The sequence below is a fragment of the Leiobunum rupestre genome, chromosome 6 (assembly GCF_980474605.1).
Source record: "Leiobunum rupestre chromosome 6, qqLeiRupe1.1.hap1, whole genome shotgun sequence".
Taxonomy (NCBI): Eukaryota; Metazoa; Arthropoda; class Arachnida; order Opiliones; family Sclerosomatidae; genus Leiobunum; species Leiobunum rupestre.
Window position 1 is genome coordinate 11,067,455 of NC_143389.1, and position 72,089 is coordinate 11,139,543.

The 72,089-nt window shown below is 37.0% G+C and overlaps 1 protein-coding gene and 1 long non-coding RNA gene across 3 annotated transcripts in view; both read right to left on the bottom strand.

Annotated features, from left to right (window-relative positions):
- The window catches only part of LOC149939252 (microtubule-associated protein RP/EB family member 1-like), a 5,820-nt gene extending 4,610 nt beyond the window's left edge, over nucleotides 1-1,210 (bottom strand). The window contains exon 1 of one of the 2 annotated variants that reach the window (XM_090177802.1): nucleotides 985-1,210. In XM_090177802.1, coding sequence (XP_090033928.1) covers nucleotides 985-1,117 — 133 coding nt within the window. In that variant the 5' untranslated portion in view covers nucleotides 1,118-1,210. The remainder of the gene's footprint in view (nucleotides 1-984) is intronic. The other variant, XM_090177801.1, reaches the window with a different exon arrangement.
- Nucleotides 1,211-20,807: 19,597 nt separating this feature from the next.
- Nucleotides 20,808-31,179, bottom strand: LOC149939253 (uncharacterized). Its single transcript, XR_016481419.1, has 5 exons — nucleotides 31,093-31,179; nucleotides 30,474-30,542; nucleotides 27,372-27,416; nucleotides 26,165-26,214; nucleotides 20,808-20,885 (listed from the first exon to the last, which is right to left on the bottom strand). It is a non-coding gene; the product is annotated as an uncharacterized LOC149939253 (long non-coding RNA).
- Nucleotides 31,180-72,089: the final 40,910 nt, after the last annotated feature.

Genomic DNA, 72,089 nt, shown 5'->3' on the forward strand with positions numbered 1-72,089 from the left:
AAAGAACGATAAAAGTGCGGGTTTGGTTACGAAATTTTAAATTCGCGGGGGTCACGTGCAGAGATGGGCGCACTCTCAGCTCAAAAGAGTGGGATAACTATTTTGAGCGTGAGCGCCACTCTCGGATGAAAAAAGAGAAGAGCGCGAGTGCGAGCTCCACTCTCGCATAAAAAAAGAGAAGAGCGCGAGCGCGAGCTCACTCTCGCATATAAAAAGAGAAGAGAGCGAGTGCGAGCTCCACTTTCGGAGATAAAAAGGGAAGAGAGCGAGCGCGAGCTCAAGCTTCCGCCATATAAAGAGAAGAGCGCGAGCGCAAGCTCAAGCTTCCACCAAAAAAAGAGAAGAGTGTGAGCGCGAGCTCAAGCTTCTGAGAAAAAAAAGAGAAGAGCGCGAGTGCGAGCTCCAACATCTGACTCTAAGGAGAGGAGTGTGAGCTCTGAAAATTGGTTTTTGCACATCTCTGGAGAGAATACGCTTCTCGTTTTTAATCTAAAACCATTTATTTATTATATAAAACCTCTAAGGCCCGTTACTACGAGTAGATCATTTGGCGCTATGACCTACTACTAAATTTCAAAGTATTTAAAAAACATTTTTAACTGATAGTTGGGTTTTCGATTTCTTAATCTTAAGTAAAAGTCCACAACAGATAACAATCCAAGGGATTAAAAAAATGAAGACGTTTGTCAAATGTTTGTGGTAGATAAAACATGTCCTTGTTACGAAAGACGAAGAAGTTCGAAAAAAATACGCAAACATACATGATTATTTCCTTACCTTACATTAATAACTTTCTAATAACCGCAAAGACATTAAGTAACAAACATTATCATTAAATGGTACGCAGCTTATGAACAGTTGATAATTGTTTTGTGGTTTAGTATAAAAGGGTACTCAAAACCTTTCTTGGGGGCTGAAACGGTTTATTGCATTACCACTATTCAACTCAAATATTTTATATTTTATAAATTGAGAAACACTTACCGTCGCAAAGTTGTTCAATTTTCCGGTAATTTGCATTTATAGTAGAGTTAACCCAATCGAGAACCATCTGTCGGCTAAATGCCGCTGACGTTCCCAACACATTTTTGCAAGGAGCTATGCCAGATGAAGCCATTTCAATACAGAATCTAACGGAGAACTAGTTTGACGCGATGAAAAAACAACGAACTGCTCAGAAGAAATATTTCTATGAGACTCATCCGAATTTATGGTAAACGGGTTGTGGATAGTAAAACATTTCGCAGAGTAAATAAAGACCGAGGAGAGGGTACTGATAGAAACCATAAAAGAACCGAGAGCGATGACAGAGATCCTACATGTACACCAAAAGAGACGCGAAAGTCACTATTTTTAATGCTTTAGCCGTGTATCGCCAATTACCCCCCTCCCCCCTATATCTACGCTCTAATTTGACATTTTTTCAAATTGTCCTTTTTTAGCAAAATATAGTAGTATTGAGCAAGAACTAATGGTTTATCTTGGTTAAAATCAACTATTTAAAGTTTCAATTTATTCGGATAGAAATTCAGGGTTCCACTAAAGCCGGAGGTTCGTCGCATTGCAGGGTCTGCGAGGGCCCTTCTTACGCCGCTGCGAATACCATTAAAGGTGGAAAAGTAAGGCAGCCAATGAGAATTAAGATAACTCCGAGTGACTTTTACGCTCTTACACATTTTTCGAGTGACGTTTCAATTTCACTTACAAACCAACGCAATAAAAACAAAACAAGGTGGCCGCAGCCTAGGGTGTAAATCGCCGCTACCTCATTTACACTTTATGATATACGAAAAAAATGTCCCCAAAGAGCCTATCTAATTCTAAGAAAAATCTTGATTTACTTATGGTCCTTAAAAACTTTTACTAACGTTTCTGATATATCGTTTTCTACCAGGGCACAGTGTTCCAGAGACCCCAAATTTTGGGAAATATTTTTACATATTATGCTTCAGTACACTATACGAATGGTTAAAATATGAGAACGGAAGCGCTGCGACCCCTAGCGACGGAACTAGCTTCCGTGAATGAATATCAAAAATCTCTTGACGGAAATGGATAGTCCACCATCAGATTAGTCTAATTTAAAAATTTCAACTCTCTCCGCAAACGAAATAAGACTGAAAAAAATCCGTTTTCGGCCATGTTCAGATCAGGGTTGCCAAAGAAAAATGTAATTATGTTCGTTGGTGGAAAGCCGCTGGTAGAAAGAGAGATAGATTTGAAAAACTTCATGGTGGTTGGCTATAGTCGTCGTTTACTCTTCATGGTGATTTTGTGGCAACTTCCGAACCTTCAACTTCCAAACCGTTAACTTCCGAACTTTCATCTTCCGAACCGCCAACTTCGGCTTGCGTAGGAAGACCTCCGATGGATTTTTCGAGTGCAAATGAACGCTGTAAACATAATCAAATAAATCAATTCTTAAATGATATAGATGGTGAACCATTAACCCAGTTGATCAAGTCTACGGAAATGGTTGCGAAAAGACAAGGTCAAATAAATTTGGCAGTTGTCTTGGGATAATTAATTAAAAGTCCGAACAGACCTTCTCTGATTAAGTCAAGTATTTCCAAGGAAAAGCCCACGACTTGCTCCGAAGAAAAAGCATTGGCACTGATTATTGATGTAATGCCCAAATATTAATTTTTGGAATAAATTGCTCTTTCGTTAAGTTTTCTTAGTAACAATTATCCCTCTCACGCTTCTCCCACCTTAAGTTTCGTTTAAAATATCTTTCCTGAGTTTGAATGCTGGCCGTTCTTTCTGACGATAGTTATATTACCAATCGGCCTCCGCGAAGGTGCCCCAGGCGCTGTAGCAGAGTCGTCCCCAAATTGGTTTAGAAGGCTAGTGCGCATAGTCTCTATTCCCCGACCCCGTCTTTGTCCTTAGTCCGGTAGGCTCAACCCTCTCTCTCACCCTTTTACTTTTGGCGCTTTGTTATAAGCCGCCCGTTCCCAAATGTAAGTCCCATAAAGTTCCTTATCTTCTTTATTCGTTTTGAACTCATATTCCAAGAATTGATAATTGCCATAAAACCAGTAATGTGTAAAATAAAGCATCGGTATCGAGGCTTTCATGTTAGAAAGTATTTTGTTATATAGCTTTTAGATATCAAATGTGTCAAAGTTAAAGATGTTATTTATGGTCTCTGACCTTGGATCTTGCGTGTAGTGTGCGGGACTTGATGACAACCTGTAATGTGTAAAATATGGCATCTGAATCGATGCTTTCATGTTAAAAAGTATTTTTGTTATATTGCTTTTAAAAATTTAATGTGTCAAAGTTAAAGGTGTTATTTATGGTTTCTAACCTTGGATCTTGCACGTGGGGTGCGGGACTTAACAACTTCCAGTGAAAGTGTGCTGACCTTGGACCCTGGGGGTCATCAAGACTCAGTGCCCCCAAGCTTGGTCATTAAAACTTAGTAAATCCCACCTCGGTCTATTGGGCGATTTAAATATGGACGCCAATAGGTATTTGGTTCCAAGTGACGCTATTATCCGACCCGGATGAAATAGGTCACGTGCCCCTGTGGTTAAAACCAGAAGACAGTGGTTTTTGGGCCATCTTCTCTCAGAGGTCTCAGCCCTAGTGAGACTCAGCTTTCAGCTCGGGTGGTCAAAGCAAAGAAGAAGTCTCCGGTTCTTTCGTTAACGGTTCCTCTTTACCAATACTCGAAATATTAATATATTTAAATTATCCATTTGCAAAACGGTATAAAGATCTTCAACACAATAATTAAACAATTGAACTTAAATATAAAATTAACTCTAAAACCTCATGTTCTCAAATCTAAACTAAAAAACTGGTTACTAAAAAATGGTCCTACTTATTAGATACATTTAATTTTTTTTCTCTTGTGTTTTGTTATTACGTTTTTTATTTTTTATTTTATTTGAATATTTGTTCGAATTTTTTTTTATTTCTTTTTGATTTTTGTTATTAATGTATAGATTACTCTTTTTATTGTTTAATCAGCACTAGTTATCTCTAGTGTTGTATACACTCCTTTTTAATCTCATTACTGTTGTAATATCACACTGACAGCTAAAGGGCTTACAAGTCAATTTCTGACTTAGCCCAACCCACAATGTAAATCTGCCTAAATGGATATCAATAAAAATTATTAATGTGCATGTCCACGAAATATTTCGAAAGTCAGCATTGCCCATGGGTATCTAGGAGCAACAAATACAAGGAGAACGCAGCTAGGCTTTAAACACGCTAACGTAGTGTTGTGTACATATTTCATTGGACGAACCTTTACGCTGAGCGATTTACGGGCAGGGGGAAGACAATTTTCGAATTTTCCCCTTCCGATGGCGTCTAACCAATGATAACTGTACACCAGAAACTCCACGACTTTTGACGGGTTGCGTTCTCCTTGTGTGGGGTGCTCCTAGATGGGCATTAGTGAGCAAGCAAGTCTAGAAATAAAATCTATCACCGAGATCGAGAAATGCGCGCGAGGAAATCTTCGAGGGCTCGCAACGCTTCCGTTCTTATGTTTTAACCATTTGTATAGTGTACTGAAGCATAATATGTAAAAATGTTTCCAAATTATCTTTGGTGGAATTTATTCCAAAATTTGGGGTCTCTGAGAAAATTCCCCTCCAAAAGATTTAACTTTGGAAGGACCAACTAATGTTTTGGTCTCTTACAACTTCTGACTCCTGAGTTGGAGCAAACAAAAATGGTTAATCTTTGCCAGAAAGTGTATACTATACGTTGAATCTCATAGTCAATCAACCTTTTTAAACTTAAATTTTTTATTCGTTTAACCCCGATTGGAATACCATAGCCAAAATTTTATATTAACCTGAAAAACCTTAATTACATTTATAAAAAACATAAATAATAAATAATAAGAATAATCGAGGCTTGCTCTAATTGGGGCGTCAGCGAAAAAAACGTTTCGCCAACAGAAGCCGGAAGTGTTCTGAGCTGGAGCCCCAAGGAGGGGTTCTATATTATTGGAGTTCAGACTTAAGGGGGTGAGGTATGAAGAAGCTTTCTGCAGGGGCGTACCTTTGGGGGGGGGACAGGGGGAGGCTCCCCCCCCCCCAAAGCTTTGTAGAGTTGGCAAATCGAGGTGGACTTGGCAAAAAGAAAATTATGAAACATGTTAGTTAATTAAAAAACTACTAAATCGATGGTAAACGATATTGCAACAAATCATTTAGAATTTCCCAGCAATTTACTTCCCTAAAATCATTAACTATGTTTGAGATTTCTATGTAGTTGCTTCTCCTTATGCATAACTTATAAGACCTGATTTCTATGCTAGGCAGCTAGTGTGTCGGAACTTTAGTTCAGCCTTGTGGTAAAAGTTTTTTAAAAAGTCATTTTTCCTACAGCACCTTATAAAATTGTAAGGCAGATAGACGCGTGATAGAGAATATCAGTTGTTCGTTATTATTTCAGTGTTCATTTTCTACGTTAAATCTGGCAATCTGTATAAAATTTATAACAATAGTTTTAATTTCTATAGGAGATGTTACAGTTTTGTTTACTTAGAGTAAATTAGGTAAGTCGTGAATATTATAGTGATATTCTTTAAAAAAGTGAAAATTTCACAAGCCAATATTCCTTAAGTTGCGTTGTGTAAAGATAACGTGTGATCATATGGTGTGATACAGTGTCGGTTGTTCTTACGTTAATATTTCAGTAATAAGTGTTTGAATTGTTATGTTATATTTGGGTATGAATAATTCCAGTTAGTCAAAGCCGCTCGGTCAAAGCAGTTCAGTTAAACAACAACTAGTATTCGTCAGGATGAAATGTATCTATTTTTTACTACAGCGGGATTCACGACGAGAAAATAGAAACCGGGTTTGATGGGATTTTTAAATTGCTGTCCACCTCGATTTGCCAACTCTACAAAGCTTTGGGGGGGAGCCTCCCCCTGTCCCCCCACCCAAAGGTACGCCCCTGGCTGTAGCATCGTTCAATCTCTTTTTTCTTCTTCGTGTATCTCGCTTTATATACAAAGAGAGTACGCAAATGTTTCACTCACTCATGACTATAACTAGACGCCGAGCCGTTTTCGCCATTGAATTGGGAATAGTACCGCTAGAATGGCATAGGCGCTTTCGGTAGTGATATTATATATTCTGAAATTTCCAGTCGGTGCACTTAGCCGTCAACTCTATCATTATATGGGTGGCGCCATCTATAACTTTCAAGGTACATTAGTACTATTAAATCAATTGTATAGTATATAGTTCCTGCCGCTAACAGCTAATGGCGCTACCGATTATAATTTTAATGAAACATTGAAATTGAAATCTACCGTAACAATCCAAACTTAGACGACTTGACAAACTTTGTTTTTTACTTGGCAAATTTAACTTACCTCCCCCCCCAAACGTACTCTCTTCGGTACGCCCCTGGGCCTTTCTGATTTCGACAACACCATCGAAGTTCGCCATAGAGGAGGCAGCTCTCCTTTGCGAGCCATGGCAACGCCCTTCAGAATTAAGTACGAAAACCCTCTTTGATATACATTAACACGTATGGTCTTAAGCTTTAACTGAAAAATCGACGATCTCTCAGTGGATCGCAAATGCCTCTTTTATAGAACCGTATTTTCTGGCGCTTTCTCTATTTTTTCGGAAAATGTTTTTTAATTAAGTCTTACTATGATTTCTACGTCAGCTTGAAATCACATTTGATTAACTTAATTTTATTTCCTTCCAATAGCAAAACTATTTCAAGGTTTAACTCTATAAATTTGATTAATAAAGGTGTCGTTTTACATCCTGGCCAATTTCCTAATCAGGAAAGAAAACAGATACTAACACATATTAAATCGGATGATACTTTTTATGTACAGTTTTATACCATTTTTATACACCAGAAGGTTTACCAGATGCAACCAGTAGTTTTAAGAGTTAGAAATTCCAATAACTAAGAAAAACCATATTTATTTTCTTATTCATTTATATGCTTTTATTTTTCTCTATTAATATTTTGTTTGTATTTTATACAAACAACATCGCGTAAGGTTAGATATAGTTTTGGGTAAATGGGATGGTACTTATTTTCCTCCCGACAAAAAGTTTAAATTGGAGCCATATAATATTAATTAATTATTAGAATCTAATAGCTCTGCTTAAAGTTTTTATTTCTAAATTGGTGAGGATTAATATAAACAGAGTTGCAGGCAGAACCTAAGACTATTTACACCTGGACTACACTGCCAACGTTATAACTCCGATTTCAGAGTGTCCGCTACAAAACACCACCAAGTGGAGAAAATCCGCGTTAGTAATCCACAAACATGCAGCAACCCCCTTTTTTGATCCCCCTTTAGGAGGCGAATGGTTCGCGTTCTCTTCCGCTGTTTTTCTCTTGACGCCGTACATAACGGGCGAAAATTGGTCACGACTCGCGGAGCGACCGAGTAAAATGTCGGAAGAGGAGCGCGAAGTGAACGCGTTTTTTCAGCCCGAATTCCCTTGTGGACGAGAGTTGCCTCTAAATAACGATGGTGGCGTTGGGGTAGCGGCGACACTATCGTTATTTAGAGCGCCTACCTTCATTGCAGTCCAGGTGTAAATGGTCTTAGGCAGAACTAACACCGAATGTGAATATACGGGCAGTGCACGGAAAAGCTGTTTGCTCGAACAGGATAATTCTCTGGAGTTGTTTCCCAGTCTGATAAGTAAAAGGATTTGTCACTTCAAATAAACTGAAACCATGTTCGTTGACCGGTGCTGGAACTAGGTAGAAGTCGAAACTGATGTAATAGTGCTGATATTAAAGATGTAACTATCAAATATCAAATGATCTTCTACAAACTATTAATATTTTATGGTGTATAAACTAAAATTTATTTAATCTTTTACTACATGTGGTCTGATTGTTACGAATTGTATCTTTTCAAATATCTCATTTGATCGAAACTTCTAGTCTTTATTTGGAATGATTCAAAAATAATAAGATAAATTTCAAATCTCTTGATATTTGGTCCCAAACTTAAAACAAATTTGTCAATTTTTTTTACAAGCTAAATGTAGTTTAAATCTCAAGTTATGGACATTACAGTATTGTTATTAGTCCTTTGGACCCAACCATGTTTCTCCGTAACACTCGGATGTGATGTAAGCAATTTAAATACGAACGAAGGCTGCGAAGGGCAATTTCATATAGTTAGGAACAACATACCAGAAAAACGCCTGCGTGTTTAAAAAAGCTTGACCTGATACAAGCAGAAACTAATCACAACAGATGTAAGGTCAAAGACCATTTGAATTATCAAACGTTATTTAAAAATACTAACATTATTTGGTAACAGCAATCCAATCAAACGTTGCGGAACTTCTCATACGGTGTATGGTCTTCGAGAACAATTTCTTTCCATCTAATATTTGCCCCTGAAGGGTGGTGAGTCCTGGTATGGAAAGCATTAGTACCGGTATTTCCTGGTACAGGCGGAATATAGCACTTTTTTTTAACAAGAGAAATTCGCCAATTGAAAAGGCATTAAGCGAAGTGGTAAATTACCAATATTGGCCCCTGAAGGGTTTTGCCCCAGCATACCAGGACAAAACGTGGACTTAAGGCACCGGCCATATGCTAAGTCCAGGTATGGAAAGCATTCGTACCGGTATTTCCTGGAACAGGCGGAATATAGCACTTTTTTTTAACAAGAGAAATTCGCCCATTGAAAAGGCATTAAGCGAAGTTGGCAATTTACAGAAAAATGACTTTAAGGCAACGGCTGGATGGCTAGTGCTGGTATGTAAAGCATTTGTACAGGTATTTCTTGTTACAGACGAAATATACCACTATATTTAATAAAAGAAATTAGCCCCATGAAAACGTATTTAACGAAGTTGGTAATTTACCAATAAACGGCACTGTAGCCGGTGTACTATTTGAAAAACAAGTTTCACAACATTGTTTTTTTGTATTGTTAATTGCAATTAAAAGTGTAAGAATTATTTATATTGAATATTAAAGTACCTAAAGTACTTATGGTCTTAAAATTGTATTTATTTATATTTATGTTACTCTATACCATACATTTTCATCAATTGTAATTCCAAATAAATTTTAATTCTTTAACTTTACTTATGGTGATAAATTCATCTTCAATAAAAGGGAAAAATAATATTGGTTGTTGAATTTACGTGTATTCAAAATCGAGTTGAGTGGTTTCAGGAATGCCGAAAAGGCTACATGCAAGTTTGAGTTGGTAAAGTATGTTTTTGTATGATCTTGGCAAATTAGTCTTATCTCTGCAAGGGCGGAAAGGCAGTAATTTTTTGACCCGCCAAAGTTCCAATTAAAACACAATTCCGCCACCATATCTCGTTCTAGACGAAAATATTTAAGAAAAAGGCAATCCTCGAGCTCCCATGCTTGGCTCCTATCTCTAATAACTATCTGCTTGTTTAAATCTCCCCTCGCATACCTTTCTTCTTCCAAAATACGCCATCTTTCCAATTCGAGACGAAAGAATAAAAACGCAATTTTCGAAATAATAAGTCAACTTAAGAGGTTCGAATTACTAGCACCATTACGCATTGTTAGCTGATTTGGATCCAACGAGCTATTTCTCGATCCGGTTTACCAGTATCATCCGAAACTAGACGCTAAAGCAGACGACGACTACATATGAATTATTTAGTCTGAAAGACACCAGCCTTGGAAATAACGGTGGTCAGTTGGTCAAAGACCAGTTTATTAATTGCTCAGACCAGTTTATTTATTCAAAATTTTGGGGATCACTGGTCACCGTGTCCAGTTTATTAAGTCTAAATAATACCTGAAAATAGAAGGTGACTAGTTTAATAATTCGAAATAATACCTAAAAATAGAAGGTGACCAGTTTAATAATTCGAAATAATATCAAAAAAATAGGAGATAAGCAGTTTATTAGTTCAAGGTTTCTATCAATTTTGATTTCCCTATTCACCGGATTTCTATGTACCACATCCGCGACTCCGCGTACTACCGCATTCCTCGAACGAGTCGAACTGGCCTCAAACCCTTAATCCTCTAGTCTCGCTCCCCCCCCCCCCCCCCGAGTACGGTAAGCTACGTGGTAACGGAACGGGGACTCGGGAGCTACGGGAAATTAAGAGGGTCTTGTAGGCTTCGACAGTAGTCTTAGGTGAGAGAGTACTAGGATTTTCCATGCCGTTTTTTTAAGCTTATAAAATGACATTTCATATGAGACCAGTTTAATAATTCATAAGCTAAAGGGTCACTGGTCATAAGGACCAGTTAAATAAAAAACCTTATTTCCAAGGCTGAAAGACACATGATATCATTAGCGTCTCAAGTCCCGCGTTACCCGAAATCTTTACCAAAAAAAAACAGCCGATCACGCAAAATATACGGAAAATAAACGATTAAACTTAACTGTTAGAAATCCGAAGAAGACTCAACACCGACACGAAGATTAATACTTAAAAAAAATAAAAGAAACCCAGTGATTAAGAAACGCGCAAACACGCGATCAGAAAGGCCCAAGTGGATCAGTTTGCCTAGCAACGCACCGCGCTTAAAAATATTTTTGGAGGTCATGCTTGTTTCCTAAACTGGGCTCTACTTAAGCTTCTATCTTGGTTTATTTTGAATTCGTACTTAGTTTGTGATATTGAATTACGGCTTTTTACGGAAAAATATCAACAATTGTAATTTTTCGTAATTAGATTATCTATTTTTTATCATGAGATAAAAATTATTTTCGTTAAGAAGAGCACCGTCGTCTTGGATAGTACAAAACAGTGCAAAACGCTTCACTTTAAAATATTACTAAATCGCACCTTTTGTTGAAACCAATTTAAAGATGAATTAGTATTTCGATCTGCATAAATGATCCATTGAAAGACAAAATACGGGATTGCTTGAGACAATGATGTTTAAAAATAACTAGAAAGCTAATACAATAATGGGCTCGTTTCTAAATTTGAGCGGTTCTTGTCATTTCGGGCAAAATTGAGCGGTGATATATGAGGGGCTCCAAATCAATTTGGACATCCACAACCTCAGCTGCCAAAGAGCAGCTACAAAAGAAAAAGGGATTACAAAATGAAAACAATCGCCATTGTGCAAACACTCTTTGTTCTTCAAAAATAATTAAGAGAGTGTTAGCTTTTGCTGCATCTCTTTATACAGTCCTTGTAATAACTAGTATTCACTTTTCAAATGAAAAACCACCGCATGGTCAGTGTTGACGTGGTACAAGTGTTAAGGGTGGTTTTCTCGAGAGCAAATGCACCACAACATAATGTCGTATATGCCTAAAGCCTACTTTCACTATTGCAAAAACGCTGAGTCGGTAAAAGAGTCTACTTTTAAATCCTCAGTTAGGTCTAACAGATATTTTTTTGCGTTGATGCCCACCGTTTTGCCGTTTCAAATCGAAAATTTTACCACTCCTTAAAGAGCGAAACCGGAGGAACGAAAATTACGCCGCGAGCGCGAGTAGATATTACACGAGCGAGAGCTAGAGCTGCGCAAACTGAACGGTTCTTTAACAATATTGCCCATCACTAATCTAATAAAATGATTTGTTCTTTTAAGAAAACCCCGACGCTCTTGAAAACAGAAAATTAATCCAAACCATGAATTCACAGACGACACTTCCTTGGTAGTAGCTACTGAGAAACAGACCGTTTTTAGAAGCGTAAAATACTAGAGTAAACTAAAATAATGAATGATTTAAAAGTTTTAAAAATAGAATGTAACACGTTAGAATTTATAAATGGCCGCTTCTTAAATAGAACGACAGATAGACAACAAGGTAACCCGCCTACTCTGAGAGAATTACAGATGTAACATTTGAAATAAAGCTTTAACTGAAAAACTCACGTTTGTAAATATTAACAAAACATTTTATATTCCTCTTTATAGACGACCCCTTGTTGGTAACCTGAGCTATTATTATAAAGTAGCCGAAATGGATCCTGATTAGACTTATCTTATTAAAAGATGTTCTATTTAGTCCAACCGTACTTGAATGACTCAATTGGCCGACAATCACGAAAGGAAGACTATGCTTAAATAATAAGTACTTGTAAAGTTATAATAAAAAACAAAATAACATGTTTAACTTTAAAGATGACCCCTTCTTCTCTTTTTCAATTTTCCGAAACATCCGACAGAAACTTCTTTGAACTTAAGGATGTAAAAAATAGTGTTAATAAACGTCAATGCCCAAGCATACTAAAATGGTTAAATCATCGAAAATTATTTAAAAAAAAGTTGATATGGTCTGTATGAACGGCCCTGAAATAATCCGACACCCCTACCAATTCTAAAAAATTACTAACGTTACTTAAACCTACTGGGTGAAGGTTCAAAATCTTAAAATTTAATATTCGAATTTTATCGAATTTGATGACCCCTCTGCGGACAGATAGGTTAAAAAAACACATTCTCGGTAGTAAATAGATTATTTACCACCTAAACAAAGAAACCTAATATGTACATTAGAAATAGTCTTTCTTGTTTTGTGACACAGTTTACCATCCAAAGGGGGGGGGGGGGTAAATGAACTAAGAATATCTATTCATCTTTTTCCCTATATTTGCTATTATTAAAACTCGGCAAAACTTTAGATAAAGCAGATTACACAGCGACGCAATGTACTGTTGTGAAAAAAGTTCTTATGCACTCGTTTTTGTAACCCGGCCACCTTAATTGATGGCTTTAAAAGTCGCATAATGACATATTATTTCGTCTTTGTAAAGCAGCCTTTGTAAAATAGAACAGACGAATTATTCTATGAACCATGTGGACCATGAACCCATTTCGTCGCCTTCTAAATTGGGGCTGACAAATTGTTCGCCTATTTCAAAGAAATCCGGGAATCGACGGAAACCTCCTATTAAGGAATACCTGTGCTAGTATTAATAAAATTCAAATTCTACACACGTTTAAAAACAGTATTCGAGTTTTATTAAATACAATATTTTATTTCAAACACGCTAAATAATGGTTTACAAAATCTTGAGCTTGGACAATCATATCATCAAATGCACGCTCCATCATATCTGGGGTTATTTCTTGACAAGCAATTTCAATTATCCGGCTCTCGTTTCAATAGGAGTTGCATAAACCCTTACTTTAATAAATCTCGACAGAAAGAAGAGTCTAGAGGTGTCACTGTGTCAGATCAGGAGACCATTTCTTTAGCCGATATTTGTATTTAATAATTACTATAAGTTTCTCGATAATTAATTTGATAAAGTAACTGTATTATAAATATACTTTCTAATAAATAATTAATTATATAAATTTTAATATTTATTATTAATTAATATAAATGAACTTTCCAAAGGTTATATTAATAATTAATATAAATGAACTTTCGAAAGGTTTTATTAATAATTTCCAAAAATTAAAAATAAACAAATACCTTTTTGTGTAATAAGAAAGGGATTAAGATTATTTAATTTTCCACAATAACTGCAATCTGTTGGGCTAGGATCTAGTCAAAATATCATGTGATTTCATTATCCTTATCATCGAAAATATAACAAAGGTAGCGTCGTTACCGCTGTCGTAATCAGATTAATAAATGTCCCGTAGTTTTTAAAACATAAAAATAACAGAACTCCGAATGAACCTAGCGCACCTAACTCTGGTAAGTTACAATGATGTTACTCTTTTCAAAGCATCGTTCAGATTTGATAATATTAAATATTATAACTAAATACTTGAAAGGCAGTGTTAGCGGTTGCTTTTGTACATTGAAAATTAAAAGGGGTCTAACGGACCTTTTTACACATCGAAATTCGAGTGTACGGGTACTGATGGCACTTTTGGTTCTATAAAACTTAAATGACGGTGCTAGTGGTTGTTTTAGAACATTAAAACGCGAGATGGGCTCTAACGAAGCCTTAAGCTTATCAAACTTCAGGTTTAGAGGTACTGGCGGATCTTCTAATTTATGAAAATGTAGAGGATGGTGCTGCCCACATTTACTTTCATTGAAACGCAAGGGAGGGTCTTCATAGAGCTTTGTTACATCAGAGCTGAAATGGCGGTGCTCTTAATAAATTTTATACGATAAGTAGTTTTTCGTTCATCAAAACTGACGAAGGAAAATCCATTAATCTATGTCCCTATCTCTCTCTTTCCCGTTGTTTTTGCCGGCCTCTCCCTTGGCTGTGCTTTCGCTTGATCTTCCCTTTCTCCTTCATCCTTGGCTAAACTACCTTTTCCCCCTACACCCCCGGTATGTATACAATTTACGGTACGGGGGTATACAAATAGAGATAACGAATATCTCCCCGGTATGTTTTATTTAACGGTACGGGGGTATACAAATCTTTTAGTATACATCTCTACGGTATGTATTAAACTACGGTACGGGGGTATACAAATCAATATCTCTAAAAAGCTACTTTCGGTCAACCCCCAAAAAGGGCATAGCTTTATTTACATCAAACCACAAGCGGGCGGTGTTTTGGCAATGCTTTTCTTACCTTGAAACGCAAGTAGGACTAACCTTAATAGCCTACCTTAACTTAAAGCAATCTAATCCTACTTAAACTAACGTAAGCCACCTCAAATAAATTATCATTATATTGCCTTACCCGGTTGAAGAATTTATAATTAATAGCTATTTTAAGAAAATTTTCAATATATCCGTTAATGACAACAATTTAGTTAATGTCTTAGAAAAGAAAAAGAAAAATTATTATTGACAGAACAGCAAATTCTGACATTTGAAACTATTAGACCATTAACATTAGAACTAATTAGTTTTAGATGTTCGCAATACCATATCGAACAAAGCAACGACAACTTGTTTTTATGCTAGTTCACTTTCAAAATTGTACTGATCCATAGGTCTTTCTATAAATAAACTACTATTTTGTTACTAAATAGGCGCCAATTAAATTTGGTGAAAGTTTCACTAAAATCAGAGGGGATGGCGTGGGGACCTTGGATGATTTGTCATGGATTGACCCCAAAGAATAAATTTACATCCGCAAGAAAAAGTTTCATTAAAGGGGCTGGAAAGTTTGGTTTCGAAAAACATCTTAAATTTTGTTAATCACGTCATGGGTGACGTCGACTCATCACCCGTGACGTCATTAACAAAATTTAAGCGTAGAACTACTTTTTATCAAGTTCGCGAAGACGTAAACAGGCACCGCTGTGTTGAGATTTTTGTATGAAGAAATCCCGCGTGGTCTTGGTTAGTGTTAGCTGAGCTCGTAGGAAGTTTTAAAATTTCATTAATCTTTATTTTGAATCAGGATTTAATTTCTTTTATCCGATTTAATCACGATTTAATATATTCGGTCGAATCGAGATTTTATAATTAAAATCAAAACTACAGTACGATAATTTAATATTAATTATGAATATTGATGGTTCTATCGCAATTGTGTTTGATTCTTGTTCTAATTTCTTATCGAGATTTAATCATTATGTTATTATTATTAGTAATCACGATTTAATCATACTAATCATGATTTAATCTTTTCAATCAGGATTTAATCTTTTCAATCAGGATTTAATCATTTTTATCAGATTTAAGCATTTAATCATAATTAAATCAGATTTAAACATTTAGTCCAGTCAACGAATGCTCAAAAAATGGTATAGAGGGAAATGTTGGGAACACAATTTTTGACTTCGTAACTTTGTTTGGAAGTAGTTCAGGACTTTTTAGTCTTAAAGTTTGTCCTTTTATTTATATGTTTATTTATTTATTTAAACTCGAGAACGGTTAGCTCTATAGTTTTGAAATTTTAACTCAATGTTCAGGGCCTGATTTCCAACTAAACGAGCCTAATTCCAAATACCTGACATGGTTATTAATCTAATTCAATTTTATTATTTTACTCATTTTATTTTACTCGACTTTGGACTTTCGCCCCTCTTATCTACTTTTCCGGCTGGTCTCGGCTTTCAATTTTTTTCTCTACTTCCACCCCTTTGCTTCCCTTATCTGACACTCATTTTTTTTTCTCTACTTCCACCCCTTTGCTTCCCTTATCTGACTGTCAATTTTTTCTAGACTTCAAACCATTTGCTTCCCTTATCTATTATTGGGATTTATTTTATTTATTTATTTATTTAAATATACAAAGACTACAAAGCCACAGTAGGCTTATATGTAATCCGACAGAGGGTAATACAGAAGGGAACTAGAAATATTTTAACAATAAAAAATAAAAATAAAATAATAATAATTAAATTCAAATTAAAATTAAAATTAAAAACGCTTGACCTGGTACTAAATGACTTTAGGGATTTCATAGAGAGTCGTCAGTAGAGAGCCACAGTGTAACTGCCTTTCGAAAGGCAAATTTGGACGACGATTGTAAAACTTCAGGTGGAATTAAATTCCAGTCATTTATTACTCGACTTGTTATATGACGAAAACGCACTGAGTGTTTAATTAAGGGTTTAACTAATTTGGCTTGATGACCCCTTGTATGCGTGTTAGTTGATAAAACGAAGAAGTCATAAAATGTGTCATGGCACGGAATCTTTAGGGATTGTTGATACAGCTCGAAAACGTAAACCAAGTCGTTAATACGATGGCGTAATATTGGGTCTACAATTCCGAGGGAACGATTCCGATGAGTTGGTGAAGATTTATCTAGGCCACGAGTGAGCTTCGTGAAACGATTATGTGATTTAGTAAGTGAAGTTTTATCACCCGTTAAAGAGGGAGTCCACACAACTGAAGCAAAGTCAATATTCGGTAGAATTAAAGAACAGTAAATAGTGCGCATAAACTTCTTCGAGCGAAAGTAAAAATTGCGACGAGTTAGTCCAGAGATCGAGTTGATACGTTTACTAACAGTTCGAGTATGTGAAGAGTAATGTAATCGGTTATCAGAAATTACTCCAAGGTCACGAACCTCAGTAGAACTTTTGATATTTAAACCATCAAGCGTGTAGGTATGACAAGGATTATTACTCCCAAGGTGAAGAACTAAACTTTTTAACGGATTGAATTTCATACCAAGATTTGACGCCCATATATGAAGGCTATCCAGGTCACTTTGCAAAGGAAGACAATCATAGCTGTCAACCAACGGATATCCCAATTTCGTATCATCAGCAAACAAATAAGGCGTCGCGTGTGAAACAGCAGAAGGCAGATTGTTTATAATGACAGAAAACAAGAGTGGTCCTAGCACTGTTCCCTGGGGTACTCCGCTCAATGGACAATGGGTATCCGAAGATATTCCTTTCAGAACCACCTTTTGAGAACGATTGGTCAGTAATTCCTTAATCCATTTGTGAGCCAACTCAGTTATACCAGCTGTTTGCAAAGCGGCAAGTAAACCTTTGTGAGGTATCGTATCGAAAGCCTTACTTAGGTCTAGGAATACGACGTCAACAGCTTTACCAGACTCCAGCCATTTGGTCCAATCATTGGTAGCAGCGAGAAGATTACTGGAACACGATTTTCCAGGAAGGAATCCATGTTGGCATTTAGAGAAAAACTCAGTGTCATTTAGGAAAGTCTCCAATTGCGGTTTCGCTATTCGTTCTGCGGTACGCGAAACTTGACTAGTCTGAGCAATTCCCCTAAAATTTCCCGGTTCAGTACGGCTACCAGATTTATGTATCGGAGTGAGGTTCGTAACTTTCCATGAGACTGGTATAGTTCCAGTACTGAAACTATGAGAGATGATACGATGCAAAGGTTCAGTGAGTGAAGCCGCTAAAGATTTCAAAAGGAAAGGATGAAGACCGTCAGGCCCCGCCGCTTGGGTGACATTCAGCTGACGAAGAAGCGTGTATAAAGTAGTACGGTCACATTGTAAGACAGAGAGAGTAGGACGATCATCACTCGTGAAGGTCGCGACAGCAACAGTCGGCTGGTTGGATGAAACCTTGGCAAAATGTGAACCGAGAATTTGCACAATTTCGCTGAGATCAGTGGTTAACGCACCCTTAACTGTCTTCATTTCGCTAATCGTAAATTTGCTTTTTCGTAGTTTATTGACATAACCGTAAAAAGCTTTGGGGTTCGAAGAAATTTGTTTAGATAGAGCATATTCTGTTTTCCGTTTCTGTTTTCTCAAAGCATTGGTAAGTCCATTTCTCGCACGTTTGTAATTTTCATAAGCAGCAGTAACGGTATCAGTAATACCATGGCGTCGCTTAAGACGGACATAGGTAGTCCAATATTTAGATTTATAGGCACTGGATTTAGACAGTCTGATGTCAACACATGGAGCGCGAGGAAAATGTGAACGGCGAAATGGGACAAACAACGAAATTCCTTTATCCATAATAGCCATAAAGTTTGACCATAAGACATCAATATCACTTGACTGCAAAATTTCAGCCCATTGTACATTATTCAAAAAAACACGGAAGTCTTCAAAATCGCTTTTAAAAAAATCTCTACAAATCCGTCGAACAGGGAGATTTGAGCTCAGTGATACAGCAGTTTTGAACAGAATAACATTATGGTCACTTTTTCCGAAAGGTGGAAGGTGAAGAGTGTCGTACGCGAGATTCGGGTCAGTCATTAAAATCAAGTCAAGTATATTTGAAGCAGAATTCGTAGAAATCCGAGATGCAGTCGTTACAATTTGATGCAAATGTAGTGAAGAAAGTGTATCGATAAATATATATATTTATTTATTTTTTTAAATGTCACGTGGTCGCGCCGTTATTTGTTTTAAAACTTCGCCCGGTTTGTTTTCTTCTCTTGAGTTCCCTGCGCCCGTCCCGACCTTTAAACTTTAGCTTTGAAATTTTAACTCAATGTTCAGGGCCTGATTTTCAACTAAACACGCCTAATTACAAATACCTGACATGGTTATTAATCTAATTGAATTTTACTCATAATTCAATTTTATTTTACTCGACTTTGGACTTCCACCCCTTTGCTCCCCTTATATCCTCTCTTTAGTTCCTTGCGCCCGTCCCGTCCTTTAAACTTTTTTAATGGGCCAGTGTGAAATTTGTAGAAGGGAAGTTAGTGTCAAAGAAAGGGACTTCGTAGAAAGAGAGGTTTAGTTTAGTTGGGATTTTTAAGCACAGGACGTGTTGCGTTTTTCCTACGCGTGTTGCGTTTTTGCTACAGCGTTTACCTTTCTTACGTACAAATCAGATCTAATTAATTAAAACTAATACCCCGGGTGAAGCCGGGTATTAAAGAAAGTAAATAATAAAATAATACATCATTCGAAGGTAAATAATGTATCTAACATAAATAATAGACGGCGATCGCTACGATAACGCGTCTCATAGTTTTAATAGACAAGGAGCGATTCGGCTAGCATTTTGTAACATGGTTAGGTTATTATTACACAAAAAATATATTGTTTTTGTGCTTTACTGCTAGTTATAACCTAATTGGGCACTAATTTGTTTGTTTTTTGTCATAGTTTGTTTTGTTTGTTTTAGAGGGATGTTTGCGTGTCACATTTAACGATGTCGTGAGTGTTGTGTCGTCAAAATGAGCAGCAAGTGTTTTGTTTGTGATGAGGAAGTGACTGCATCGAGTCCTGATGTTTCTAAAGTTGGTGAAAAAGGGATAGTTTCCCTTAAAAAGCCAGTAAAGAGAGGAGTGACGGCAAAATCAGCCAACTAGCCAATGTGACTTCACTTCTGGTCACTATCCCAATGCCTTATAGACACTCATATATGCACAAACATCGCAAAACTTCAGATTTCACGCTCAACATTGAAATTGCTTTAACATTGGAAAAAAATAGATAAAATAGTAAGGTAATATATATTATTGAAGGGCATTTAATGCTCTACAACTCTAAGGCCGGCATTTATTTTTGGGTGCATCGTTGAAAGGTTATCCGGTCAAAAAGAGCAAAAAATGTGAGGCAAAAATGTTTTTTCCCAAAATTAAAGACGTTCAAGAGCGGATATCTCGAAACTTATACAAGATATCAAAAAACGTGACTGAGTAAAACCTGTAGCAAATGCAATCAGCTTTCATTTTGTTTAAGTGGTCATGTCGCTAGGACTCATAGTTTTGAGATATAAGCGAAAAACCTAAAAATGGGACCTTCAAACCCCCTCCTCCCCCCCCGCGGCTTAAGGGCTACAGACGGGGACTTTTGTTATGTTCACCTCCTAAGTAGTCCAAACAAAGTTACGAAGTCAAAAATTGTGTTCCCAAAATTTCCCTCTATACCTTTTCGTTGCCTGGACTAATTCTAATAATGATTAAACGTGATTTAATCAACATAATCGTGATTAAATTGAATTTAATCTTTCGAGGGATGCGTCGTTAATCAAGGAAAAGACCGGCCCCTCGGATAAACCTTCGTACTCAACCACAGTTCTGTTGCCTTTTCCCACTAATCAAATTCACCAACGAGATATTTTCATACCATCACGTTTCCGTTTTTTATTTTAATTAAACTCGTTCATTATAATTAAATAAATATTAAAATACTAGAACCAAAACCACGTCCAAGAAGGCTGGAATATGTTAGTTCACTAGTCTCTCTCTCGGGTCTCTCCTCACTATTTTCAAAACATCTCCGCCAAATTCCTCAAGCGGGGAAACAAGAAATTAAAGTAGGGTCCGGATTTTTTTTGAGATACCACGTCACCCGACGATTTCAAAACCCCACTTTCCAGCCCCTTTAAGGGCCGAGTTATTCATCGAGTTAAAAATGCCGTCGACACCCAAACCGAATTCTTGCACGACGGTCCGTCGGTATTTATATTAATTTTGCTTTGCTGTAAAAAACGAATGAAGAATCCAAAGATATTCAAATTTTACCAAAATCATTTATTTTAAGGATTAATAGTGACAAATTTATATAACAACATAATTTTTTAATTAAGATTCGTTAATAGTACTTAGAATTTTTATAATGTCCACAAATTAAGAATTGTAATGAAGTGCTTTTCTCCAGAACCACTTTGAACTTCTATCCTCTAAATCTTTGAAGAATCTAAAAACAAAATGAAATGTCAAAAATATAATAAATAAAGATGGCGTGCTTTTTCATAAGCCATGTGAGTATTGTAATGTTAAGGGAATACATAATTTATTAACCGTAGCCAGTCTCTGCACTCCGCACTTTTAATTCTTTTTTAACATTTCGTTGGTATAGAATTAATGTACAGTATTTTATCTGACTCACAAAATGGTTTGACGATAAAACATTTGTTTGGTTAAGGGGCAACCGCTGCAGCCGGCAGCTCTTATTTTTAATAGCTCGTCAGTGTGGTAAGTTCCCATTTGACCCAAACCCATTTCTCCCAATTCCCACTTCACCCAAAAGATAAGAGTGGTACCGTTTGACCAAAAGCCACTTCTCCCAATTCCCACTTCACCCAAAATTCATTAAGTTATTTATTTATGGCATTAAATTAAATTTGAATACATTTGTATTGTATGTTTAATCTTTAATAAAAAAAAATTTTTTAGTTGCATATACATGTATTAAGATGTTAAAGTAGTAGGTTTATCGCAGTTGGTGTTTTGGTTAACATGGAATGGGTTGAAAGTTCGAAGAATCGTATGATTCCAGTTGTTAATGGTCAAATGATGGTGTTAAAGAATAGCGTTAATCTTCGTAAATACTAATGGTCTACAATCAAACAGTGTAAAGTCACGGCGGCAACTGAAGGTCAAACTATAATTTACCTTAGAAAAGGACAAGAACACTTTCTGATCAAAATTTCCTGCTTTTCAACGAAGGTAAGGAAGACAAGATCCTCATATTTAAAACAGACCGTATATGGTGTCAAGAATCTGTTTTGCTCAGCGCGTTTCGATGGATGGTACTTTCAAAGCTTCGCCGGCGCTATTCTATCTATTTTACACGTTGCAGGTTCAAGTAGACAAAAAGATTATCCCGCAACTATTTGTGCTTCTACCAGACAAACGTCGTCTAACCTATGATCGAATGTTTCGAGCGAGGGACGAGCCATCGCTAGATTAGGTGGTCTGACTTTCAACCCAACTGAATTCATGATTGACTTTGAACTGTCAGTCGTCCATCCATTGAAGGTATTTTTCTGGTTTATCGTATAAGAGGTTGTTTTTTCCACTTTGCGCAGGCAATATGGCGTCAAGTTCAAACACGTGGTCTAGTTGACACATTCAAAAACCACTCTGAGCTATCAATTCGAAGGATGATTGCATTGGCGATGGTTCCTGAACAAGTAATTGACAATTTGTGGATCTACATCGAAGAAAATTCACCCGCAATTCCGCAGTACAGAGAGATGGCCGACTATTTGGTAAATACTTGGCTAGGAGATACGTCACGCTATTGGAGATCCATGTTGTGTCACGGTGATAATTCAGAAGCTCACACGAACAACGGCAGCGAAGGCACTCGCAACAAGTGGAACAAAGTGTTGCAAGTACCACATCCCAATATCTTTACACTGATTGATTTCATGAAAAACGAAGAAGAAAAATTGGATATTGATTCCATGAGCCGTCTTGACTTAAAAAAAAGTTTTTTTTTCATATTTGTGTGGTTTCCCATAAGAGATTTTCGTCATAAAACTATATCAATGCGACCCAGAAATGGGATAAAATATGAAACTCAATTGCCTTTCTCCCAATTAAATGGTCAGTGTTTAACGAATTTTCATTAGGTTCTCAGTGAGTATAATTTCCACATTAATGTTGTTTCCAAGTGCATTTGTATGTTGAAAGTGTTTATTTGTTTTGTGTCAGTGTTATTACCATTGTTATTCTAATTCAGTTACGTTTGACTCACCTTTACAGATTGGCTCCCCTATTAGGGAAACGTCGAAAGCTCATTTAAATGTGATACAATTAAAATTACAACCTTTTATAACGTAAAAACGTCAGACAATCTGACCCTTATGATATTTGATATACTTAAAATGCCCTACAAACCAATTATAAAATTAAATTTAAAGCTCTTAAGTAAACCTGGAATATACGTAAAATATCAAATTTCCGGTTAGAGTCCTATTAATTTTCAATCAACGAATCCCGCTGTAACGAATATTTTTCGATACGTTACCCCTCTTTTAGATTTTGTTAGGGAAACAATTATTTTACGTCCCTCGGCATCCCCATATGGTCGCGTTGGATAGATTGTAGGAATGAGAAGTAGTTAGCGAAAGGCTAAAAGAGGGATCCAACGTGTTTCCCTTGTTACTACTGTACTAAAAGGAATCTCTATAGTATAGATGCCCGAAATTGCCCTCCTGTCAACCCAGGCACTGATTTATAGTTTAACGATCGTCTTTAGAATCGACGGTGAATAGCGTATAGTGTGCATGCCACGTGTATTTATTGTTGAACTCAAACCTTTGCCAGATTTACTCGACCAATGCTTACAATTAGAGTAGTGCGCCTCGATATTATTGTTTGGTGTAATTCTCACCGAATGTGTGCGCGTCTTCTGATCTCAAGAAATTGAAACACACGTGAAACACATGGGCGCTTGAAATAAAGCCCTACGTTGAAATTTGGTGATTGGTCAAATCATAGTGTCCCTCCACGTGACAGCCCGTCATAGTAATTCGATTGGGTAACGAAAAAACCAGGATGGACCCAAAAAGTCACGTGGCTTATACAACAAAACCGGGAAACAAGAAAAAAAGGAGAGAAGAGCAACCGTATCCCCAGACCGATTGTAAAGGATGATCTTAAAACACCGCTCCGGATGACCTTAATAAAAGGAACATAGTTTTCGCGCTGGTCGCAATCTATGAATGTCTCCAGCCAATAGTTCTTTCTATAAATTTTTTATGCTTGCCCAACTTGTTAGACATGGGTCCCGACACGTCACGAAAACGTCATTTACTGGGGGAGTTAAAATATTTTTTTGAACCTAGGGCAATGTTCGGGTTAGAGAGCTTCACGTCGTATTTGATTACCAAGTATTAATTAAATGTAAGTCAGTCGATTATTTTACTTTTCTATTATTACATAATAATTAATAATATATTTTTTTGTAGAAATCCCCCTCTTAAAGCACGATGAAGATAAATTAATGCCCAGATTTTGACCTTGTTGGCTAAGCCTAGGTCAAAACAAATGCAGTTTATAATAGTATTAATCTAGTCTACAAGAGTACTGGAGCTGTGTGCTAACAATTTTTTATTATCCTTGGTATTGTGATAATGAACTCGACAATTTCGAAGTAAGTTAACCCTTTTATAAATCTATATACATATAAAACGTTTTCAATAACCATGATGTTGGTAATTTTAGCTGAAAGAAGTGCGGTAAAGCTAAAGCTATAAACAGAGCCAGTAGAAATTTGGACCAAACAGCTAAAGATAGTGGCACAGATTTTCTAAAAAAATTCTATTACTAAACATCACGCTCCATTGTAAATTCAACTGCTACTACAAGCATATTCATTAAAAGCAAAGTTTAAGGTTCATTCCACTGCATTCTAAATATGACGTTTCTGTTAAATCAAGTACGCAAACTGTGTTAGTTGAATCAGTTTTGAAGGGCTGTAAACCCGGAGTTAGCGGTTATTGTAAGCACTTTGGAGCTGTACTCTGGTATATTTTAGATTGCAAATGCCGAGATAAAGCCTTTGTACCTGATGACCAAGTGTGTACAGAAAAGACCCGAACATGGACTCATGGAGCGCAACAAAAACACTAGGAAGTCTATCTAAAAAATCGTTTGACACACTCCTGGAAAATCCGGCGATACTCTTAAAGAAAGAGCTATCTGTCGCTAAAATTACAGTAGTGATTTAGAAATAAAAATGTTAAATTCAATAAAAAATAAGTACTTTGATTAACATTTTTAATCTATTCATTTACCCTAAGATTACTAAGCCTTAGCTAAGTTTTGAATAAATTCAATTTTACACACAAAAATTTATGAAGAACCTAATTTGTATATAAAAATATTGAATTTTGCCACTTAACACAATATTCAAAAAGTTAATCTAAAAGATTTCACTTGTTTATTTCCATAAAAATATCATACAACATATTTTTTAGTCTGTTTTATGTAATTCATTACTTTTTATACTATTTGATATTGTATAAAAATATCTATACTTTGATGCTCAAAAGTAGCCCAAGTTGTGGTTTTTGGAGCAGTTTGTTTTGTTTAATTAATAAATAAATAAATAACTTCTCGTCTAGTCTACTATAACAGGCAAAAAATCGAAAAACCCCGCTAAGCCGCTAAAAAAGTTTTTAAGAATTTCGTAAAATTTCGTCGAGCTTTAAAAATTTTCTGGCAAACGCGGCTGATGACGTCGTTCATGACGCATCGGGAACATGCTTTCTCTCACCCCATTTTCTTGCCCCCCGTTTTTATAGAAAGAACTATTGAGCAGTTATCGCCTGACCATGGTTTTCCTCTGCCCATCACCACCACGACACTTCGTAGACGATAGTAGTAGCCTCATCGAACCTCCAACGTCTCAAGCCTTCAACTCGTCTCTTCAACTCTACGAACTCTCTCCTCGCATCTACATTATTCATTTATTTTCAAGTCTCGAGACCAACGATAATCAATAATAGTGATGAGTAATTTTTATATGGCGCAATTAGTGTATATAGTAGACCGCGTATTTTTTGTAGTCTGGCATTGGTCGAGTGCATGCTGCATGTAGTTATTTTGGGGGTCATGTAAATTAATCTAGTAGTATTTTATTTGTTAGCTGTATTGTTTGGTTTTTACTTAGTAGTTCGATTCGATATGTTTGTCTAATAGTAAATTTAGTAGTTGATCATTAAATCAGAATCTGGGTATGGCAAAAACTTGTCCTTACTTAATAATGATTTTTCTAACAGCAGTGTATGGAGTTCAGTGAAAAATGTTTATTTCGAGGAGGGCAAATTTCTCGCCAACTCGAGCTGAGGTTCTGGAGGAAACTCAAACCTCGGCGGTCATTTCTTAATGACGTACAAAGATTGCCGAAAAACATTGCTGAAGCAGCGCTAACCCTCGCAAGGTTAACCCCGTGAACTGGTTTTGCACCAGCGTGTGACCTTTCTCGTGCCGTTTTATGACAGGTCTCGCCCATGCAAAAAATCTGCTCTTGAAATTTCGAAGTAACTAATGCTTGGGATTATATCGGGTAAGGAGTGTTCTCGCAATGGCTTGAGACTTACCTCATTGCGGCCTCAGACTGGTATCGCGCTAGCTTAAGATTCGTTCAGGATCGTTTCAAAGATCGTCTCGCAAAACGGTTTTTAGACCCGTCCCGTTACAGTTAAAAAAGTTTAAATAAAGTAAAAACTTTATTCTAACCTCTAATAACCTTTTCCGTTCTTCATCTCTTTGGTTTTTTGATTCCCAAGCTATAAAAAAGCACAAATAATATAAAACGTACATACGTATGTAAAGTAACCGTTTAAAGTTTTGGACCCTTTTCAAATATCTAACAAGGAGAGTACCCGAGGTGTTTATTGCCGAATTAGTTCAAAGTCGGCCGTAATGTGGACCTATATGAGATGAAATTTCCCAAAAGGAGACGTTGCACTACCCATTCGATTTGCCATGGCAACCGAAAATGTATTTGACCACTTACAACCAAAATAAGATTTTTCCCTTATTTTACCCAAATTTTTTGCAAATTTACCCTAAAAATTTTTCAATGTACCCAAACTTGATGAAATTTACCTAAATGTGGTCCAAATTACACATTTCGTGATTTTCAAAAATTTTCAAAATTTTCGTAGGTAGGACCCTGTGAAACCGAGAAAATCCCATGCTTTTTTAAATGGATATTTTATTGTTTTAAGTGATCAAAAACATTTTCGGTTGCTATAGCAAAACGAATGGGTAGTGCAACGTCTCCTTTTGGGAAATTTCATATCTCATATAGGTCTCCATTACGCCCTACTTTGAACAAAATCGGCAATAAACACCTCGGGTTGTAAGTGCGATACTATATAAATTGCGACCAATTTCGAGCATTGTTTATAGAAGAAGTGATATATGATAAGTTTGAAATCATACGAAAATAACATTTCAAATATTATAATGGGCGTTGAAGATAACCAAGTGCCCTCCACTCAAATATTATAATTATAATATCCCCTGCAAGTTCTTCTCATAAATAAGAAAATGGTTTAGAATTCCCTATTATGTTTGTTCTTTAATTATTATTAAAAGATATTCTATAAAAAATAAATGAAACAGAATACAAAATAGGAGTGCACCATGAGAAGAAGCGAACTGCCGAATATTCCGATTGGTACTATCGCGGCCCCTGTTGGAGAGGGGGGGCAGGCGAAACTATATAACATCGCCAAAAAAGCCATTCACATTTTAACTCAAACCCATGAAATCGCCACTAAATTCCCTACCAGTAGCTCCGCCAATAAATATTTGGTCATGGACCAGTAGTATACTTGTTTCACCTGGCCACGTGGACAGAACGCCTTTGTCAGTGATTCTTCCTAATCTTCTAAGTTCATAGTAAAGTTAATCAGAATGAAATAATAATACTTACCCGTTGCGGTTTTAGTTCCATCATATCTGTGACCATTTGCATAGACTAAAGAGATCGTAAAAAACATGCAGTTACGTTTTATTATTTTACTAGCCAGGTAGCCCCGTTCTTCTTCTTAAGCCCCAGAAAGTTCATTTGATATTTTAATTCCAAGCAAGATAACAAAAAATATATTCGCTTATCGATATTTTCAATTTATAAAATTGTTTTTATAATTTTAATAATAATTATTATTATTATAATAATCTATATATATATATATATATATATATATATATATATATATATATATATATATATATATATATATATTTATATATATATATATATGTTTTACAATTAAATTAAATGGGGAAAAACATTTTAAAGCGTGTGTTTATAGGAAGCTGTTTAACGTCAGCTTATTTGCACATATTAAATCATGTCATCCGTACTAGCCAAAAATCGGGAACTATAAAACTTTAATTCTTAGAGCTTTTAATATTTGTAGTAGACTATGATGACGTCATCAAAGAGGTTATTTATTTAAATGGTTTAGCAGATAGTCGTGGATTTAAACCAAAAATAGTTCAATTTTTTTCATAAAAAATCTTATGAGAAACAAATCTACTACCAAATAATTGTTAACCAGATAAAAAAGGTTATATCTGGTGTTCGTATTTTCCAAATGTATCCCAAAAATAGCAAACTATCTTAAGAAAAGTAATGCAAAAGTTGCGTTTAAACCAGTAAATCAACTTTAAAACATTTGTAGCAATGGAAAAGACTGCTAAGAAGACCCAACTAAACCGGGCATATATAAAATACCCGGTAGAGATTGCAACCAAGTTTATACCAATCAGGCGAAGCAAGTCATTCTAAAAACTCTTAACACGAAATTTTTTTCTCAAAAATTTAAAATAATAGCTCAACCAACTACGTGTGCACAGAGAAATACACGCGAAAGAATTTTGTAAAATTTTATTCTTGTTTTAAATAAGAATTAACTTAGTTTACGCAATAATTTGTGTTTTAGTTTATAATTTAATTGAAAATCAACAGCGTAAGGCTAAAGAGCTATTTATTTATATGAAAACTTAACTAAAAGCAATACCGCTTATCTCTTTCAAAAAACATTGGAGCAAATCCAACATTTACATTGTATAAATCAACTGTTTACTCATATCGTTTTTCACTATCAAAATTGAATATATACTAATTGAGTTAACATGAAAAAGAAAAAAGGTTGGACCAAACAAATATACAAGGTGTTTTTTTTTTTGCTCGAAAAAGTGATTTGTTTCTAAAACTATGCTTTCTAGAAAGTTGAAATTGGTACTGTACATTAAACGTGCCGGGGGACACTTTCTACCAAAATTGCATCTAAATCAAAAAATATTTCACTTTTTTTGAAAATTTAAATTTTAACCACTAGGTGCTATAAGAAAATTGCCAATGAGAAAATTGTAGAGCGTCACCGAAAACGTACAAATAGCGTTGGCCCGAAAAAAATAGACGTCTTTTTCACTGACAAAATACGACTTGAAAAAGTGACAAGTTGGGCAAGCTAAAATAACTTTTTTTGAATTTCATTGGGATAATAGTGTAACTGTATGAAAGTCAGAAATTTGTTAATCCAGTGTTTAATGAAATTTGGCTTGCAGTAAAACTCGCATTTGCAAAATTTTAAATAGGCATAAGTACCATCCTAACAGAGCAACCCTTCACCACGGTTTACGAGATGGAGACGCTCAACAACGACTGGATTTTTGCAACTGGCTGCTAAATTCCGTGCACGACGACCCACAATTCCTCCGCAACATGCTATTCTCGGATGAATCCTCGTTTGCAAGAGACGGCCCTTACAATCACCAAAATAATCATGTTTGGGAAGACACAAATCCACACTGGGGATATGAACACCGTCACCAATTTCAATTTGGGCGTTTGAATGTTTGGATTGGTCTTGTTGGAAACCGGTTAATTGGTCCAGTATTCTTACCGCAAAATCTAAATGGCCAGAGTTATTTCGATTTCTTGAGAAATGAGCTAGAACAACAACTTGACGAACTGCCGTCGGCACAACGAGCAAGACTATAGTTTCAGCAAGACGGTGCCCCGCCTCATTTCCACAGAACCGTGAGAGATTACCTAAACAACGAATTTCCACAACGATGGATAGGGAGAAACGGTCCTGTACACTGGCCAGCAAGGTCACCCGATCTGACTCCGTTGGAATTCTTTCTTTGGGGCTTCGTTAAGGACAAGATGTACGCCACTCCGGTTGAGACCCTTGAAGAGCTGTGTCAACGAATTGTAAGCGGTTGCCGGGAAGTAACCCCGGAAATGATTCAAGCCGCCTTCGACAATATGATTGTTCGCGCCCAAGCCTGCATCGCAGCCGAAGGTGGTATTTTCGAAACGTACTTATAAATTTTGTTTGTAAGTAGATATATAAAATGTCTCTTTATTTTTCAAAAAATTCGCATTTTTCATCCTACGAAATTAAATCGTGTAATACCTTCTTCGCCATTGTCTCCTCGATTTTTCAGCGGTGTTTATTGCATTAAACACCAGATTAACAAATTTCTGACTTTCATAAAGTTACTTTTCTCCCAATGGAATTCAAAAAAAGTTATTTTAGTTTGCCCAACTTGTCGCTTTTTTCAAGTCGTATTTTTTCAGTGAAAAATACGTCTATTGTTTTCGCGCCAAAGCTATTTGTACGTTTTCGGTGACGCTCTACAATTTTCTCATTGACAATTTTCTTATAGCACCTAGCGGTTAAAATTTAAATTTTCAAAAAACGTGAAAATATTTTTCGATTTAGATGCAATTTTGGTATAAAGTGTCCCCCGGCACGTATAATGTTTAGTACAAATTTCAACTTTCTAGAAAACATAGTTTTTGAAAAAAATCACTTTTTCTACCAAAAAAACCCAGTATAATAATTCCCGCAACAAATATTATAAACAAGCGCTTCGTGATAATTAAAATCAAAATTTTATAAATATTCATCATGTTTAATTTTTTCTACTATGGAAATGAAAGTTACATAAAATAAGATTAATATCAATATAATTTATGTAAATTGATGTCATAATTTGAATAGTATAATCTTACCTTGAAGTGCTAGAAGATCTTCATCCAGATTTTTAAATAATCCTGATATAAAAGCTATCGATAAACCACCTGCAGTAACAAAAAATAGCTACATGTAGTTACCATTTTTATTATCAAAAAGATTTTCTTTAATTTCTGTTTAAAATTTCGTTTGAAAGCAACTCGCGTTTTTTTAAATATTATTTAATTTATATTTTTCACTCATGGAAGTTAAATAACATATGTTATTTTGAATTAAATTGCTACCAAAACTTTATTTTTTTAATTAACTGATAGTTAATTTATTCTCTTAAACAAAGCTTTTTCTCCATTAAAAATCCATTGAGCCTGTAATCTCTTTGATTGGTTTCCTAAAACTTAAACGATTGGAGCGCCAGCTGGTGAAGTTTCCCCCCCCCCTCCCATACTGACAGGGATAATTTGATCAAGACGCCAATCATCAAAACAAAGTCATTATCTTTAAGCAGGAATGCTTATCCTGCCGTATCGCGTATTGTGAGATCACTCTGACGGCTTTGGCCCCACCTCGAGACGAAAATCTGCCGCCATAAGCATTCCAAGTAGAGGTAAAACAATTTGAAACATGAATATAAAAGATCAAAGCAAGTTAAAATATTACCATTTTGTAAAACGATATTGCTGGAAAAGATATAAAAAAGAAAAAGGAATTTATACATCTTTTCTTGGTTTTTAAATTAGTGAGCCGTTTTATCTTGAAAAGGAAGAATTCCGGCGGAATTTTCGTTTATATACGACTTAAAGAGGAACTATTTTTCATGAATTCCAGGAACTGTGTTTTCCTCTTCCGTGACGATAAAGAAAGAGTAACGCGGATCAAAATGAAAAATAAATTTTAATTTAAAAAATTATTGTAAAAGTGTATTAATCCTTTATAAAGGACTACTTCTTTGTGGAATTGTCCTTCAAACAATACCAACCTCTTAGTTTCAAAAATATGCCATGGATACAAAATTATAAACTATGATTTTATTGGATCTAAATAGAATTCTTTGGCTTACCGCGTGTGTATTGAATAGATATTTTCACTTTTACGAGGTTTAACAGGTCGTTTACTGAGCTTTTTGTACGAAATCAAGGAAGAGAAAAGCAAAAAGAATTTTGGTCTCGGTGTATTAGTGAAATTGATCTATAATAAAGGCTTATAGTCTATTCAAAGGAATAACGATTCTTTATTCTTGGTGTACATATTCTTATTTTAATATTTCTTTATGATAAAGTTTATATTTTATAAACGCTAATTGAGCTATGTATTAGAAATGAAACCACAAAACAACTTACCTGATCCATAAGAGCAGCACAAATCTATAAAAATAATATAAAAAGTACGACATATTTTACCATTTTCCTTATGAAATCAATCTTTTATTAATCTTCGACCATTTCTGAATTTTAAGGTGACGAGTATGATCTCACTTGGCCACATCTCTTCGGAGGTTCACATTCAAAGCTATTTATAGTTGATCCGAGCAGATTTGTATACTTCACCTTAAAATTACAAATTGAAACGTAGAACAAGTAAGAAAAACAGCATTCAAAGGTGTATATCAATTTCAATTTAAGGACTTAAATTTTCTCTTTAATTTGGATGAGCTACTGGGAAAACTAATATGGAAAGAAATTTAAAATATACTTTTTTTAATGGTAAATTATTCTTTAACGATTTACAACGTTTAGTTTTTAATCAATAATTACGTTTTAACATTGAAAAAAATATTTGTTTAAATATGATATTTTAGTTGAAGATATTTAGGATTTGTGCATCTTTTAAATTGCTTAAAACATGAACCTTTTTGGTATTTTGCTAATTCCGATTTAGTTATTTTAACTCTATTAATAATATTACCATCTGAAATTTCTTCGCGATAGCTTCTCAACGCCAATGCGTTACAACAGGCAGTTACCTGTAATAATTATTATAAATAAACTTAATAAAGTTTTAATAAATCTTAAGTGAATTAGGTAAACTCTACTGACATTATAAATTTTAAAACTTTAGCCCCTTTAATTAATAGCAAATACAAACTATCTGGAATGGCAATGCACGTGAAGATAAAATTAACTATGTTGAACGATAAATAAAATTAACTTGGGTGTCAATAATTTAATTGTAAAGTTAAGGTCATCATGTATCTGTAAAAAAAAATAGAATGTTCTACAATAATGAAGTAATTCCCTTTTAACAAATCACAGCGGTTGGTTCATCAAGCGGCTCAAGCCAAAGGGGAAAAGAAGTGATTGATGTTGTTTCGTTCGATTTAATCTAAATGAATCTTCGGACTATTGAGATACATTTGGTTTGACCTCAATTGATAAATAAGTTAAAAGTTAGAATAAAGGTTATATTTCAATGAATTTTTAATAATGTTGTAGCAAAAAAAAACAAAAAACTAACAGCTTACCTCTAATGCTATATGGTTGTAAAATCAAAGTTAATTACCTTTAGAAAATGGTAAGGCGCAAGGTTACTGGGTAAGGCACTCTTCAAAGCGTCTTAGTGATTTCTCATTCTATTTTCTTTTTGTTCGACTACATTTCCACTATGATTTATAAACCCGTTTTTGGGCCAAAACTCCAGATTGCAATAGAAAAATTAGTTTTTTTATAAAATTATACATTTTTGGAAATACTATTATTTTTATACGCCACCTAGCGGACAAGTTAGCTTTGTGCATTAGATTCGTCTCATTTTGTTCCATTATACAACACTACAATTAAATTTTGCTCTAGAAATAGGTTTTGAAATAATTTAATTTTAATTTGGGGTGGGGCAACTTCATAACTAGACCCCCTACATCTCACTCATTTCAAAAACTAATTAGTGCATTAAATTCGTCTCATTTTGCTCCATCATCCAACACTACAATTAAATTTTGCTCTACAATAGTTTTTGAAATAATTTAATTTTATTTGGGGGGGGCAACTTCATAACTAGCCCCCCTAAATCTCACTAATTTCAAAAACTAATAAGTGCATTAGATTCGTCTCATTTTGCTCCATTATCCAACACTACAATTAAATTTTGCTCTAGAAATAGTTTTTAAAATAATTTAATTTTAATTTGGGGGGGGGCAACTTCATAACTAGCCCCCCTAAATCTCACTCATTTCAAAAACTAATTAGTGCATTAGATTCGTCTCATTTTGCTCCATCACACAACCCTATAATGAAATTTTGCTCTAGAAATAGGTTTTGAAATAATTTAATTTTAATTTCGGGGCAACTTCATAACTAGCCACCCTAAATCTCACTAATTTCAAAAACTAATAAGTGCATTAAATTCATCTCATTTTGCTCCATTATACAACACTACAATTAAATTTTGCTCTACAATAGTTTTTGAAATAATTTAATTTTATTTTGGGGGGGCAACTTCATAACTAGCCACCCTAAATCTCACTAATTTCAAAAACTAATAAGTGCATTAGATTCGTCTCATTTTGCTTCATTATACAACACTACAAATAAATTTTTCTCTACAATAGTTTTTGAAATAATTTAGTTTTAGTTTGCGGGGGGGCAACTTCATAACTACCCCCCCTAAATCTCACTCATTTCAGTAGCGGCAATTGATTTTAATTTTCAGTAAAGCAGTTTCTGGTAAATAGCACAAATATAGCCAGAAATTGGGCTATTTGTGGTCTAGAAACTAAAATAGTTGGCAAAAAGTTGAAGCATAAAAATTATGAACCGTATTGTCCTAAATACGGATAAATGACCAACAATTTTCACTTACATCATTGTTAAAGAGATATGTGAACTCGCGACGAAACTACTAAGAAGCTAAACTAAACTCAAAAGTAAGTTCCCGTCGTTTTTTTTAAATAATGAATATTTTTCTTTGTTTTTAAGTTTAAGTTCCTTATATTTTAAATAAATGTAGACTTTCAAATTTTCGTTTTAATGAAATTTGACATAAGAAATAAGTTATCTAAAAACTACAAAATTGCACTCTCATTCATCACTGTCATATATAATAGTTTATTTATTCATTGTCCTTTCTGAGATCATCTAAACATGTTACAAAATCGTTATCCTCGATTTCTGCTTCTTCTGACGGATTTCCAGAAAATACCAATGAATCTGGTTGGTTTGGTAATAATCGTTTAAGAAGTAGTTTAATAGCATCTTTAGGAAAATTTAAAGAGTAACGGTTCTGTAGTTTCATTTTTATAGAATAATCTGAAACAATTGGATCCAACGAATCAACCGCTCGATCGAATACATCCCTTAAATTACCCTTTTTACTAGTTTTTAGAGCGTGGCGTTCTCTATCATTTCGGTAGACTTGGATCCCAGATTCGCCAGCCTGCTCGCTCAACATTCCTTCTGGTAAAGCGGATGTCTTTATAATTTCTTCACCGTGGACAAGTTTCTTGTGCATGTGCACAGTGACTGGCATGTAAACCACGGATGTTCCTCAATATATCTTTTGGCAAGCTGGCCGAAGTATATTCCAAATTTCGAAGGATCAATAGGTGCTTAAAGAATTCATCGTCCAAGGATATCGCCAAGAAGTAATATTTCCGAGAGCCAGGACCCGCAAGGTATTATTTTTAAAGTGCTTGTTGAAATAATGGAAACTTTTAACCTGTAAACGTCGTGTTTTTCGCAAGCCGTATTGTGTCGTAAAAGCTAACTGTTTTAAAGGGAAAGCTTGTTGCTACCGTAAATGTGAAAAATTTACATTATTGTAAAAAGCACTATATAAACCGTCACTTGCAGGTCCTGGCTCTCAGAAATATTACTTCTTGGCGATTTCCTTGGAAAATGATTTATTGAAGCGTCTATTGGGAAAGATGATGATATGACGCTAAGAATGACGTGTATCATTTCAACTAGCCATTTTTCGATGTTCAGTATGTCTGAAAACATTTCTTGGTTCTCTGGTGAAAAGGCTCTTCTTGCCGTATTTCCGTCATTGCTTATTCCAGCACCGCGTGGATTTCGAAAGTCTACAGTAAAAATTGTATCGTACGTTTCCTCTGAATAAAAATTGGATTGTTTGCGCCACCTTTTATTCGCCAGGTTTTTAAATCTTCAATGTTACGGTATCCTAAATGAAGGCAAAACTAAAAAATGACGAATCCGTGCATAAAGCGGACTAATTTCAAAATTGAACTGTTGTCCATCTGTTTGATATTTTGACGGAGGATTTTGCTTTCGTCAAATCCCCACGATGCAATAAACGTAAGATCAATATTTTCCACTTTTGTAGCTTAAAACTTCGGCTTGTAGTTTTAAAATTCGAAGAATTGTGTAATCTAAAAGAGCTTGAAGGATACAGATGGTGCGATTTCCGTAACTTCTATCGTCTTTGGCCTACACTCCGACTTCACTTCAAGGACCTTGGAATATGGAGGAAATAAATTAGACCCGTGGGCAATGGCAGTTTGACATAACATTTTATACAGATATATTTGTATCCAAAACTAAAGCTAAAGCTTCCTCTGGAGAACAAGAAGTTGATTTGGTATAGAGTAGTATCACCTCGTAGCTTTGGCCATGGCCGCCATTTTGGGCGCGTTTTTTTCTCTATAGGAAAAAGCATGGGTGAAGTTGCGTGATGTAGCATTGATACTACTCTATATTTGAAGCGTTCAATAACTTTTTGGGCTCGACTCGGAAAACTGGCGTCTTAATGTCATGACCTACGTATGGTCGCTAGATGACTTGGGGTGCCTTGGGTATTAGCCTAGCTGATTATTACACACAGATAAATATTACTTTGAAATATACAGCAACTCTCGGTCAGCATAGATGCCAGCAACTAAATGTTAATTTTACTAATGGCTCTGGCTGTTAAATATAACACCAACTTTACTGTGTGCAATAGTGTAGCGCTTGTTGTTTTTCAATATGGTTTAAAGCAATCACCACGTTGCTGGAATCAACGAATTGATCAAGTATTACGAGACTATGGTTTCAGTCGAGCAGACGGTGATTGTTGTCTATACGTCCTAATGTCCTATCGACTGGAGATACATACCTTATCCTGGTTCTCTATGTCGATGATGGTTTGATTGCTGGAGGGTCCGACGAAGGCATTGATGCTTTCCTGGAGTCTTTCAAAGAGGAGTTCGAGATCACCACTGGCCAAGTCTCTACTTATCTTGGTCCGAAAATCGATCGCACGTCCGATGGTTCCATTTTTGTCCACCAGAGTTCATATCTGGAAAAAGTACTCGAGAGGTTCAATATGGTCGATTGCCAGCCGATGAAAACTCCTGCCGTATCCGCAGACCTGCAGGAAGAAAGCCAGAAGAAGTTTGAGACGCCAAAGATCTACGCTTCAGCTATTGGAAGTCTCAGATATGCAGCTCTTGGCACCCGACCTGATATCGAGTATGCAGTCAATCGTGCTTCACAAGCGATGGAAAGTCCGACAATAGCAGATTGGAATTCTGTAAAGAGAATCTTCCGTTACCAAAGAGGTACAACGACCCTGGGGCTGCTGTTTCCATCGAACAATACGATGACTACAATTCCATACTCTGATGCTGATTATGGAGGTTGTGAAAAAACGAGACGCTCTACTTCGGGGATCATCTGCTTCATTGGAAAAATGCCTGTGAGTTGGGCTAGCAGAAAGCAAGTATCAGTCGCTCTTTCAACAACTGTGGCGGAGCTAGTAGCTGCCACAGAAGCCGCTAAAGATGTTGTCTGGATCGAGAATATCAAAGGAAGCCTTGGGTTAAAACAATTCAACGGGGTTCCAGTTCTGGGGGTCGACAACGCCGGAGCAATTAAATTGATCAGGAATCCGGAGTTCCACCGTCGCACAAAACATATAAGTATCCGGCAATTTTACCGTCGGGAGCTTGTTCAGAACGGTCAGATCGACTTAACGTACGTGTCTAGCGAGAATCAACTGGCAGACATCCTAACCAAGCCATTACCTGCCACAGTCTTCATACGCCTACGTCAGATGTTGAATCTTTTTGCGTACAACGATATCTTCATCGAGGGCGAGTGTTGAAGAAAATTGGAAGCGATAAAGATATGCGATGTGTAAACAAAGAAAAAAAATCTTTTTATTGTGTATATATATTTTTTAAGCATATTCTATTTGTCGCACCGATAACGTTTTTTCTTCCATGTTTTTTAATGGTTACATTTTCAGTATAAAAACAGCCATGCAAAATGTAACCTTGCTTCAGTTCGTATTATGTTTTATCTTAAATAAAATTGATTTATCGTTTTAAAATGTTGACTCCGTCTTAATTCATTTTCATCTTGTGTGGAAGCTGCTGTTATCATTGAAGCGTAAAAACTTCAATAATATTGCATGTGTTGTTGTTTACGATAAGGTACGAGACAGGAAAAACTAGATTTAGCAGTTTCTAAATTTTATCACGTTTTGTCGTTTCTGTAACCGATATATTATAGACATTGCACAATAACGGAATGTCAGTTTAATTACTATTGCTATTTTTTGAATGAAAAACAAACGTACTTAAAACGACCAAATAACGTCACTACGATCTTCCTTACAGTTTTTAGAACGGTTTCATAACACGCTCTCAAACCGACAAGGACACGTTCATTAGCTGCAACTTACTGTTATCACCACAGTTTCGTAAGACGTTCGTTAAACGACAACGATACGTGAAGAACATGTGTCTTACTGGAATTGCAACGGTTTCATTACAAAATGTCTTGACGACAACGACACGTTCATTAGCTGCATCTTACCGTTATCGCCACAGTTTCGTAAGACGTTCGTTAAACGACAACGATACGTGAAGAACATGTGTCTTACTGTAATTGCAATGGTTTCATTTCAAATTGTCTTGACGACAACGACACGTTCATTAGCTGCACCTTACCGTTATCGCCACAGTTTCGTAAGACGTTCGTTAAACGACAACGATACGTGAAGAACAAGTGTCTTACTGTTATTGCAACGGTTTCATTTCAAATTGTCTTGACGACAACGACACGTTCATTAGCTGCACCTTACTGTTATCGCCACAATTTCGTAAGACGTTCGTTAAACGACAACGATACGTGAAGAACATGTGTCTTACTGTAATTACAACGGTTTCATTACAAATTGTCTTGACGACAACGACACGTTCATTAGCTGCACCTTACTGTTATCGCCACAGTTTCGTAAGACGTTCGTTAAACGACAACGATACGTGAAGAACATGTGTCTTACTGTAATTGCAACGGTTTCATTTCAAATTGGCTTGACGACAACGACACGTTCATTAGCTGCACCTTACTGTTATCGCCACAGTTTCGTAAGACGTTCGTTAAACGACAACGATACGTGAAGAACATGTGTCTTACTGTAATTGCAACGGTTTCATTTCAAATTGTCTTGACGACAACGACACGTTCATTAGCTGCACCTTACTGTTATCGCCACAGTTTCGTAAGACGTTCGTTAAACGACAACGATACGTGACGAACATATGTCTTACTGTAATTGCAACGGTTTCATTTCAAATTGTCTTGACGACAACGACACGTTCATTAGCTGCACCTTACTGTTATCGCCACAGTTTCGTAAGACGTTCGTTAAACGACAACGATACGTGAAGAACATGTGTCTTACTGTTATTGCAACGGTTTCATTTCAAATTGTCTTGACGACAACGACACGTTCATTAGCTGCACCTTACTGTTATCGCCACAGATACCCTCAAATTTTGTTCCCTCAAAGCAAAAGCGACATAGCACCCAAACTGTGTCGATGGTACCTTTGCGACTGTGGAGCATTAGACTACGACCTTGGTGTAATTGATTCTTATCTTTTGCATTTTTTTAGCGTCAAGTCGCTTGGAGTTTAATAAAAAGGCAAGGCAGCAGTACGCTGCAGCGGATAAATTTTGAAATTGATTAAGTAATTTGCCCCTGCTCAAACCCTCCCGCCACTAGGCCTTTGCTTAAAAAACACCTTCCAACACACGTTTGGCCCTTACGTCACTTTTGAGACCGGCTTCTTTGAGTTATATGAAGCTCGTAGGCACGCGATTTGTCATTTATCGAATTCCGCCACAGAGTTTCCTTTCGTTCCTTTTTACCTCTCCGAGGAGACTTTGTACCCTAGGAGGGGTTATACAACCACCGTGTCAGTCTGTCTGTCAGGCCTGCGAACGCGTTCGCATTTTCGGGGCAAAGGGTAATCATTGCGTACGCAGTTTCTTGGATCACTGCGTACGCAGTTGAATAACCCTTTTAGCAGTTTAAAGATTGGCAAAACCACCTTGCGACGGTAAGCGTTAACGGATTAATTTGCGGTTGCGTTGCGTTTGGTTGCTTTTTTTTATTATTGGTGCTATTTCTCCAACTCCTTCTTATTGCCCGAGTGCTGAGGGTAACGGTAAACGTCTCAACGTCCAAATAGCAGGGTTTCCACCAGTTGTTTACGGTATTCGTCTTAGTATCAATTTGCGATCGCATCGGGCGGGTTTCGAACCCGAGACCGCCTGCTTGACAGGCGGACGTTCTACTACAGAACCACCGACACTCATTACGCTTCATCGAAAATTAGACCTTCAGCTTTATCGGAAGCGTATTTAATAGAGTATGAAATTTTGGTTTAATTGAAATAGAACAAGATTTCGTGTAAGATTTAAATTATTGCATCGAAGAAATTCTAATTTAGCGATTTCTCTATTGATTAAAAACAAATGCGCCACACATTAATGTTTTGAGAATATTTACGTTTTCGGAAAGGATCATTTTTGATGGAACTTTCAAAGTGTATGCGTCGTATTTTCAAGCTTCTCCGGTTTGATTATAACTAGGTCGAAAGTTCGTAATTTATTAATGCTTATTCTTATCGACTTAAAATTTGTGATACTGTTGTATTATTGCGGTGGTGTTGGTTTGGCGCTTAATATTTAAAATTCAGTTAAGTGCCTTTTCTGTGCTTTGTCAAAGGTAAGGTGTGTTTGGTTTTTTGCTATTAATTTTTGTATTGGTGTTGGTGTTTGGATTGATTCTCTGAAGCCCGATCTATTGGGTTATTATTATATATTTTTCTATTTGTTATTCTGGCTCTGAAGACTGATCGATTGGGTTTATTATAATTTCATAACGAATTTCATACTGAAATTCAAGTTCTTTCTCAAGATATTTTTCAAATTTCGTAACGGAAATAAACACCTTTTTACAATCGTTTGCTAGTTTTTATCACTTAGCGTTTTAAGGGCGAGTGTTGAAGTAAAATCAGCGTTAAAGATGCGACAAGTATTTCGTAAATGTAGCGGCAGGGGGAATACATTATACTAAATTTATAAATATGTAAATATATAAATTTTAAATTATTAAAATGTTTAAATTTTCAGCCCGTTTTGTAATGTGTTTTATAAAAACAAATGAGTCGCCGTTATAACAGTTTTACTTTAGCGTCGTTATAACGCGTGGGGAATTAACTTAAACCCCTCCGATGAGAGGTAATATTACGGGCTTGACCAACTTGTTTGTTTTTACGTAGCCCGAGCCCGACACCAAAAAAAACCCCGAATTGTAATTTAATATTTACTTAAAAATATTCCTTCATAATTTCAATATTCGGCAGCTTGTAAAGGAAAATATATCTTGGGTTGGCCTTAGAATAACTTTAAATGGGCCATATGAAGTGTTAGAGAAAACCGAAGACTGAAAGTGAACGAAACTTCTATCATAAGGAACATAATATCGTAAGTATGCCTCGCATGGGTGCAAAGCGATTGCTTCATTGCATGTTTATGACGTCATCAGGAAACGGAATTACCTCACGGAATCTTGAAAAGGTCGCGCAATTGCGGAACGCTAAATAATTCTAGAACCAGTAAATTGGCGAAAAAGGTTTACAGTCTCGTGATATTACTAGTCACTGGCAAAACAGACTTTCATTGAAGAGTTTTTTTCACGAGTAAAAGTACTGTGGCAAACGTACGAGTATTATATTACATATGGTTCTTTGTATAATTACATATAACATGAAGTCTATAATATGAGAGACCTCTAACTCGCTATCCCTCCAATGTTAAATTTGTTAAACGTCTTGTTTTCGACATGGAACCATGACAAGACTAGAGCAGCTTAGGATTGACATATTTCATTGCGTTTAATTCGTCTTTGTAACGAAAAAATAGTTAGACCTAATAAATCGCAACGAAAAGTGGTATAAATAACGCCTTAACTTTGTAAACGCGTATTGACAAAATTATATGGAGACTTCGCCTTCAAACCAACGATTATTGTGCATTGGTATGTATATTTATAATAACAATTGATAATTTTAACATTTATTACCTTTATCATGAAGAAATAACCAAGTTCAATCGAATTGAGGCAAGTCCGAAAATGAAAAAACCCCAGCAAAACCCTACGGGATTTTTACGAGCTAAAATTTAAAGAATCGTATGCAATTTTCGAATTATATTCTCCGCTAGTGTTGGTGTATTAGTCGAGGAACTATCTAATCATTCCAATGTTAGAAATTTTGTACAAATTTTTAGATTTCTTATGATTTTACTATTTAAATGATTAATATTTCTAAACTTACTAAATTTACGTTATTTCTAGTGATTTCACGGCTAATTTGTACACCTTTAGTCCCTCGGTATGAATATATAGTGAGGACTATATTTTCTCGCCACATCTCACCTTAACAAATCTGTATTTCTCCGAATACCCGAACTCCGAAAACGATGCGTTTCACGATTTTGGAAGAGTAAAAGGCTTCTCTTATTATAAGCTTTAAGATGGCGAAAATCAATTATGTTTGTTACCTTACATTAGACCAGCTAAAGGTTTCTTATTTGTTTATTAAAGTTAAAACCTTCGGTTGAACTGGAGGAGGTTTTTTTACAAGTGTTCGATTTCTTAGGATTGATTTTTGCCACGCACCTAAATCAAAATATAATTGTATAATTAACTCCATTTAATCAAAACCTATTTGATTGTTTCTTTTTGTTTGCTTTGCGGATGGTTTTTCGGACATGTATCCGCGTTAGCAGACTACTTAAAAACTATATTTTTAAAAACAGGAAGCGATCATTTGACCGCCGAGATGATGATGATATCTATGGATAAAAAGGTACTCAATACCCACTTGAATTCTTACAAAGGTGTAGTATATTCTTTTACGTGACTTAAATTTTTATTTATATATATATATATATATATATATATATACAGGGTGTCTTAATTTGATTGACCCAGGAGGTTTTCTCAAAAACTATAGTTGCTAGAAATGTGAAATTATCAGGATATACTCTCTCTCTTTAATTATAATTAAAATAATTGAGACGAAACAACCGATTATAATTTATTCAGAATGTTATAAAGTAAGTAGTTACAACAGTGCGTTAGACGTACTAAAACAATAGCAGTTATTGAATTATAGTATAAAGTATAATTACCTTGACGTTTTCTCTTTGATGCCAGACTATAAGTATGATCATGATAATACATTTTTAATAATTTTCTAACGAAAAACCAATAAATGATCCCCCTTAAAACCCCAAAAAAGTTACGTTAGAAATTTACAATGTGTAATTCTCCATTTTGTATTCGAAATAAACAAAAAACGTCATTTTTGGAATGTAGGTGGCTGCATTGAATGAAGTCAACCGCCCGAAAGGCATGCTGGGAATTTTCCCCGGCCACTGCTGCGTTCCCCCTTTTCTACTCCAGAATAGCCGTGATTCCTCCAAGCTAAAACAATGCACCATTGAATTTAACCCTTTTTACAGTACAAGTTTATCAGTTGAATATAATACGAAGCAAATTTTAATGAAAGAAATATCTACAGAGGGTATTTGTATTTTTCTCGCTTACGAAATACTTGCCGCATCATTAACGCTCATTTTATTTCAACACTCGCCCTTGAAAAAGATACCGTAGAATAGCTATATTCGACATCTGGTAGTGGACGACTCGTAGACTTCCAGTTGACGTTGTGACACATACCGCATGAAAAAGACCAATGCCGTCCAATTTCCATTATCATATAATGACTCACACACCCAGGAAATCAATCACTGCAATCCAAATATCCACACCAAATGTATTAACAAGAAGCAAAAACATTACCATCAACAAAGCACATTAAGCCACTTGACTAAACGACAGCTCGTATATCAATAAACGTTAAATAAACGCCTTTGCATTATTACAACTATATTTAAGACGTTAAGAAAACCCGTAAATTAATAACAAAAACTAACAAAGTGGATCACTCACAGGTTCTACTATTTAACCCTCTTAACTCTGCTGACTGCGCTAAAACAAGATTTGACCTTTAAAATTTCATACGTAAAAATGTAGACTTAAAAAACCATTAAAATATTCTTCCGCTAAGCTGAGTTTATAATTTTCAAAGAAGCGTAATATGTATCGGTGGTTCTCTGTTAGAACATTCGCCTATCATGTAGGAGGGCTCGGGTTCGAAACCTGGGCGGCGCGTTCTTTTTAATCAACAGAGAAGACGCTACGTTAGAATATCTTCGATGCAATAATTTAAATGGAACACGAAATTTGGTTCTATTTTAATAAAAACCGGAATATAATTCTCTGTTAATTTGTCATAAACGCTTCCGATAAAGCTGAAGGCCTAGTTTTCGATGAAGCGCAGAGTTGGGCATATTCACTTCACAGACAGTGTTTGACAAATTTAAATTCTTTCACCAAACTTATTTCCCAGCAGTAATTCATTCTGGTTGAAACACGCAAAGACAGCTTCACATAAGGAAGAATTACAAAGGCGAATACAAGAAAAGTATACTGGTCATAAAGTTTTTGCGGGTAGAAATATTCATTAACCTTCTCATCGCGCTATGTTCGTTAAATTTGAAGTTATTCTCTCTGATAAACCACAAAAATATTTTTTTTAATCGTAATTCAGTAAAACATTTCTTCAAAGCCTGCTATGAAAATACGTTCGGGTAAATAAGCAAGAGTTGGTAATCATCCAATGAAGGACATATAAAGGTAGAAGTTAAAAAAAACATAAAAGCACGAAGATGTCCCAAAATTTTAAAAATATAATATTCGCGTGGTATTTAATAACTTCAATAGTAAAAATAAATTACACTTTAACACGAATGTTTTTCACCACTAGTTAAAGTGAGAAATTTAAAAAGTAAACATTCAGCCCGTGTGTATTAGCTCACTAGTTCAATAACTGTCTCTAGTGTAAAATCAAACAAGATGCCTAAGCTACATTTCCCCCCTAAGGGTGTTATTGAAATAGAATTTATAAGCCACGCCCTTCTATAATTATTCGTTGCACGGGTTAAGAGTGACACCTCTTGAAAATTGTCACTTTACTTACATTTAAATCGTACACTGCAAATACAAACAAATTTATTTCGATTCAGGTACAGATACAACTTGTAGCATATATTAAAGAAAATTACAAAACAATTTCACAAAAGTACAAGATATTATTCTTATATTTACGTTTCGGTTTTAAGGTTTTCCTTGATTTGTAGAGCGATAATTTCGATAAGTAAGGATATCTGATTTATGAGCGATTGTTAGTCTTGCTCGACGTGCTCTTTGTAGAGATCCTGCTATCGAAAAAGTTTGTTCGACATCCGCTGATGACGCTGGCATAGCCAAAAATCTTTTCGCTAGCTTTGCAAGAGACGGAAATCTTAGTTCATTTGCTCTCCAGTAATCCAAGGGTCCGATTCCAAATTGATCGAGATTTGCCTCTTTAAGATAACGGTCTAATTCACCCTTCGGTTGGCGTGCTATAGGTGGTCGCTTTATTTTTTTGCTTTCAAATAGGCAAAGAGATCGGAAGAAGTCGAGGGATGATCTTCCTTGGAAGAGGCTTGCTCCACTTTGATCTGTGGCTCCAAGTCTTCAGCTAAGATTTCTTCAATAACGTTTGTTGCTCCTTTGATATTAGGACTTTTAAAATCTGAATATTCCTTCTGAGATGACTTGCAATACGGAACTAGAAATATTTGTTTGAAAAAGCAAAAAGTTAGCTAAATGGAAACCAGCCTTTATACGTATACAAAAAGTGTGTCATTCGGACCCATTCCTTAATAAATACGAGCGAAATGCAAGTTGGCAGGGAAGCAAGTTAAAACGAAGAAATAATGTCTCGTAGTGAAGAGCGGAAGTGCTAGTGTATTTACCAGAGACTAAAAAAGAGCGAGAAGGGGCGACAATAAATAGTCTTATGTGCACTATATAAAAAAGTAGGAAACCTTCCATTCGAAGCTTTAAATCCGGGCGGACCGGGCCCCTTCATGATGTGCGGGCCCTAGTCAGTTGCCTATATTGCCTAGGCAGAGTCGACCATTCATTAAACCTTCAGCAGGGAGTGTCACACTTTTGGTAATTATTTAACATTTGGCATACTGAGTACTTACTATTAAAAAATTCCATTTTTATTCGAGGATCAAGTATAGCAGCGGCTATGTAATCTCTATCATTAAGAATGCTTGGGAACCTCTTGTTCATTTCCACCATAATATTTATTTGCAATAGATCAAATCGATCAGTCTCAACGTCTGACACCATGCCAAATACTGTGAGCAACTCGGCAATGACCTCTCCTGATACTACGTCTCTTCGTTGGAACTTATCCGTGGCCATTTTTAAAGGCTTTAAAAGTTCCAAAAGTTCCTTGGCTTCACTCGTTACTCCTGGAGTTGGTAAAATAAATGATATCTTGGGGCCACCTTTCATATTTTTGGCACGTGCTAGAACGTTTATAAGCGCAACCAACATTTCTGGCTTTTTAAATAAATAACCAAAGTTTTTTGTTTATTTAGTTTCGTACATGACAGATAGTAGTATACGGGGTTCTGCACGGCTCCTTGAACCAGCTCCGTAGCATTCGCGTGTACTGTGTCTTGGGGCGTAGTTTAGTATTTTACTAGTAAAAAGTCAAGGAAATGTTCAAATATACGCGTATTTGGTCATTTTGATGGTCAAATAGCCCAGTATGGAACTGCCAGATGTTAAAGTCAGACGTTGAAACGCGGGTGGCGCCCGTGCCCCGCGTCCGCACCCGCGCCCTCGCCCCGTCGGTGCCCCGTTTCACATTTCAGACGTCTAGCTAATAGGCGCTAGAATAAACAGCTTCTGCCTTTCGCTAAGAAGTTTTAATACACACAGTACGAATGATGGACGTGCAAGTTACTCTTTATATGGTCCTTGCCACTGTGGCCTAAAGAGAGGTGCCAGAAATAAGCACTAGTTCGGAAAATTCACAGCGTTCTCCTCTGATGGCCTTGAAACTCAACAAATTAGAAAAAGACCCGCGGTTATTCGGCCAGTTTTCAAACTATTTGAAAAAACCAAATACATTTCCCCTATCTTTTCGAATATTCGACTATTTGATCAAGAAAAACGAATATTCGACTATTTGATCAAGAAAAACGAATATTCGACTATTTGATGAAGAAAAACAAATATTCACGAACTTTCCCAAGTGCTATTCGATTCGACGAATCGAATATTCGATTTGGTATTCGATTGGTCCAACCAAATATTTTGCACACCCCTAATAAAAACAGATATAATTGGACTGAAAATATTGCAAGATAGTTGGAAGAATGCAGAGAACTAGAAAGATAAAGTGAAACACGCGGACTAAAATAATTACACTTTCTATTCGTTAAGTAATGTGTTTACTTCTATATTAAGCTATTTTAAATACCATTATTGGCTCAAGTACATACCATAAATATAATAAATCAAATAAAATTTTGATAACACTTGATAGTTTAGTATTTTGTATAATATTTTCCATTGATGGCAATAAATGTCAGCAAAGCATCTATTAAAATAGATTTATGGCTAGTTAAAATAAAGTATTTTTTATCAATGAACGTTATCTAGTTATAATATCTCATTATATGCCATTTCTTATCTTGATAAGTTTACGTTCCACGGATATTTACAATATCCACATGTCAAAACCAGTATAATATTTTTGCCACGTAGAATTTCTAAGTGCTAAAAATTATCGATAGGGGTAGCCATTATCACGTTACAACGTTGTTATGGTTCCAATGACAATAAGATATAAACTTGGCTTATCTTTGATAAAAAAACGTCTCTTATTCACAAGAACTTGTATATTTATCGAGAATGTACTAGCGCTATTAGATATTTTGAATGAAAGGCACTCTAAAATTTATGCTTGTTTACGAAATTATTTCATTTAACTTCATTTCCGATATGGACACTTTAGTACAAACATCGACCATAATCGATATCCTTAAACAATCGTCAAATTGATAATAATTTATTACTAATATTTAATTCATTGCTTGTTTTATTTTTCTATTACCTTTAGACATTTTCTCGTTAATTAATAAATTAAATGTACATTAGTTATCGTAATTTAGATTTTCGTTTAGCAAAGTTTTTAGTCTATGATGAAATATATCCTTAATAATTTGTTAAATTTTAGTCCTTTTTGAATTGTGCGATTTTTTATTAAAAATAATAATGTATGTAAATTTTAATATTGAAATATTTATAGTTATAAAAGGTGACTATTGTAGAAAATAAAGGCGATTTTAATTAAAATATCTCTTAATTTCTTAGTCTTAAAATACTTATTTTGTTTAGCGTCTTTATTTGTATATGAGTTAGTGTACAATTCCTGGCCTGGTAAAATATACTGGCTATAGCCATTTATAGATAAAGAAAGTTTACGTTTATATAAAGAAAATAGTTGAAGTTTGAAACTAGTGACGTCGCTCTCCTTCGTTGAAGCCTCTATACTAACCGTTCATTTATAATGGCGGGAAAATAACGTACTTAAACTTTGATTTAATTCTTTTTGTTTGAAATAATTCGATAATGTGAGTTGGTCTCTAATAATTCGATAATATGAGTAGGTTTCTAATAATTCAATAATATTAATAAGTTTATAATTTATGTGGATTTTTAGATATAATTGGATTACTTGTACGGTAGTCTTTAGGACTGGTAACGTAAACGCACTTTGGGGGAAAAATCCACACAGTAAAGTTTATTTCCATGATCGTTATCTCCTTGTTAGTCTTAGTTTCTACCCTCTCTCTTATCGAGCATGATAAGTCTACTTTTCACAGTATTTTAAATTCCCATACGCCTTTTTGCCTTAAATATACAAATACAATTTTTTATAAATTACCAGTTTCGAAATCAGGATTATTCACGGACATGTTTTGAACTACGGATAAGTTTTGTATTTAAACTAACCATTTAATTCCGAAAAAATAATTAGCTTAGATTTAGTTAAAAAACATTTCATCCTTTAGAAATTAAAAAATTATTTTTAAGAGTGTTTATAATTGAAGTTCGAAAATGTAAATCTTAATTAAAATGTATATCAAATTGAGATATTGTTTCGTTGAATTTTTGAATTCCTTGTCAACATAGTTAACGCAAGAGACTAATCCAAATGCTACGAACGATTTATCCTTGCATTATTCAGGGGCGGCTTAAGGGCCGGGCAAACCCGGGCAACTGCCCGGGGCGCCGTTTTGAGAGGGGCGCCAAAATTGAGTTGTGCGCCTTTTTAGTTTACACCAAGAATTGGATTTGTTTATAAAATTTTTAAAGAAAGCATAACATAATTTAAAAATCTTGAGCTAATTAGAAATACAAACCGTTTTCCCAACCAAAATGTCCAACATCGTCGATGATCGTTTTTTTTGCGACTATTTATTTTAAAATAGTAAATAAACCATAAAATTACGGTCCATAGTTCTGACGGATAAAGCATTTTCCTGGGATTTTCATTATAAACCAGGGTATATAATATGAAGAAGAAAAAGTGGTTGGGCGATACTACAAGAATAGAAGTGTGTCAGAATTTTTAGCCCGGTGTACCTAGCAACAGGGGGCATACCACCGGAGGACTATCATCATAGTGCCCTACGCCAGCGTCCCCAAGCCCGGACAGGTGACAAATCCAGCATGGGTAGTAGCGTGGGGCTAGCCAGTAAGAATTTGCCTGTATACCGATTACGTAATCATTGATGAGTTCAGATGATTACGATGAGTACAGAATGATTACGATGAGTACAGAATGATTATGATGAGAAGATAATGATTACGATGAGTACACAGGCAACCCAAAACTTTAAAATTGTTACAGATGAGTAATTGAGTACAGGATAATTCCAATGAATAAGCGTGATTACAGATGATTACGCACTTTACAGATGATTACGCACTTTACAGATGATTACACGTGATTACAGATGAGTACGCGTTATTTCATAATGATTACGGTGATTACAGATGAGTACGAAGATTACAAATGATAACGGGATTAAAAATAAGTAAAAAGATTACAGAAAAATACGTAATCATTACAGTTAGGGTGTACACCGATTACGGGAAGTCGATTGCCCCTAGGGTAGTAGTACCTACTACTTATGGTCGGACCTTTGACGCAAGCCACTCAACCCAGCAGAAGGTGCAGCAATGGGTGGACCAATTCTCACTTCGCACACAGCCGTGCGAGTAAGAGTGGATGCTATAGCAACTCCTTCCGACACCCTACCTACGTAGGTAAAGAGTCATACCCTTTGTAGAGAGCTCCTAAAGGGGAACGACGGGACACAGCGGTCCACATAACCCGGCACAGCTGGCCACGGAGATCGCGGTGTGACTCCATAAGGCCGGGAAACAGGACCAACGTGCCCTCACACGGAGGCCCGCCACCCCACAGCAGGCTACAGCAGGCTACCCAATCCGCCGAGGCGGCTAGTTTACACGGACCCTCTCCGTTAGCCTGAGTCGAAGCTCAGTTTCCAGCCAAACCTGGCCGAAGTCGGAGGTGGAGATAGGACCATTTGATCAGAGCTAACATCTCCCAGTGCGCCACCGCCCTTATGGGTTACAAGAGCCGGACCCCGACTCCCCGGTAAACCCACCAGTTATTGCACACTCTAATCAATTTAGGGCCACAAGAATAGAAGGAAGCCCAAAGTAATACAGTACTTCTATGTACTTGCTTGCTATTTCGTTGTCCATTTATCCAGCTTTATGATAAATAAACTAGCAGGCCATTTTCAAGAATTCTATTTGTTTCTTAGACTATTATGAACCTGCATTTAATATTCTAAAATGCATTTAAATCGTTTTCGATGGCTAGTTCTTAAGCAGCCTATCGGTACGATTTAATCTGTCGTGTGTCCGTGGTTACCGTTAGTCTCTTCTATTTTACGCGCACGCGCAGAAAGCCATTTATTACTTTCAGTTAAATAGTTTTTGTTAGATAGATATTAATTAGAGTCACGTTGAATTGAATTAAGATGTCCGAGAAATAGAAGCATTCTGGTTCTTTTTATAAAAAAAAAATAAATTAAGAGAAGCCGTTAAAGCAGAAAAGCAAGCGACAGCTTTTAAAAAGTTCATAAGTGTAGGCTTTAAAAAAACCCGTAAAAAGTTTCTTAATTAAGTTGTTAAAGCAATTAATGTAATGAATAAAAGAATTAAGTTTACTAAGAACAACCCGTGAGTTAAAAATAAAAATATCCAGGGATTATTTTTATCTTTAACTCACGGGTTCTTCGTAAACCTAATTCTTTTATTTCACATATTAACCGTGATACTATTCAGTATGGACATTATAATTAAAGTACTTAAGGTATACTAGTCTTGCCACCTTACCTAGTGTTTCAAGCTCCATGTAAAATGACCCTGTACCATAAAGAAGGTATTAAATACGTTTTAACAAAGTATTTAGAAAGGGATTAAAGGGATTATTTATTGTTAGGAAAACGGTAAATTTATAATTTATTTAGTCTCAAAATAAGAGGGGCGCCAAAAAATCCCCCTTGCCCGGGTGAGAAATATTTCTTGAGCCGGCCCTGGCATTATTATTATAATATATTAATCTTTTTTACTTCGAGAGCTGGATCTCAAACAATAAGATAACATTTCTTCGACGGACTTAATAATAAAAAAAATCCCTACGCTATGACAACTTTCTTCCTCGAAAAGTAGAATAAGTGTCAAAGAATTGCTTTATAGGAATAACAATCTCAATAACAGAGCTCACTTTGTCACATTGTTCACGTCGCCAAAGAGTCTCGCGTGCTTTTTAAGAACTAGTGCGATTTTATATTAAAAATAATAATTTATGTAAATTTTAATGTTGATATATTTATAGTAATAAAAGGTGACTATTGTAGAAAATAAATAATCGATGATGAGCTATAAACAATGGGTTTTTAATATTGGAGATTGTTCTTGCTATTTAACAAGGATACTTTTCCTACAGACCCACTAAAATTTATATGATCTACCTCAACCTGACTAGAATTAACAATTTTTTCTATTAAAAAATAAAGAATTTAATATAAATTATATTAAATTGATGTAGCTCATTATTGAAAATAGACATAAAATAAGTGAAACTATCAATCGTCTTTGCACCAAATAAACTTGGCTTATCTTTGATAAAAAAAACGTCTCTTATTCCCAAGAACTGGTTTATTTTTCGAGAATGTGCTAGCGCGATTAGATCTATTGGTGGTAAGGCGCCCTAACATTTATGCATAGGGTCTCGTGACGTACCGATTCTCACGTGACTCGTTCATTTTTCCGCGCGCGCGCGTACGATTGATAAGATAACTGAACTTTGACTTAGCGAGATCTTTGTTTTATTTGACGCTACAATCGGAAAGGTTTGAGTAGAAATTCTGTCTTGTTCCATGTTACATTTTCAGCCTTTTGGAGCGTTCATTGTACATACAAAGTAAGTATTTTTCATGAATGTTTATTGTATTAGACAGTATTTGAACTTTAAGGCATATTATACTTAGTATATAAAATTAGGCTTACCCTGGTAGGAATCTGAATTAGAGTTAAAAAATTAATTTTAGTATTCTGCTTTTTTTATGCCAAAATTAGGTCGTGTAGGGCTAAGATTAGCGTAGAAAGTCATTTACTATTTTGTTTTTGTAGTAGACTATATTATTGTATATATATTTTAGACAATTAGCTTATTGAAAAAGCGTTTAAAATGAGAATGGTATTTTGAAAACGTTTCTACCGTAAAATTGTAACTTTTTCACTGTAGTTCGCAAAATGGTATTAATAGTATACTAATTTAATGTAAATTTCTATTAATTGTATTGTTTTCTAGGATATGATTGCATCAAAAGCTCTCGAGAGGAATCTACAATGGGGTTTTTTTCAAGTGGGTTAATTATGTGACGTCAAACAATAGGTTCCACTTTAGATATTAAACTGGGTTAATTATGTGACGTCAACAATGGGTTTTTTTCAAGTGGTTTAAATTATATGACGTCAATGGGTATCATTAGATGCAGTTTCGAGCACGAGACGGTTTAATCTCGAGTGTCTAGAACTGTTATCTCAGAGAGAGACAGCCAATAGAATTTGAGGGTTATTTGAAGTTTAGATCACGTGATGAATTAATCTCAACAAGATAGGAACTGATTAATCTCCCACGCGTCATTTCTCTTCGGCGCATTGACGAGTAAAGACCTGCTGTTGGATAGTTCCGTCTTTTTTACAGCTCGACAAAGGATTTCCAACCGTGAAGTAAGTAACTATTTTTTTTTCATTGTAATAGACTATATTTTTAGACATATTTAAAACAATTTGCCTATTGAAAAAGCGTTTATATTGAGAATTTTAGCGTAGAATGTTAACCATGTAGGCTTAGTGATTTAGATTTAGTAGGTTTAATGAGAAAATTAGGTTTAGCATGTTGTAGTATAGAATGTATCATTTGAAACTTAATAAAATATTTTGTCTAGATCAACTATGGAAATCGAAGCGTATCGACTTGAAACGTTTCGTCAAAAATATCCGTCGAAACAGGAAAACAAAACTCTCAAACTGTTGCTGGAACGTTAATTTTATGAAATAAAACAAAAAATCTATTTTCACGATACTTTTAACTAACAAATTATTGATAAAAATCGGAGCTCAATCTGACACGACTTTGCATTGAAAGAGCGAGAGAGACAGAGAGAGAGAGACAGAGAGAGAGAGAGACAGAGAGAGAGAGAGACAGAGAGAGAGAGAGACAGAGAGAGAGAGAGACAGAGAGAGAGAGAGAGACAGAGAGAGAGAGAGACAGAGAGAGAGAGAGACAGAGAGAGAGAGAGACAGAGAGAGAGAGAGACAGAGAGAGAGAGAGACAGAGAGAGAGAGAGAGAGAGAGAGAGAGAGAGAGAGAGAGAGAGAGAGAGAGAGAGAGAGAGAGAGAGAGACAGAGAGAGAGAGAGAGAGAGGCGTGCAGAGAGAGGCGTGCAGAGAGAGAGAGAGAGAGAGAGAGAGGCGTGCAGAGAGAGAGAGAGAGAGAGAGGCGTGCAGAGAGAGAGAGAGAGAGAGAGGCGTGCAGAGAGAGAGAGAGAGAGAGGCGTGCAGAGAGAGAGAGAGAGAGAGAGGCGTGCAGAGAGAGAGAGAGAGAGAGAGGCGTGCAGAGAGAGAGAGAGAGAGAGAGGCGTGCAGAGAGAGAGAGAGAGAGAGAGAGAGAGAGAGAGAGAGAGAGAGAGAGAGAGGCGTGCAGAGAGAGAGAGAGAGAGGCGTGCAGAGAGAGAGAGAGAGAGAGAGGCGTGCAGAGAGAGAGAGGCGTGCAGAGAGAGAGAGAGAGAGGCGTGCAGAGAGAGAGAGAGAGAGGCGTGCAGAGAGAGAGAGAGAGGCGTGCAGAGAGAGAGAGAGAGGCGTGCAGAGAGAGAGAGAGAGGCGTGCAGAGAGAGAGAGAGAGAGAGTATAAAGAGCTTTATTTAAGCTAAATCATAATCAGTTTAACGTATTTACAATCGAAACATAAACAATTTGTCAAAGTCATATACAATCAATTACAGTTCTCCAAATTAATGATTAAGTACTAAGTATTATTAAATGTAATTAGAATGGCAAAGACATTGGTAGAATAAAATGATCCAAAATTTTTATATACATGTTGGATAAAGGTAAACAAAACTGGAGAATAAAAGCTAATCTATAAAAATCAGGTTTGATACACATAAGTTTGGCCGAATGAAATGTTTACAAATATTTTTCAAGTTCATTTACATTAACGTTCCAAGTAGTATTAAAATGATCAATTTTGTTATGTTTACGAGCGAATGTGAGGGCCAAATTGACGCGAGAAAGGAACCTGCCGCGGAACCGATTAAAAATTAATTTAGAGAAGTCGGAAGGTTTACGATTGAGGGGATTAGCATAGCCATCATACAGGCCGCTCCGGTATAGAGTGTCTTTCAGGAGAATAAAGGCCAGGTTGCAAGCGCGATGGGGCCGAAAATCGGGGACTAAAAACCAATAATAATAGGGACTGTGAGAATGACCTAATAATTTATATAACAATTTATTCACGTCAATCAGGATGGTCGAGACAATTGGGCAAGCGTAGAACATGTGGAGTACGTCCCCGACAGCCGGACAAAATGAGCAGTCCCGAGTCGGATAGGTATCGGGGTCGAAATGGTGGAGCCGTGTTGGAACGGGGAGAGCGTCATGAAGCAAACGCCACTGAGTGGCGTTTTCGTGTCGGGCAGAAAGAGGGCTGACCGTGTTCACGTTCCAAAATTTATAGGATTTCGGACCGGAAAGATCGGTTGGAAGAATCGGTCTTGGAAAATCAAACGCTAGGCGAATGATGTGCGAGTAGGCGGTGCGTGAAATACCGGGGCCAGAGAGATAGAGAGACGTAGTCGAGGATCCGGGTAGGTTTAATACGACAGTCGGCGAAAGAGAGTCACCAAAAGTATGACCATCTCGAACACCGCAGGCATCAAAGACATCGGGGAAAGCTGAGAGGACGGCTTTTTGCAGCGCTCGAAATGCTTTGGCGGCCAGGCGAGAGACGCAATCTGGAGATGAAACGAGAGCGGGTACGCGACGCCACCAGAGAGAGTCAGAGTCGATGAGGTCGAGAATGGAGGAAACTCCTTCTCGAGCGAAACGTTCAAAAAACGTCCCGGAAAAAGTGGTATTGTCGGGATAGGTAATAGCCGGGTTATCAAAGAGAGGGATGTCGGACAGAGTTTCTATACTGACGCCATCGAGAGATAGCTTGAAATTAAGGCGAGATAAATTATCGGATAGTGAGGCGAAATACTTTGAATGGCAGGGACGCGATTTGTTCGTTATAAAATGGGTGTTAAGGGAATTGGAAATTCCAGTCGTGAGAGCCGAGGCTGTGATGTGGTTCGGATGGGTAGCTGAGGTATTCAAAAGTTGCGCAACGTTAGCGACGCGAAAGCTGGCAATTTTTTCAGAGATCGAGACTAGGCCGAGGCCACCAACTTGTTTGGGGAGAAGACAATAGTCTCTTTTCACCCAGTGCACTTTGTCCCAAACAAAGGCTTCGAGGGCTTTTTGACAACGAGTAACGAAATCCGCTGGAGGGTTCAAAACTTTCAATTTGTGCCACAAGACACTGGCGGCCAATTGATTGGCTATGCTAACGCGACCGTATAGAGAGCAGTGAGGTTTAATGGGACGCCACCGTGCCAGAACCCGAAGGAAAGATTCTTCGAGCTCGGTCCAGTTCTTAGAGAGCACGGAAGGACTATGACCTAGAAAGACTCCCAGGAGTTTGCAGCCTTCGGAAGACCAACTAAACCCCAACGGGCTATCCATACGGCCGCGCCAGCTACCACACCAGAGACCGACGGTTTTTAGATTGTTAACGTGAGCGCCGGAACGAACGGAGAAGATGTCGAGGCAGGATCTTAATTTAAAGAATTCCGCGTTATTTCGGATGAAGGCGGTGAGGTCGTCGGCGTAAGTACCATTAGTGAGTTGGCGATGAGGCGGTAGATCGTTTGGGCGGGCTAATTCAGAATCAAGATGGCGAAGGAGAGGTTCGATAGTGATAGAAAATAAAGCGCCAGAAAGGGGGCAACCTTGGCGAATGCCGCGGTTAAAATTAACAGAGCGAGTGAGCAAATTATTAATTTTGATGTGAAAGGACGAATTAGCGTAAAGCATAGCGAGAGGGCCGGAAAATTCCAAAGGAAAGCCGAAAGCGAGAAGAGTATCGAAAAGATAATCGTGAAAAATCGAGTCGAATGCTTTCTCGAAGTCAATGTTGACAAAAGCAAGAGGTTCATCATTGGCGTCTGCGAGATCAATGAGATCCCGCAAAACGTTTAAATTATCAAAAATAGTGCGAGAGGGGATCGAATAAGATTGGGAGGGGGAAATTATGTCAGTAAGAACGTTATTAAGGCGGAGGGCGAGAACTTTAGCGAAAATTTTGTAGTCGACGTTTGTCAAAGAAAGGGGACGCCAATTGCGGAGATTGCGAGGGTCACCTTTCTTTGGCAAAAGACACATAACTGACTTCGAGAAAGCATTGACGTACGGCGAGGATTTTGAGTCTTTAAGAAGTTCACGGTAGACTTGGTACAGAGCAGGACCTAAGTCATCCCAAAATGTCGAGTAAAATTCAGAAGGCAACCCATCCAGCCCCGGGGAACGACCCCGTGACATGGATTTAAGGGCTCGGGTGAATTCGGGGAAAGTATAAGAATTTTTGAGAGAGTCTTTGGAATCGGTAGAAAGCTGAGGCAGATTTGGAAGGAGCGGCGGTAAAGCGTAGGAGTGGACAGAGTCGGAATTTGGATTTGAGTAGAGTTCAGAATAAAAATTGGTAACAGTTTCGCGTAAACGGGAAGGCTCGGAGATTAAATCGCCATTGGGGTCAAAAACGTTGTCCAGTGGCTTCACGGCCGAAACGCGCGAGGTCCACCGGAAGAACTCTGCAGAAGGGGCGTCGACATTGGCTACGTGTGTCATACGACTCTTGAGCAGTGCGTCTTTCGCTCGAATATTTAAAGCATCGTTTAATTGGTTTCGAATTTCTGTAGCTTCGAGGCTTTCAGGGTCGTTCAGAGAGTGAACTTCACGCTGTAAGTCACGCAGGCGGGAACGTTCTAATTTGAATCGATATTCGCAAAAATCGCGACATATCGATCGAGCGGCGGGTTTGAAATCGTCGAACCACCATTGAGACCACGAGCGGCCTTTGGTGTTCGAAAGCTGTTCTCTGATTGAATGACGGATGAAAATCTGGACGTCGCCGACAAAGTCGGGATCATCGAGAGCTTTAACATCGAGTTTCCAATAGGCCGGTTTTAAGCGTACTTTGGAAAATGGACTAGCGAGGCGTAAAATGACTGGGCAGTGATCGGAGAAAGGGCATACGTCATGAAGACAGGCCCTTACTGGGGTAGCACTGTTGACGTAAAAGCGGTCTAGGCGCGCCCGAAAGACACGACCATGCTGAGGGACGGAGGTCCAGGTATAGGAACGGGTATTAGGCTGAAAAATTCTAAAGGCATCTTGCAAATCCTGGCCATTAACGATGGAACGGAGGGACTGCAAGACGTTCGTACGACGGTCGTTACAGTTACGACGGTCTAGGGATTCATCGAGAGTACAATTAAAGTCCCCATTTAAAATAATCGATTCCCCGGCAGGTACGTTTTCAAGGAGAGTTTTTAATTATTCTAAAACGTCTAACGCAATTTTGTCGTCATTAGACGGAATATAAACGGAGATTACATGTGTGAAATTTTGAGGCGTAAATTCGAAACGAATATAAACTAGGTAACTTAAGAAAATTTTGACATCGCGAACGGAAGAGAGGTATTGGGGCTTCACACCGATGGAAACACCAGAACCAGTTTTGGAGGCAAAAGCATGTTCGAAAGAAAAAGACCAGTGTTTCCAGAGGTAAGAGGCCCCAAATTCCACCTTAACGTTAGTTTCTTGAAGACAAATAATATCGGGATTAGAATTTTGAAGAAATAAACGCGCGCGAGTATTGGTCTCAGGGGTACCGATACCCCTAACGTTTAAGGAATAAATTGAAAACATTAAAATGACAATAAAGTTCATAACTAGCGGAGAGAATAAGAGTTTACTTGGCCGACTCAGATTGTAACGCTTTCAGAATTTTGCGCTCCCATTGGTAAATCGCCTGCCTTGACATGCGAGAAAGCGGACTTTTACTGTGGGAGGCGTCGGATTTCCGGATTCCGTCCAGTTGTTTCAGGAGGGCGGCTGGCGAGTCGGTGTGCTGACGAACGTGGACGAGAATGGGGGTTTTTGACTTGTACATCGCGTCGAAAAGGCTGGCTAAAGAGGAATCACTAAGCGGAACGGATGAAGTAGAAACGGCGTCAAGCTCGGAGTCGATGAAGTCGGATATGTCATTGTTGGAGGTGACGCTGGCATAAGATGAGGCTGATGATTGAGAATGAGCTTTGGTTGATGTCTCAACCAGAGAAAATTTCGTCGGGGGTTCGGATGGGTGATCCGCCGATGGTTGCCTCTTATTTTTGTTCAAGACAGTAAACCCAGGAGGGTGTCGACGGGTGAGGGAAGAGACGGGAGTCTTGAACTCCTCCATAGCAACATCCGGGACTTCGGTGTTTGGTGCAATTGGTGACATGTCCAAAACGGAAAGATTATCACCGACATTTTGGGATGCCAAGGTGTTATCCGCAGTGGCGTTAACAACCTCTTTCGGAGAGGTAGCGCTATCATCACCGGATGGAATTCCTCCAGCGCGAGCTTTCAGACAGTGATCACGGGTGTGGCCCAACTCGTGGCAAGAGTGGCACTTGATGTCGGTGGATACAAAGAAAGTATGCGGCGCATCGTCGAAGTCGACGAAAATTTCACGAGCCTTAGATGTTGGGAATTTCATCATTACTTGACGACGGAAACTCTGAAGAGCGGGTAGCTCTGGGTCGGCGTACGAGGCTTTCAGGTTCTTGATTGGACCGACGACGGAGCCGAAGTCCGACATAATAGCGCGCAGGTCCGAGTTATCAAAATGCGTTGGTACATCCGAAACCACCACACGCGTTGGTGGGGTTCCGATAGCGTGGCATTGAACAATGGAATTGTCGGGCATGGGAAGGCCATTAGTTTTCAGATCCGTAGCCCATGTGGCATTGATAAAAAATAGTTGGAAGGTACCTTGAATTCTGGCGAAGGAATGAATCTGACTAGGGTTCGTCGCTGCTTTTACGGCGTCGATCAGTTCTTTATTTGAGTATGGATAAATAGCGGAGTCGATTAGAATACCGTGTGCGGCGGTAAACTTCTTGTGCGTCGAATTTGAAGTATTCGGCTTGGAGTGAATAACGTATTTTTTTTGTTGAATGCGGTTTGGGTGATTCGTGTTGGGTTGTCGTACATTCCTAGCGGCGATGTTGGCGAAGGATGATCGGTTCATGTTGGTTGAATTCGAGTTCGAGTTGAGTGGGTAAGGCTTGGCGGAGTGCGCCGAGATAGAGTCGGGTGGCGCGAGACCTTTTGAAGCCATCGGCGCGAGAATTGAAAGTTGAAACTCCGCGCGCGCGCGAAATTAAAAACTTTCAAAAGGCACGAAGCCTAAAAAGCCGAAAAATCGGCTTTTTCGCGAAAACTTGTTTTCCGAAAAACGCTCGGAAAACCGTAAATATCGGTTCCTTTGAGAAAATTCCTTCACCAAAAGGAAGCAGAAACCTTCACGAACCGGAAATATATAAAAATAAAGCCGTTACGGCACTTTAAGCTATAGAAATACTCTTAAAATCGGGAGCGTGAAAAAGCGCGAACTTTATAAAACGAGCACGAGAGAGAGAGAGAGAGAGAGAGAGAGAGAGAGAGAGAGAGAGAGAGAGAGAGAGAGAGAGAGAGAGAGAGAGAGAGAGAGAGAGAGAGAGAGAGAGAGAGAGAGAGAGAGGCGTGCAGAGAGAGAGAGAGAGAGGCGTGCAGAGAGAGAGAGAGAGAGAGGCGTGCAGAGAGAGAGAGAGGCGTGCAGAGAGAGAGAGAGAGAGAGAGAGAGGCGTGCAGAGAGAGAGAGAGAGAGGCGTGCAGAGAGAGAGAGAGAGAGGTGTGCAGAGAGAGAGAGAGGCGTGCAGAGAGAGAGAAAGAGAGAGAGAGGCGTGCAGAGAGAATATAGCGATTATCATCTGGTTAATGAGGTAGCGCGGGAATACAGATTCTGGAGAATGAAAAAATTCTGGCGATTGAGGAGGGGTGAAAGGGGGAGAATCTTGCTGTTACAGTCTGTTTAACGAAGATAACAGCGCTGAGAAAAACGTTCTGGAGATTATGGTTAACGGGGGGCTGAAAGGGGGAAGGGAATCAGAGAGATTCTGGCGAATGGGGAGAGGGGAGGGAAGGGGGAAAGCAGAGAGAGTCTACTGGTTGCGTTTTGGTTAATGAGATAAGATATCAGACTGATAATCTCATTAACCAAACCGTAACCTTCTCTCTCCCTCCTGTAGACCATTTTGCAAACGTGAAATACTATATGGCATTGGTGTTTTATTTTAAACCAGAAAAACCCGTGCAGACCACTTGTATTTGAATATCTTTACGTGTACGATAACCTAAACCAACACGTGTAGACCACGAGTATTTGTGCACGAATTTCGTTACGTGTACGGTAACCGAAACCAACACGTATAGTCCACGAGTATTTGTGCACGAATTTCTTTACGTGGACGGTAACCGAAACCAACACGTGTAGGCCACGAGTATTTGTGCACGAACTTCATTTGGTGTACAAAAAACCACAGAAACACGGGTGGACCACGTGAATTATTACTCCACACGTCTGTTCCACTATAATAACCTAGTTTCCACCAAATCTACACGTGCTATTGCTACCTGGGACCGGTGTTGGGGTTTTTTTCGTCTTCAAGAGTACTATGGCAGTTCCGACAACCGCATTTACAATGATGGTCGCTTCTTTTCAAGTATCGCCGCCGGATGTAAACTCATTTTCAACTCCAGGAGAATGGCCAAAATGGAAAAGACGTTTTGAAAGGTTCCGTGTGGCTTCTGGATTGAATCAGAAAGACGAAACAGAGCAGGTCAATGCTTTAATTTATATGATGGGTGACAAGGCCGAGGATATTTTTCAGTCCTTTGGGTTGAGTGCGGCTGATCAGGCGGTTTACCAAACGGTCCTTGATCGATTTGATGGGTATTTCCAGGTGAGGAAGAACGTTATATTTGAAAGGGCGACTTTCAATAATAGAAAACAACACGAAGGGGAACACATGGAGGAATATATTACAGCACTATATGCTCTCGCTGAGACATATGATTTTGGAACTTTACATGTTGAGTTAATACGGGATCGGATTATTGTTGGTATACGTGATAAGAAATTATCAGAGAAAATGCAGCTTGACAGTACTATGACGTTGGATAAAGCTATTACCACTGCTCGACAATATGAGGAGGTAAAGCGACAACAGAAGTTCATGAATGGAAGTCAGTCGGGTCTATTAATAAACTTAGTTCCGAAAATAAAAAGAAGTTTGCACAACGCACACCTTGTTACCTGTTTTCGATGCAAGAAAAGGGGGCTTTATAAGAAACAATGTCGAAACCCAAGGCAACTTAATGAGGTTAAAGGAAGCCAAAAGAGCCAAGAAGAATCGGAATTGGACTGTGCATTTTTGGGACAGTGGAACTGTCTGAAGATTTTGATGCTGACATTGGTTCGTTTACCGAAAATTCTAAAAACAAGTCATGGAATGTTGACATTAAAGTTAATGGGATACCAATACAATTCAAGGTGGATACCGGTGCCGAGGTAACGGTGATTCCAGAGATTTTTTTTGAAAAATTTAAGAATGTCAAGTATATGAAATTTGACAGATCGGTTTTGGGTCGGGCAAAGTCGAAACTGGAATGCGTTGTCATGACGGAGGTAGAAATGTCTTTTCGTGAAGTAAAGCATTGTGCGAAAATATATATTATTCGCAATCTGGAAAAACCTCTTCTGAGTCTAAACGCCAGTGAAAGTCTGAAGATATTTCGGCGTTTGTACCCGGTTTGTAGCAAGACGTTGGTTGACCCGAAGACGGAATTTCCTCGACTGTTTTCAGGTATTGGAAATATGAAGGAAACATACAGAATTGAGTTGAATGGAAATGCCGTTCCTTACGCAATTGCTACCCTGAGACGAGTCGCAATTGATGGAAAAGGTCAGGTTCGAGATTGAGAAGATGAAGAATCTAGGAGTAATTTCTCCAATCGACACTCCGACCGAGTGGTGCGCTCCTATGGTTATAGTACGGAAGTCAAAAGGCGATTTACGCATTTGCGTTGATTTCACGAAGCTCAATGAATATATCAAGAGAGAAAGATTTCAACTACCAACCGTGGATCACACATTTGGAAGCTTATCCGGTGCCAAGGTATTCTCAAAGTTGGATTGTAATTCTGGATATTGGCAAATACCTCTTGCATCAGAGTCAAAGCATTTAACAACATTTCTAACTCCATTTGGAAGATTTTTTTTCAAAAGGTTACCTTTAGGCTTAAGCTCTACATCTGAACACTTTCAGAGACGAATAAGCATGTATATGGACAACATTCCGAAAAGTGTCAGCCTACAGGATGACATTCTTATTTGGGGAAGTGATGTCGACGACCATGATGTTAAATTACGGCAAGTACTGTCACGACTACAGGACAAAGGTGTTACCTTGAATTTGGACAAATGTGAATTTGGAACTGACTCCGTAAAATTTTTGGGCCACATCTATTAATTTTTGGGCGGATGAAACCGAAAAATAAAGAAAGATATTGGAAAATAAATAACAGTTGCAATTGGTTTCATCGATCTATCTATTATAGTTTTCTAGCATAATTAAAAAGAGGGCAAAAATTTCACCTGTCGAAGACTTTTTTAACAGAGTGTACATTATACGTACGGGGGGACACATTCTACCAAAATTGCATCTAAATCGAGAAATATTTTCACGTTTTTTGAAAATTTAAATTTTAACCACTATTCGCTATAAGAAAATTGTAGAGCGTCACCGAAAACGTACAAATAGCGTTGGCGCGAAAAAAATAGACGTCTTTTTCACTGAAAAAATACGCCTTGAAAAAGTGACAAGTTGGGCAAGCTAAAATAACTTTTTTCAAATTCCATTGGGAGAGTAGTGTATTTTTATGAAAGTCAGAGATTTGTTAATCTGGTGTGTAATGCAATAAACACCGCTGAAAAATCGAGGAGACAATGGCGAAGAAGGTATTACACGATTTCGTTTCATAGGATGAAAAATGCGTATTTTTGAAAAAACAAAGAGACATTTTATATATCTACTTACAAACAAAATTTTTAAGTACTTTTCGAAAATACCACCTTCGGCTGCGATGCAGGCTTGGGCGCGAACAATCATATTGTCGAAGGCAGCTTGAATCATTTCGGGGTTACTTCCCGGCAAGCGCTTACAATTCGTTGACGCAGCTCTTCAAGGGTCTCAACCGGAGTGGCGTACACCTTGTCCTTGACGAAGCCCCAAAGGAAGAAATCCAACGGAGTCAGATCGGGCGACCTTGCTGGCCAGTGTACGGGACCGTTTCTCCCTATCCATCGTTGTGGAAATTCGTTGTTTAGGTAATCTCTCACGGCTCTGTGGAAATGAGGCGTGGCACCGTCTTGCTGAAACCACAGTCTTGCTCGTTGCGCCAACGGCAGTTCGTCAAGTTGTTGTTCTAGCTCATTTCTCAATTAATCTAAATAACTCTGGCCATTTAGATTTTGCGGTAAGAATACTGGACCAATTAACAGGTTTCCAACAAGACCAATCCAAACATTCAAGTTACCAAATTGAAATTGGTGACGGTGTTCATATCCCCAGTGTGGATTTGTGTCTTCCCAAACATGATTATTTTGGTGATTGTAAGGGCCGTCTCTTGCAAACGAGGATTCATCCGAGAATAGCATGTTTCGGAGGAATTGTGGGTCGTCGTGCACGGAATTTAGCAGCCAGTTGCAAAATTCCAGCCGTTGTTGAGCGTCTCCATCTCGTAAACCGCGGTGAAGCGTTGCTCTGTAAGGATGGTACTTATGCCTATGTACAATTTCCCAAATGCGAGTTTTACTGCAAGCCAACACCAGATTAACAAAATTCCGACTTTCATAAAGTTACACTACTCTCCCAATGGAATTCAAAAAAAGTTATTTTAGCTTGCCCAAATTGTCACTTTTTCAAGTCGTATTTTGTCAGTGAAAAAACGTCTATTTGTACGTTTTCGGTGACGTTCTACAATTTTCTCATTGACAATTTTCTTATAGCACCTAGCGGTTGAAATTTAAATAAAAAAAACGTGAAATTATTTTTCGATTTAGATGCAATTTTGGTAGAACGTGTCCCCCGGCACGTTTAATGTACAGTACAAATTTCAACTTTCTAGAAAACATAGTGTTTTAAAAAAATAACTTTTTCGAGCCCAAAAACATCCTGTATATGTCCAATTACCATAAGTTAATGATACCTCTAAGTAGACAAATGGCTATGCTGCCTATGGCGGATATGCTTGTCCAAATTGACCTATGTCTCTCCGTACTGCGTTTCAAAGTAGCCTTAACATAGACTTGGAACTGCCGAAGCTGACGTTTCTTTAATCCCGTTTGGTGCAAGGCTAGCTTGAACTTCCCCAAAAGAGATAAATTTCGGTATTCCCTTAGAAAATTCGTTCCCCCCGCAGAGGACAAAGAACGTTTTTTTGCTACACTCTTTTTAGAAACTTTTACTGGGCGCCGCCATCATCGTACAGACAACCGACGAGCAAGCCCTCTACCACAGAAATTTCTTCCCCCCAAAACCGGTTTTTTCATCACCCTCCCCGTAGACTGTAAGGTAATGGCGGTCGATTGGGGAGGCGGGTTTAAGAGTCTATAGTTTCATTCTCGACCGCACAGCGGCGCTGGGTCCGAGATATTTTTCAAAACTTTCATTTTCGCGGGAATCGGAGAGAAAAGATTTGACATCACATTTTCTGGACAAAGATTCCACCTTGAAAGGGCTTATTTGTCTACTTAGAGGTATCATTAACTTATGCAATTACGTATATTATATCCTTTTTATTTATATTATATTCTATTTACTTTTTATTATATATTATATACTATTTATTTTTATGTAGAATTTTTCCTATACCGTCCTGAATAATTTTAAAAATATGTAATGGTTTTTATTAATAGATAGTTTATGGTATGGTTACATATGAGGCTTGAGTTCAATATATTTTGGTTTAATATCCTTTTAATCAAGAGTACATTTTAATATAAAAACATTATGGTTGTGCTCATCACAATAACCATAATATTAAATCTCTAGCAATTTTAAAAATACTGCTCATTTAAGCGGACGTTTCAATCAAAGAAGATGGTAAAATAACTTAACAAAACTATTCCTATAGGATTAAAAATGTACTAATTACCTCTCCGAGGGAACACGTTCGCATTATCCGTGCAAAGGTTAATCATTGTGTACGCAATTTCTCGAAATTTCTGCGTTCGCAGTTCCTCGAAGGGTTGGCAAAACCACCGAGTGACGGTGAGCGTTAACGGATTGATTTGCGGTTGGGTGTGGTTTGGCTAGTCTGTTTTCGTCAACGCTCACCGGATATTTCGTTATTGTTATGTTGTAGGTCGTGAATGTTGAGTTCGTGTTGTGACTGTTGTGGATGTTGAGTTAATGTTATGATGGTTGTGGATGTTGAGTCTGCTGTGTTTGTATGGGCGTTTTCTCTCCAACTTCTTCTTAATGACTTTGGGACGGACCGAGTGCTTAGTGTTATGCAACCTCTCAACGTCCAATGGCAGGGTTTCCACCAGTTGTACACGGTATTCGTCTTAGTATCAATTTGCGATTTTTTGGCGCCGGCCGGGAGTCGAACCCAGGTCTGCCTCGTGCAAGAGATGTACTCTAACCACTCAGCCACCAACGCTTGTTAATTTACGGTGTTTTTCTAAAAAACAGCTTTGGCGAATGTCCTTTACAAAGTTATAACGTTAGGTACTATAATTTATTCTACATCATTTTAAATATTTATAAATTAAATTAATCTTATATTTAATTGATTGTTATTATTTTTTGAATTGGAATTACCTAATTATACCCTTGAAATTATCAACTCAACCTGTGAGGCTAATTAAGTAGATTGGAAGTAATTAGTAGCGAACAGCTCTCCGCTGTTAATTAAGACAAGAGTTTATAGTAAGGTAGTTTGAATTTAGTTAAAATTACTCAGTATAATTTATGATATTTACTTAAGTGTAAGTATGTTTTGGTTTATTTTTCAATCACGATGAACTAAGACAAATCTAGTCTTAGACACTTGAGTACCAGTTCTGTACAATTACGTAGGAGGGATATATATTGTTGGGTTATTGATGAAAGTTCAATCTAGAACGTTCCATAGACTGTTCTGAATAAAAATAAACATTTATAATTTTCCATAATTCTGGTGGCCATTTTATTTCTAATCACTCGCCCACAACATTAAATTTCTAGCAATCCCGAAACAACTAAATTTGCGATATAACGGCGACGGGAAATTATTCTCGTAAATTTATCGCGCGGCCTTAGGGAATATTCTTTTAACAAAGTTTCGATAAACTATCGTTTAATTAAAATCGGCCCGATTCCGTTAAAATTATAATTCAAAAAGTGAACGGTCGTTAGATATTTCTTTCATTAAAATTTGCTTCGTATTATATTCAACTGATAAACTTGTACTGTAAAAAGGGTTTAATTCAATTGTGCATTTTTATAGTACGTCTAACTCCCTGTTGTAACTACTTAACTTATGATATTATGAATAAATTAAAATTGGTCGTTTCGTCTCAATTATTCTAATTATAATTAAATTTTATACCGGGCGGGATAGAACTGGGATAACATTTTTAACAAATAACTCTAAATTGCGGAGATATATCTTTAAGGGTTATGTCGAGAAATTAATACCACTAGGGACAATTCTTCCGAGGAGAGGTATATTTTGGCTTGCCAACTTGTTTACAATTACAATCATTTACACAATTACAGTTCTTAATTAAAAATACACGTGATAAAGTTGAGAACATTTGATTGAGTTATCAGTCATTTTTATTAATACTTGACTTTAAGGTACATTTTTATCATAAGTATATATACACCCTTTCACTAAGGTAACGCACATTGAAAGCATTGCCAAAATCTTCATTATTCCAGTAAACCTTCTTTTTCCCCATAAGTTGCTTTATTTGTCAAAAAACGTTTGTGTAAAACGTTTTCGTAATAAAGCTTCTCAAATTTAGATTTTCCTAGGCCAAGTCGTTTCACATCTTTTATTAATTTGGAACTAGAGATTCTTTCGAGTGATAGCCGTGTCATTAAAATTTGGTTTTTGAACTTGTTTAGTGGTTTTCTTACGTTGCTGTAATGGTTTTCGTACTTTTTGCAGCGCATCAGAATTTTGTTTTTCCAGAGATGTTTTTGTAAAAACATTCATTTTTTTTTCATATTTCACTATCTCCATTACCCGTTGAATTCATAAGGTTGAGTGAAACATAAATTCAATAAATTACTTGATGAGATGCAGGCTAGAGCCTCTCGCATCCCCTACCAGCTTCGAAATTTAAACCGCTTCCAACGCATTGACAAATTGAATTGGGCTCCATTATCATCCCGGTTTGTTTGTTCAAAATTTTATGTGATCAGGATCAGCATTATTTAAAATTTTCAGATAGCGACCACGTCACCCGTGGCCACTCTAAAAAACTATTTATGTCACAGTTTAAAAAGGACACTATGGGCCACTCGTTAATCAGAAGGGTTATCCCGCTTTGGAATGCCCTCCCTGATGAGATTGTTTCCTTCCGTGCTCGAGCTCATTTTAAAATAGAGTTAAAAATATCTAGGTCTTACTTAACTTTTATCTAATTTAAGTCTAATTATTATAACGGGTCCCATTGCATTGTATAATTATTATCATTTTAAGTTCTATTCTACCCTATTCTAAATTTTATTACCAATTTTAATTCACTTGGTGTTGTTACATATGTATCCCTCGCTACATATCAGTGTGTTTACCCCTCTATACATAGAACTCCCTGACTTGACCACCGATGAGCTGTTAAAGGGGCTCAAAAAAAGAAAATTGAGCATGCTTTTCATTCCCCCCAAACCCCTCACTCGGCCTAGGCAGAGGCGGGCAGAGTCAACCATAAATTTCGCACTTTATTGACTTAACACACATTTTGCCACCGAACTTTGGAAGCCCTTTAAGGCTACCAAGCCCTAGCTCTTAACGAATCCTGGAACAACAAATAAATAGTTGAAACACCCGGGTTGGATAAAAGCTAGACCAGTTATTTTGACTGTATGAAAAACTAGTCAATATTTGAACTGTTTAAATTGGAAGAAAAACTAGCGGCAGAAGTTTTACGATTTAAAGGGGCTCCAAAGCTCGGTGGCAAAATGTGTGTAAAGTCAGTTAAGTGCGAAATTTACGGTTGACTCTGCCCGCCTCTGCCTTGGCCATGTGAGGGGTTGGGGGGAATGAAAAGCATGCTCAATTTTATTTTTTTGCCACCGAACTATGGAGCCCCTTTAACTTGGAGGAAGTTAGATTATTCAGGTTGTTTTCAGTAGTACTAGAAACTTTGCATGTTTCCGTGATACTAGGAACTTCATACGTAACATTGTTGGTTTCAGTAATTCTAGGAACTTTGATAAGATTCACAATATCAGGAACGTGGTTATTAATCACAATATCAGGAACGTCTTAAGTTACAGTAATATAACTAGAATTTAAAATTCCCGAAAATCTGATAGGATTTGATTGAAGATTTCTTAGTTTCGTGGCATTGTTTGTATTTTGAAGATAATCCGTTATTGTTTTAAATTTCCCTCGGAACAGCCTGTTGTCTGAATTATTTTCTAATAACGTTCCACAACCTCACAGATTCAGAATAGGAACTGATGTTTTTTTCTTGAAATAATTGCGGGTTTTTGTGTTGAATAGTTTTGATTTTAGATTATTTTCGTATTCATCAGCTGTGAAATGGGCTGAACAGATTCTTGCATTTTCACATTTCTAATTGAAGCTGAAGTTCTTGTAAGCCAAAGAGATTTTAAATTTATATCCTTGGGAAAACAGTAATATGAGACTTTATTTTTGGTTTTCCCAACACAATTTTTACACTCCAACACATTCCTGGCATGTTATAGTTATATCACAGAAACCCTAAAAGAAATACAAATATTATATTAAATGAAATTAAATAAAATAAATATATGAATTAACGTTATAAATAAATCTACTTTGCCAATTAAAGAAACTGCTAGGAAACATTATCAACACTATTCTGTAACAGCTGAGCTGATATAAACATTTTCATGCCGGGTAAAGGCTTAAGAGAAGCACTAAAGCATTACTAAACTATAACTATTTTACAATATACTATACTATAAACCGTAAAAATTGCCAAAAATTTAAATATATGGCCAGATGTACTTACTATTGACGAATGTAGAAGAAAATTTAAATGTTGGTCAACTTCAAAAACAACTCCGAGGAATCTCAGGTTGCGAGCTGCGAATTTCGAGCGTCGGGAAAAAGTCCCGTTTATCGCCCACGTATGACGTCAAAATCGGGGCAAAACGTCTCTCTACCCCCACCAAGTTTTGTTCGCCGTCTTGTCAGATAAATTCGTCGAGGTTACGTCTACACTAGATGTACGTCTAGGACTTCGAGATAGTGCTACGGGAATCACCTTAGACGAAGCCGATTTTGATGAGTTATACCGAAAGAAGGATGAAATACTAGCTTTCTTCGAGAATTGTACGGCAAGTTTTTCCCAACCAAGAAGGGTTTCGCCATTGGTTACGCTCTCACCAAAGTGCTAATGGATATGTATAAAGACGTTGTAACATACCTAAATGAAGCAAATAGGATATATGACCTTTTAAAGGACACTATTTTGGAACAGTTGCGTGTTAATATCCGCCAGTGTTGCTACGGTTGTACCGTGGACCATCCGTCACAGACTCAACACAACTGTCTAGAAGACTGGGATATGCGTGTTGAAATGAACTACGACACTGCGATAAGAAATCTTGACTACATTGCGATTTATAAAATTTTTACTTTAAAAACCTTTTTAAATTTTGTAAATGCATGGTCGCCAGAATAGTCTGTAACGCTAAACAACTTTTGTGAATCAAAACTATTTGATTTGAGAAAAATGTGTCATTCTTTGAAATGGATTTCAGGTTGCAACATCCTTTTAACGGTCTGATCGCAGGTGCGACTCAGTCTGGGAAATCCTTTTTCGTGGCTAGTCTTATCAAATATAAAGATACGTGTATTTCACCCCCACCAGAGATAATTATATAGTGCTATACGGAATATCAACCCAAATTGTTTAATTCGGTATTAGATGATACACCCACAGTTGAATTTCACGAAGGGTTATTAGACGTTAAAATTTTAGACCCAAATGTCAAGAATTTTGTTATTCTTGATGATTTACTTTGTGAAATATCAAATAACAAGGATGTCACGAATTTGTTTATAATAGGTTCTCATCATAAAAACTTGTCGGTTTTTGTACTTATGCAAAATTTGTATTATCCTGGGAAGGAAATTAGAACGTTAAATTTAAACGCGCACTATCTGATAATTTTCAAGACACCACGTGACAAATCGGCGATATTTCATTTGGCTAGACAGATTTCCCCAACTAACAGTAAATACGTCATCGACGCCTTTCATCAAGCAATCGCTAGAGACTTTGGGTATTTATGGGTGGATTTGAAACCAACTACGTCAGATGATCACAGACTACGAACCGGACTTATACCAGGAGAAGAGGCTGCCGTTTTTATCCCAAAATGAAGATAATTCATAATCATAAGGAGTTTTTAAAATATGTCTAAGTGTAATTCGTGTCAAAGAAATGCCGCCATCAAATATGCTAATAACGACGCGATTAAAGCTATTGTGGAATGTTGTATAAATGTTCTGCGTGGCAATGTGAAACTGTCAGATGATCATAAGAAGAGATTGAAGCGACATTGTCATATTTTGCGGAAGATATCTAAACCTAATACAATCGCAAAATGAAAAAAGATTCTAATACAGAAGGGAGGATTTTTACCGTTACTCTTAGCACCACTTCTTTCAATTGTGAGCGGCAGGCGCGGCTATAAATAGAGCTATCAAAAATGGCTAGAGAGATGATCTTAGTCCCCGAAGACGTTTATCGACGATTCAATTCGCAACCAAAACTTGACGAAAACTGTTTTAAATAATCAGAAACTTAATCAATCACAAAAAGTGGAGTTGTACAACCATTTATTACAACGAAACAAAAGAACTAAGAAAGCGAAACTCGTTGAAGAACCGAAAAGAAAGAAAGACTGGTATTCGGAAATAGCTATCACGATACCAGATTCACATCTAAAACCCGCCATTGATTTGTACAAGCGGATTGAAAGAAACAGTAAAATTGGATGGTCTACCAGTGGTGAACTTATTTATAAAGGACGCCCTATAGTTAGATCTAATATCATGGATATTTTACACGAATCAGTTAAAGGATACAAAACCAAAACATGAAATTGTTGGATTAGATAACTTTTATAAATTGCTGTCAAAGGAAAATGTACCAAAATAACTTGTAAAAAATAAATTCCCCTTTGAATCCAACATTGATAATGTACCTATTATTTCTAACGATCTACCAGAGAAGGTGTACGATGATTCAGATTATTTACCCCCAAGTCCCGAATCAATGTATGGCAATGGATTATTGAGTTGGATAAATTTGAAATAAAGAATATAATCATACATCAGGTTTCAGTTCTTTCATTC